Genomic DNA, 60,948 nt, shown 5'->3' with positions numbered 1-60,948 from the left:
TATAAAAATAGGTTAAAAATACTATTTTGATCTCGTACTTCGACACTTGTTTAATTTTATTAAAGTAGATCAAAATGATATTTTAATCTTAATATATATTAATAACAACAAAAACAACTTGGTTTAGAGAAAATGACCCTTTTTTAAAATATATTTATTGTGGTAAAAGGGCTTTGAGGTTTCTTGGTTCTTTTGGCCTATTATATTAATTTTCAACTAAATGAAATGCAAGTTTTACCTTTTGAAAGATACATATTTCCAACTGAAAATAAAGTTTCTCTCCAAGTTTTTATCCACATTATATGAAATTTAGGATTTTTTTTAAAAAAAAATTATGGCATGATTTTTAAAAATATATATTAATTAGGGGTATGAATTAGTTTACAAACTACTCAACACAATTTGATTGACTTTAAATCACAATAACTTTCTAAATTTTGAATTCTGATAAATAATTGGGTATTGACACAAACAGTTTTATCAATTTATTTTCTTATTTTTAGATTTTATTGAAACCATACATGTAAAGTGAAGTTGGAGGTAAAAAAAATGTTTTAACTATTAAACAAAAATTACATGATGAATCAAATTATTTACAAATATAGTACAATGTCATTAATGATAGGTACTAATAGACGATCACCGATAGACTATGACATTGTGCCATATTTGAAAATATTTTTAATAGTTTGTCATATAAAAAAAATTTCCTAAAATATATTATTTTTGTGGAGAGTCTAATATGAATTTTTGATCTAAAAAATACATATAAATTTATATCTATTATGTTTAGACTACAAGATAGTTTTTTTTGGAGGCTTTGATGATTATTATATTTTGATGATAACAAAGATCGGTAAAGGAGTATATATATATATTAAAAAAAACATTTTTCAAAAGTTAATCTACCACATTTTTATAGAACTTGAAAGCAACATAAATAAATATGAGAAATAATAGTTTTTTAGTCTTACTTTTTTCTCTAGTTTTTATTTGATGTTTAGGTTTTAAAATTTTATATATTTAGTCCTTAAATTTTGAGTTTTATTTCAATTTAGTCCTTAAGTTTCACAATATTACAATTTTATCATTAAGATTTACGTTTTGTTTCAATTTGGTCTCTGAATTTCAAATTTTAATATTTTTTATCCAAATTTTTCATTAAATATTCACTTTCAACATTGATGTCACTTTCTATTAATGAATTAAAAGTGCTTATGAAGTGAAATTTTAAATTTAATTTTAAAAGTTATAAAATAATGAAACTTAAATAAATAAATATATATATAGTTTTTAACAAGTTTTAATTTATTAACCGAAACTAATTCTATCAAAGAAAAGTGAATATTTAGTGAAAACCAATGTTAAAAATATAAATCTTAAAATAGAGAAACCATACTGTCTATTGGTCCGATGTAAATTCTAAGAACTTTGTCCCTTGAAACCTAAGAACACTTAATAATCGTTTCCATCCATCCATTGCATTGCTTTAATGTGTAACTAAGGACACTTAGTAATTGTTTCCGTTAACGCAAAAATTACATAATCTAAATTCGAAGGGTCGTATAGCAAAGATTGAAGTAGACATTTAACCTAAATTACTATAAAGTACGATAAATCGAAACAAAATAGAAGTAAAGATTCTCCTTTCTATATTATTGATTGTAGATAATTAGATCTCTCAATCTGCCATGGTTGAACTAAATCCGCAGAGTCCAACTCCCATCGATTAAACTTGAAAATCTTCGCTTGGAATACACTCAATCTTTGCAAAATCGTAAGTTTCACTAATCTTCCAAGAATTTCAACCTGATTTTGATCACTAACAGCTCACCAAATTCCGTCACAATCCCTCTTCTCCGATTCCCCAATTACTATTTCCACTTAACTTCTCGCTTCTGAACCCCAAATCCCCTTTCTAGATCTCTCCAACAATCGATTTTGCAGAAACCCACATGCCTACAATCAATCCAAGCCAACCCCATCTCTTAATTTTGCTCATTGATCACTAGTTTTGAGGGAAAACCCAGTTTGGGATTGTTGTAATGATGGTGGAGACTTCGATTCTTGGTGGGCGGTTCAATAATCAGAGGATTGACTTGAAGCGATGCGTTCCGGCTTTCTTCTCCACGTACAGGACGTTGTTCACAGTGTTCTGGATCGCGGCGGTTGCCACTATTTTTCTCTGGCAGAGTACTATCGGCGATGGGTTCTTCTTTCTCCGGGGAGTCTCAGCTCGGCCGTTGCCGAAGCTGAGGCCGGTTGTGTTTAATTTGACGGATTTTGGAGCAGTTGGTGATGGAGTGACATTGAATACCAAGGCCTTTGAGAAGGCTATTTTGGCTATTTCGAAGTTGAGAACCAAAGGTGGAGGACAGCTTAATGTGCCTTCAGGGCGTTGGCTTACGGCTCCCTTTAATCTCACTAGTCATATGACTTTGTTTTTGGATGAAAATGCTGTTATATTGGGAATTCAGGTGTGTTTTTCTTCTGAATGCTGTCTTACAACTTGGATTTGGTTGAATTTTTTGTTTGAAAGGCCGTGTAAGGAGTTAGTTTCGGTTAGATACATGATGATGAGAAGAACTTGATGAAATAGTTGGTTTCGTCTGTTTAAACTTGGTTTGGATGCTAATCAGCCTGTTTGGACTTGCTATTGTTGTTAAAAGTAGGTACTCAAGGTCTCCTATGTTAGAATACCTTGAATCTGCTATTTAGTGCTTCAAATGACCAAGCACTGGTCTTGTTGGCACCTCTGCAATTTGTAACCCAGAACCCAGTGCCTCCGAATACTAAATAGGATTTTGGGTAGGGTTTAGAGAGGATATATAAACCTTTTAACTCTATTGACGCCTCTGCCATTTGTATTATATGATATTGCTCTATCCATCTATTGGTAGATGTAGCTAGCACAATTGTTAGTGAACCACGTAAATCTCGGTGATCTTTACCGTCCATGTTTTCTTGCTTTCATTTGTCATTACATAACATCCTGGATGGATGGATAGATAGTGTTAAGAACCTGCACTCGGCCCACCCTTCTAACAAGTTTCACAATCAATAAGCCAGAAAAATATCGAAGAGAAAAGAGCAATTAATAGACAGAAATAACACCAAAGCTTCTTATTGAACTCCCACTCTTAGTCACCCACACTATCCAGACTCCTTTCACACGAAACAGAAGAAGATTACAATCGGAAAACTCAGAAAATAAAAGGACTCAAACAACCCAGCCGGAGATTCGAGAGACGCTGGGAGATCCCTCCATGAAAATCGACTCTTCCCTATTTCTTGAGTATTTTCTGCCTGCCCTTCGATGCCAGCCTTCTCCCCTTTTTGTTCATCCTCTCGTGGTCCCTACTCCAACGACCTCTTCCATTTTTTCTGTTGAAACCATGTCTTCACCTCCCAATATTCCCTTAACCGAATTCAAGTGTGAGTTTCCCTTTTTGCCCCTCCTTTTATAAATAAATACTTTAGGAGGTTTTACAGATAGACATGATATCCCATAGAATTTGTGCAATCAATTGGAACATTGTGTTGATTCTTAGATTCACCATAACATATGGCCAATTAGTAGTAGAGTAGTATTGATACTGATCATGAATCACTTTTGAGACTTGGTGAATTAAACGGAAAAGTGAAAATTCTTAGTAGGGATACATGGTTTGGGCACGTATATTTTAGTATTCTGAAAAACAGAAGTCTATGATTAGTTACTGGAGAGCCAGACCATTTTCCATTTCATAACAATGATTGGTTTAAACTTTTTCATGTTACAAGAGGCCGTAGGAGGTTGTTTCGGACAATAGATTAGGTGTACAAGTGCAACTGTATTAACTCTGTTTTTTACTGGCCAATTATCTGCTTGAATCGACTCCTTTTGAATGTCACTATTATTGTATTCATATCTCTATCAGTTCTCCTATTTTTTTCATTGAAAAACGTTAATGGAAATGTTAAATTGATCTCCAGACTCTTAAAGCTTTTCAAACAGCAATTTCGATCGTGTTATCTTTTGTGGTTTTTTTGATACTTGACATTTATCTAATGTGCAACTCGTCAGACATCGGATTCTAGTTAAACAAATGGATTCTTTCGAACTTTTGTTCAACGTGGTTTAAATACTGTGGGTGAGCTTCTAGCTATGGGTTGAATTACGGCTAATCTTATTCATGTTACAGGATGAAAAATATTGGCCACTGATGCCTCCTTTACCTTCTTATGGGTATGGAAGAGAGCACATTGGACCTCGATATGGGAGTTTGATTCATGGTCAAAATCTCAGAGATGTTATGATAACAGGTCAGATTCGTCGCCATTTCTTTATTTAGGTACATTTTTATTAATCGCTGCTTTGGAATCTGGACTTAAAGATATCGAGAAAGTGAATTATTATCATTGGAGAAGAGGCAGATGCAGATAATGAATTGCAATTAATAAATTTCTGCAGTTTCCATGGATACCTGTGGTCTAACTTCTAGTTACTCGAGCATGATTATGTAGAGATACTGGAGGTAACTTAGTGAACATTCAAATCTGGATAATAGAAAAAGCTGCTTACTACCAAAGTGGGTAGACGAGGAGTGGGGAGAGATTGGATCAAGTAAAAAAGCAAGGAAAAATAAGGTGCAAAAGAAAACTCATTATTTGAATTCATCTTCTATTTACACTTTATCTATAAGGGAGGGAAAAAAAGCTACCAAAAAAGAAAAGAAAAAACAACTGTGATTCATTAAGGAAAATAAAAGTTGTGGTAATTGGAGAAAATGGTAGAAACACTGATACAGACATGAGAGATAGATAGGACACAACACAAACACTAACACATCATTCTTCAAAAATCTAGGACATGATTACGGAAAAGACGGGTATTAAATTATATATTTTTTAGAAGTATGTATCATCTTTATTTTAGAATGAAATTTAATGTTAATCCGTATATGTTTTTTTTTAAATTAATTTATTTATTTATAAACCAAACCTGAAAATTTTTTACTGATGAAATTAAAAAAAACTAATGCTCGGAAGATAAAAATTCTACAAGGGAGTGAGAAAAAGAAAATAATGATTATAATGGAAGAATATAAGCAAAAGCAAAAAAGGCATAAAACTTGAAAAGAATATCAAGCAAGAGTTCACCCAGAAAAGTCCAACAAATAAACACCCATTCTGAACAGAAATTGAGTCAAAAGCATAACACAAAAGGACATTAAAGTACTACTGGATTGCCAAAAAGATGAGAGGACGACGAAGAAGAAGCCAACAGCAATGAAAGATCATAATCTCCTCCACTCTAGAATAAAAATCTTCGATCAAAGACCAAACTGAAAGCAGCAAATGAATCCACTTAAGCCCGAAGTTGACTTGAAATCCTGGAATAGTCAAACAGAAGGCCATTCGTTGGGGAAAAAAACAATTACTCACGAAATTCATAAGAACTTATATAGCATCAAAATTTAAATCTTAACTTGAGGAGACAAAGGATGAATTTCTATCATTTGTAATTTGCCTACCTTTATTAAAGATGTAAACTTGAGGAGACAAATAAGTTCATGCATATATATAAAACAAATGAGTTTGACATATTTTGCTCTAAAATATATCATTTTCTCCCTATATTATTATGAGTTTGTTTTGTACTTAATACATGTCTAACAATGTTGAGCCTATATTGAATTTGTATATCATACTAACAAGTGTACAAAATGTGTCTAACAAGTGTACAAAATGTGTCGAACAAGTGTTCGACACATGTTGGACACGGAACTGCTAACCAAACAGAAATTTGTTTAATATGAACTAAAAGACAATACAACCATCGATACAGCGGAAAGGCCTAATGTTTAATGTGCGACTTCTGATAGTTTATATGTCATGACTTACAGGGCATAATGGTACCATAAATGGACAGGGGCAAGCATGGTGGAAGAAATATCGCCAGAAGCTACTTAACCACACAAGGGGCCCACTCGTTCAGATCATGTGGTCAAGGGATATTGTGATCAGCAATATAACTTTGCGCGACTCTCCTTTTTGGACACTTCATCCATACGACTGTAAGAATGTAACTATCCGGAATGTAACAATCTTGGCTCCTGTACATGATGCACCAAACACAGATGGAATAGATCCTGGTAAACTTCAATGCTTTGTTTATTTCATTGTCCAAATGGATGCTTGATTCATTATAATTACGTGCTGCTGTATATTATACTTAGAGTAGGTTAAGCTGTTCCTCGAGCTGACATCGATAAATTGCATCAGTTTTTCTTTTTGTTTGAGATGGGTACTAGATACCTCAAATTAAGAAAGCAAAGACCATGTCAACTTTCCCCTTAGATCAGATAACTTTGTATGTAGAAGATGAAGCTGAAACTCAGTTATCTAGACTCTGTGGTACTGGCTTAATGATGTCAATAATTATTGAGTTTTTAGGGGGTCGGATGATTGACAACTCCTGGTTGAGTTTAAGTAGTTCCGATTTGCAGCTTAACCTTAAATTGCTGATAAACAAATTCCACTGGTTTAAACGGTGCGTATGTTAATAAGTCATCTCTTAAAAGATCAACTTTAATAGTCTAATGTTATATACATTTAGATGTATGCAACTTGATATATTGTCATTTGATAAGGTCTTGCCTCATTCTTTGTATTGGCATAAACAGATTCATGTGAAGATATGCTGATTGAGGATTGTTACATAAGTGTTGGAGACGATGGTATTGCGATTAAGAGTGGTTGGGATCAATATGGCATTGCTTACGGGCAGCCCTCGAAAAACATTCGAATCCGAAACGTCATTCTTCAGTCTATGGTTAGGTGAGAAAGAATACATATTGAATGCTTTCATGTGTTGTTTTTCTTTTTCATTCTAGATGGTAACTGACTTGTTATTTTGGTGGAAATTCCTCAGTGCTGGTATATCAATTGGTAGTGAGATGTCAGGTGGCGTATCGGGCGTCACTGTAGAGAACATAGTGATTTGGAACTCTAGGCGTGGTGTTCGTATCAAGACTGCTCCAGGAAGAGGAGGATACGTGCAAGACATTACTTATCGTAATCTAACCCTTGATACTGTTCGTGTTGGGATCGTCATAAAGACAGACTACAACGAACATCCAGATGAAGGATACGATCCAAAAGCAGTTCCAGTGCTGAAGGACATAAGCTTCACAAGCATCCACGGACAGGGAGTTCGTGTACCCGTCCGAATGCACGGTAGCGAAGACATTCCAGTGAGAAACGTGACATTCAGGGACATGTCAGTTGGGATAACATACAAGAAGAAACATATATTCCAATGTGCATTTGTTCACGGACGAGTGATAGGAACCATCTTCCCTGCTCCTTGTGACAACCTCGACCGTTACGACGAGCAGGAACGACTAATTAAACACTCTGCCTCCCAAAATGCAACCGATATCGATTACGACTTTTGAGTAGCTAGCTCATTTGATTAAAGCACTGAATACTGCTTCTTTCTTGTTCTTTTTCCCACCAGTTAAGCGTTCTACAATGTCTATTTTATGGCTAAGATTACAATTTTGTTTGCTGGAGTTGTACATAACAAAAAAAAAATGAAGAACAGAAAAAAACCCTTTTACTAGAGAGAGCAAACGATGGAGGTTGAAATTTTTGAGTTGCTTTATGTCTCTCTTTTGATTCTGTTTCAGTTTCTCATTGGTGCAAGAAAAAACCGAAAAGCCAAAAAATTGCTTAAATCGATCGAAACTACTCGTCGGTTCGGATTTAGGTCGATTGGGCGGTTTCAGGTCTCATGTGATTGGTATGGCCCATGCTCCTCAACTTGGAGGTAGCAGAGTTTGGTGGTGGTGGGGCTATGAAAGGATGTTGATGCCAAAGTTGGATGGATTTTTAAAGGCAATTTTCACATTCTTTTTTCTATTAAATTAAACTTTCTAGATTTAGATCGTGACTTATAAAAGTAGCAATATTAATAATAATTGTGCTAAAAAAAGTAATGTTAATAATAATAATAATAATAATTCCAAGTGCCGTGTGAAAAACGAGTAAATGTCCACTTGAATATTTGAAGATGAAAATATCAATTTTGGTCCAGTTACTCTAAGTTTATTTTCATTTTAATTATTATACGAAATATCAATTTACACCTCTAAAAAATCATTTTAATTAATATACTTTTAAAATTAGATAATTGTTTTAAATAACAAAACAGTTAGAAATATTTTCAAATATAGCAAGATTTCATTGTCTATCAATGATATTTTACTATAATTGTAAATAACTTGACTCATTTTACTATATATGAAAACAACCCTTTAAAGCATCAATTAAAAATATACTTTTAATGCTTCAACATGATTAATGTGTGACAACATACTATACATAAACTAATGTAACAAGTTCTTTCTATCTCTCGTCGTTTATAAAATGAGCATAACTCGATTTGTATTATCGACTTTGTGATTGGAGGTTCGATTTTCCTATCATACCTATGGTAAATTTATTATAGTAATAATAATAATAATAATAATAATAATAATAATAATAATAAATGTAGTTTGATTTTAAATGTACGTTCATTTTATAAGAAGTTATTTTTCATAAAAGGCTTTCAAATTATTTCAAGTAATCTTTAATGCTTCACTAATTGCAATTGAGATCCAGTCATACTGGCTCAATGCATACATACTGAGTAAGCCACACGTTTCTTCTAAACTTCAATCATCACAAAAAAAAAAAAAAGAAAAAAAAAAGAAAAAAAAATAATGTTGTTATTATTATTATCACTATTATTTTATTGAGAAGTCTTTGAAGTTGAACTCAAAATTTAAAGTATCGATGTCAACAGAAATATCGAAGACTTAATTTTATGAAAATATCGATGAAAATATCGATTTCGATGGATATTTCTTGAAAAATTATACAAACAAAAAATTTAAAAATAAATTTAAATTAGTAAATAAATAATTTATGATTTCCAAATTAATATGTCTATTATCTATATTAGTGGCATTTTGATAAATTATTTTTGTGTTTCGTGAATTTTTCTACGATATAATGGAAGTATCGATTCATTTTTCATGTCCATATCAAACTCATGAAAATGCAGAAATATGGAGGAAATATCAATATTTCGACAAAAAATTAATATTATGGTTGAAGTACCTTTTTTAAAAGAAAAAGGAAATAATAACAAAACTAAAAAACATTGATATCATTAAACGAATCAATAATATAATTTAACAATATTGCATTATAGACTATAAGAGATATTTTATTTATAGGTTTGGCACCTAGAGTCGTACAAATTGAATTTTGTATTTGTTCTACTTTGATTTATGTAATTAGAAATGCCTGAATTTAGTTAATGTACTTTTAATAAAATTTTGAATTAATCGTGAATTTTTATTTCTTTGTGTTAAGTTTTTCTAAAATAAAAATTATTTATTAATCCAGTCTTTATAAAATTTTGAAGACATATTGTTTTTTTTTTCAATGAAAATTATTATAATTTTTTGTTATGAATATTGATTAAAAAAAACTAACAATAGATTTAATTTTTATATTAATTAAAAACTACATTGATTAAATTATAACACTTGAAAGTAAACAAAATAAAATGAGACAGATATTTTTTACATTTGTAAAAAAATTTCCTTTTTCAGTCTCAAAATTTTGAAAAACCAGGTGTATTTAGTCCGTATATGTTTAGTTCTTAAATTTTTAAAAATATATTCAAAAAATTTGGTAGTTGTCAGAAATAGTACTCAAAGTTTTCCACCTTTAGTAAATAACACTATTTTTGGCCAAATGGTTTAGTGACTCGTTCCAATACATATCGGTACATATCGGTCAAGATGAGATCAAAACAAAAAATTTAGCTTCTTTTTAATTGTTCATCCAGACCATTAATTTTCTTAGACTTTCCCAAAGCTTGATGAAGATCAGGACTTAATATTATAGTGTTTGTCTTCTCCAAATCTTACTTAATCTTTACAATGTAATCTTATCAAAATTTCTATTCCTAATTCAAATCTCCAATCCAACTCTTGATTTCCTCTTTGTACTCTTTTCGATTTCCCTATTTCAATATGACCCTGTTCGATAATTTTTTCCGAATATTGTATTTAATCCTTTTCAAATGCTTATCACATATATAATACTTGGGAAGATTACTACAAAACGTACAAAATAATATTTAAGTCTTGATTTTCGTTCTAATCGAGATTCCATTGAGAAGGTTCAAAAAGAGGGGATTGAATGTACCATTTAAAGAAATCAAATTTTTATTTTAATTTCAGCATCAATCGAGGTGAACCAAGATTAGCCATTAAAACAATAGATAAAAAAAAAGGTGTTATTTATGAAATGTGGAAAACGTCAAAGGCTATTTGTGACAATTTATGTAAAAAGTTCCCAAACTAATTTTTTTATACCGTCATTCTCTCCTTTTCTTCAAAAGAAAATATCTCATCGTTATAAAAAAAAAAAAAAGGAAAATCTACTTCGCACTCTTTTTAAATGTATTCTTAAAGAATTGAGAAAAACGTAGGATCTGTTTGGTCGGAAGTTTGAAAATAGAAATTTAAAAAACAATGGATTCAATGAAAATAGGGTTGTATTTTATGTTTTCAAATATGTGTTCGATAACAGATTTTAAAACTGGATTCTAATTTAAACAATGGTTTAAAATGTGTTTGACAACATGATATATTGTATTTCTAAATATTTTTATCTTTGTTTAATATAATTATCTAATTTAAAATTCAAAATACAATATAAGATCAAATGAATATTGTTTTGAGAATTTACATAGAATTCGGATGGTCTGTGAAATATATATTTGCAAAAAGATATGGGTGTGTTTTAAAAACTCGAAGCCCAAAAAAAGTAGGGATTAAAAGGTAATTTGAGGGTAAAATTTAAGCACGCGGAGAAGATAATATAAATCGAAAATCATCTATAGAAAGAAGCAAAATGACGTATTTGCCCTCCAGATAAGTAGCTCTTATCAACAAAGTACGTGGATTGGGTGGTTCAAATATTCAAGAATGGGACCACACGTTTCTCAACCGTGGACTCTGGGTCCCACCAAGTAATGGCAATACTCGTAAATAAAATGTCTTTTTAAGGGCAAAAATACAAAATTTATTCAAATAACACAAAGAACACGTGTTGAAAATGCTACACCAAACGATTAATATTCCTCTTTTCTTTTTCATTTGAAGGAAACCGCCAAGTTAAAACCCCACATATTCCTCGTGCCTTTATTATTTTTATTTTCCAAATTTTATATTAAATTAATTCTGATTTTAATTTAATTTCTTTTTTTCTTTTTCTTTTCTTTTTTTCCTTTTAGGTTTTTTCTTTATAAAGACAAGACAGATATTAAAAATCTTAAGCCTTCATCGGGAAATTTTCATCTTCAGTTTCAAGATCCTAACTTGTTTTTCATCTTTAATTCCTATTTTTCTTCGAACCCATGTCGAGTTCTTCGGGATTCTCTCAGGTTTCTTCTCAAAGATCGCCGTCGAACTCGCCGGAGAAGCTCGGGTTTGTTCCCGCCGGTACGATGCTCGTTTCCGGCAGGGATTTGAATCTGGGTTTCTCGCCCAATCTCCGGCTAAGAACTGGTGAGGTTTTTTTTTTTTTTGCTTTCGAATACATTTTTTTTCCTTTCTGGGTTGGATTTGAAATTTATTTGGGAGAAATTGGGAATTGAAATTAAAATTGAAATTTCAGGGTCGGTGCCGGAGTTCTTCCACTCGCCGGAAAAAATGGCGAATCGGAAGTCTTTGGATTTGTTTCCTCAAGAGGCTGGATTTGGTAACTCAAACGACGTCGATTCAAGGTATGAATTGAACCGAATTCTCCACCGTTTCTTGTTCATCCTTTGAGGAATTTCTTGTTTGATGTAATCAATTTGTCGTTTTTAGGGTTTATAAATCTGCTACAGCGGCGCCTCTAACTTCCCAAATGACAATTTTTTACGCCGGCCAAGTTTTTGTGTTCGATAACTTTCCGGCGGACAGAGTCGGCGACGTTATGTTTCTAGCCAGTCGAGAGAGCTCAAAATTAAAATTCCCTACAGCCGCCGCTGTCGCCGCCATCGCTGCTGGCCAGCCCGTCTTGGTCGGAACTCCAGCCGATTCTTTGAGCTCCACTTCCCCTGTTTCCACTCGGAACCAAACTCCTCCGCAGCCACAGCCCGTTCCTGGAGGTAATTAACTCCAAAATCAACAAACCCATATCTCGAATTCCTTAATTTTCCATCGCCGGAAGTTGAAGATTTCGTTCTTGTTTCTTCCGATGATTTAAGTTGTTTCCCATTTCTGCAGCTCTTCCGATGGCTCGTAAAGCTTCGATTCAGCGTTTCTTGGAGAAGAGAAAAGACAGGTGGGGTTTGAATTTCTTTTCTCTGAACCAAAATTCATAATTTCTTCAAATTATATCCCCCATGGAATGGAAATCAATGGATTTAATTTGCTTTGTTTTTGAAACAGGCTAACTCTGAGAGCGCCGTACCAGAGCAGCTGCCCCGCACCGAGCAAGATCGCCGGCGAGAATTCATGGCTGGGTTTGGCGGTGCAGCCGCAAGATTAGTATTAAGAATTAAGAAATTTAAGTAGAAAGAAAGAAATTAAAGAAGAAGTTTTTTGTTTTTAGATTAAAGAATGGAGTTTGTTGCCATTTTTGCTTAGGCCTCTGTTCTCTTTTTCTTTTCTTTTTGCTTGTTGCGGATGAAAAGCTCTGTTTTACGGAGGCCATGGTTGCTTTTCTTCTTAACCTTATCGATTCCTTTGGTCGATATCTTGTAAAACTAATATTTCTTACTTTTTATTCTTTAATATTCACTAATATTTTCTTTTTGTAATTTTCTTTCATTACTCTTTTTTAGGTGTTAGAGATTGAATCTCCGACCTATTGAATAGCACATGCCGGATCATTATATTAAGTTTATTTTGACATATTATTCAATTATTTTAGGTTTTATATCCGATATTATTGTTTTTTTCCTTTTGTTCAATTGACGATATTTGAATGATATAGGCTTTGGTGAGATAGTTAATGTTATAATTCGTGAACATGGTCTAATTTTGATCAGAAAGTTCGAATTCTCTAGTAATTTGGTTGACTTTTCGAAATGAATTTTTATATTCTTTGTTGGGAGCAACGTACTTTTTACATACATATATTTTCTCTCCTTTTTTAGTTCACTCATTTTCTTGTTCTTTTCACTCATGCTCATTCACTTTTCTTCTCGTTTATACTCTCACACCTTTTTTTTTTCCTTATTTGTGTTCTCGTTCGATTGTTATATTTGTCGTCACTTCGAGTGCTCTTACTTTATTTTAGAAAGGAGCAAGCAATAGATGAGAAAAGGAAAGAGATAGAAAAAAGATATTAAAAATGTCTGGAAACGGTATTACATTTTATTTTGAAAAATTAGGTCAAATTTCATTTTGGGCTCGATTGTAATATCTATGTCAAGTTAAAGAAAAACGAGGCAAAATGTCATTTTAATTGAAATGCTTTTGATAAAAAGAGTTTAAATATACTTGAATGTATTTTAATAACTATTATGAGTAGTTGCTAAATATTTTAATTTTTTTCAAAATGTTTTGTTTTCAAATTTGAACACGTGAAAAGTTGCACGAAATACATTCTTAGTTTCTTATGTCGTAACTTCTCTCAATTAGTTAATGACAAATGGCCCGAGGATAAACTTACTAATATTTAGTAAGCTAACAAACATATCTAATATCAATTTTTTTAGTATAGTAAAATAAAAAAGATTTGAATCACAAACTTCTTAGTCGTTAATATTCATAAGTAAGTTAAGTTAGGTGCGTTTTGACATATTAAATTAGATTTTATTTCTAAAAATAGGAAAAAATAGAATACATCGAGGATCAAAACATATATTAGGAAAAGCTAGTGGGAAGGAGACAGAAAAAAAGTGACTTGTACAAACACAAATCAAAATGACAATGCTATTATGCTATATTTGATGTCTTTTGTTCTTTAACCTTTTTTTTAATGCTTGGATTTGCTTCTCATCTTTCATAACATTACTTTTTTTTTTTTATCAATTAATTTATTATGTATTTAATTATCTGGCCTATTGAGAGTTGAATATAAAAATTTATTGATTTTAAACATGGGTAAATATCGATCTATACATAAAATTTATAGGTTGTATCAATTTAAATCCTAAACTAATAGTCGTATCAAGTTAAATCATGAACTTTAGAATAATAACAATTTAAACCACAAACTAATAATTATATCAATTTAAATCCTGAATTTTCATGGAGTATATCAATTTAAACCATAAACTTTCATAAAATATATACAGTTAAAACATAATGGAGGATTTAAACGGCTACAATTATGAAACTACAAGGTATTAATTGATACACTTATAAAATTCAGGGTTTAAATTAATTAGGATTTAAATTGATATAACTAAAAAATTCAAGGATGTAAATTGATATTTACTCCATTCATTATTTAGAAAATTTATGGGTAGCTTAACTAGATAGAAGAAATAAAACTCCACTAATTTTGATCTAGTTGACTTTGAGGCTCTAGTGACATCAAGTATAGCTTAAATATTTATTTAGAATTGAAGATAAATGAGATTTCTTTTGACTTTTGAGGTCACAACAAACTAATGTTCATCACACTACATATTAAGAAACGTGAATTGAAGACTTATTGTCTTATAATATTAGCATTTTAGATGCATTTTGTTCCCATAAATTAGGGGTATACATGGTTTGGATTGAGGATATTTTTTGGACCAACCCAAAAATTTGGGTTGGTTTGATTGGCAACCCAAATGACCCAAATAAAGTTTCCAACCCAATCCAACCCAACTCAACTCTAAAAATTCGGGTTGGGTTGTGTTGGGTTGTCGGATTATAATTTATTTTTTTAAAAAATTTTTAATGAAAAATATGTAAATATATATATAACATATGACTAATAACTAAAATCTCATAAAATTAAGATGCTAAATACCAAATATCTATGATATTTATTGTAAACTTTAAACAAAACAAATATCATAACAATTTTAAAAGAAAAATATTAAAAATTCAAAAATTAATCCATACAAATAAATCAAACTTTAAACAAAGAGGAATATATATATATATATATATATATATACAAAATTCAAATTGGGTTGAGTCAACTCAAATTTTTTTTAGCCAACCCACAACCCAACCCAACCCAATAAAAATAGAAAAATTTAACCCAACTCAACCCAAGAATAAAACTAACCTAACCCAATCCTTAGATTTTGGGTTGGATAGTCCGGGTTGTTTGGATCATTGGGTTATTTAAACACCTATACCATAAACAAAATTTCTCAAACTTTATGTTTCAGACCTTTAATTGTAAAATGTTATGTTTGAACCCCAAATCTTTACCTAATTAAAAAGAAAAAAGAAAAAAAAAACATTTTAGATGCATTTTGTTCCCAAGTTCCCATCACCAAAAATTTTCAAACTTTATGTTTCAGATCTATAAGTGTAAAATGTCATGTTTGAACCCCAAAAACCTTACCTTAAAAAAGAGATCATTTGGTCATTACACATTTTAATTCACGTTTGGTAATGATGTTTTTTTTTGTTTGTTTTTTTTTCCTCCTGAATTTCTTAATTCTCACGCTTCTTGAAAATACACTTGTTTTTTTAGTCTAATTTTGAAAAAAAAAAAAACAAGTCTTTTGAAAACTATTTTTTATATTTTTAAATTTTGGTTTGTTTTTTTTTAAAAAAAAGAATGACAAAACAAAACATCAAATAAATAAAATTTGTTAATACAAATATAAATGAATGGTAATCTGAAACGTGGGTCCTAATAAATTATGCATAAATGAATGAAAATCTAAAACGTGGGTCCCAATAAATTATGCTTTCTTTTGTTGTCTTGTGTTCCAAACTTGTACGAATACGTGGAGCACACTGTCCCATCTATAATAAAAAAAAAACAAAAATTGTTGGGCGAGTGGAGAGTGATTAATCTATTTGTATTTCAAAATTATGTTATCATTACCGTTAATGTTAGTGTAGTGTTACAGTATGAGGAGTATGAATCTACCACATTTACTATTATCATTTAGAGTCAAACGATAATAATAATGGTAATGGTAACTGTAGTGGTAAATATGACAAGTTCAAAGTAAACGTGATCAAAAGCAATATAATTATATTTGGGATTCTGGTCCATTATGATTGATCTATCAATGGAATTCTATTACGATTACACCAGTTTTCATTAGGTATTAGTAAATATGACCTTAGTTTTAAAAAGTGTTTAATATCTAATACATCTTGAACGTTTAATTGTTTATTAGGTTTCGAATTTTAAAATTATCTAATATATCTTTAAACTTTAAGTTTCTTTTGTCAATATTTTCTCTTACATGTTCATTTTTTTAAATGAACTTATCATAAGATTCAAATTTTATGTTCAGTAAGAACCTAAAGTTTCAATTTTGTGTCTAGTAAGTGTATGGATTTTAATAAATATTATATATGTCGATGACTTATTAGACACAAAATTAAAAATTAAAAAATTTATTTGACATAAAATTAAAAGTTTGAACTCAAGCAACCTGAACATTATTTTTTCATGTATTGAATTGCTTATATCAAGAGGTCATCCACACATACGATTTGCTTTAGAAGTTCATTGATCCACATAAAAGGAATGTGCATTTTATTGGTATAGATAGTAACTGTCAATTTAAGTCTTTCTTAATCGCACTATCATATCTTTATGATCTTTCTATCATTTGGATGTAATCTTAATTTATTCTTAGGTCACGTTTATCTCAGGTGAAACATAATAAATCAATAGTACTGGCATATGGGACATGTTAAAGTTGATTAGGGTTTATTCTAATTATTATTTTTCTTGTATCTTTTCATTTTCTAGTTTTTTTATTGAGTAAATAGAATAATTAAATATATTGAATAATCAGCTTTAACTAATTAACTTAGGAAAAGATAAAATAATAATAATAATAATTATTATTGAAATAAACCCTAATTACCTTCAGAAGGTCCACTTCAAAATCTATAATAAAAAAGTTCAATTAAATCCAGGAGCGAAAAATGATAAATGATTCAATCTGATTGCATTTGGAATTATTATAGTATGAGAAGTATGAATCTATCACATTTATGGTTACCATTATCGTTTGACCCTAAACAGTAATAGTAATAGTAAATATGATAGATTTATAATTTTAAGTAAACGTATAAAAAACAATCAAATCACGATTATAATTGTGATCCATTACGATTGATCTATGAATTCTATTACGATTACACCAACTTTTTTTATGAATTAGTGAATGTGATCTTAGTTCATTTATGTATTCTTCTTGAGCCACAAGATTACGAAAAATATATATAACGATTTAAATAACTATATATATAAATAAAAGACTCATAGCATAGTAAGAAACGATGAATTTGTTTGGTGTAAATTTTTACATATTTTGAAGGATTCAAAGTGGCCGACGGGACAGAAAAGCCAATCACACCACATTTCATTTATATATCTTTAAAGTCAACAAATTAATTTACTTTTGTTTTTTTCTACAATAAAATAAAAATTAAAGAAAAAGGTAACGCGCATTTGATTTTCTTTTTTCCTTAAAAAAAAGTTGGATTCTTGAAAAAAAAAAAAAATCTTGATTTATAAGTTTCAAAATATTATATTTTTCGTCCATAAATTTTGAATTTGATTTTAATTTAGATTCTAGATTTAAAACTTAGAGACCAAATTGAAATAAAATTCAAAATTCAAGGATAAAATCGTAACATTTGAAATTTAGGAACTTAATTGAAATCAAATTCAAAACTTAAGAATCAGGGTGTTTAAAAAATCTGATGATTCAAAAAAACCGATCAACCCAACCCAACCCGTGCGGTTTGGATTGGGTTATCAACTCATTTAGGTTGGTTTGGGTTATATTAGGTGGACCCATGAACCAACCCGAACCAACCCAAATTTATTAATAACTTTAAAATATATTTTTTATTACTTATAACACAATTGTTTATACATATATTGATTTTAATTTTATTTAATTCCAAAATTTTTTTGAATAATTTATTCTTCAACAACTATTAAAAGTAATTTCTTTGCAATTTAGAAAGAAAATTGTCACCATATAAATTGAAATTGAGTTATTAATCTTAATTCAATATATGAAAATAATTAAATTAGATTTTTACATATTTACATTTTGCTTTTTTTTAGAATTTTTTTAAAAATAAATGACCTGATTAACTTGAACCAAACTAACCCAAATATTTTATGGTTGGGTTGAGTTTCATTTTTTTAATAAGGGTTATTTGAGTTGAAAAAATTTACAATCTGAATAATTGAGTTGGGTCTAAAAAGTCTTTCAACCCAACCCAACCCAACCAAGGAACACCCCTATTAAGAACTAAAGTCTCGTTTAGTAACCATTTCATCTTTGGTTTTTGAAAATTAAACATATTTCTTTTCTATTTGTTACAGGAATTTGCATATTTCTTAAGTATAATAGTCGGATTTTTAGCCAAATTCCAGAAATAAAAGCGCTTTTTAAAAATTTTCAAAATTTGACTTCCTTTTTTAAACCATTGATGATGATAATAATAATAATAATAATAATGAAGAAATTTGGAGGTTGTAGTAGGCTTAATATTAAAAAAAAAAAAAATAGCTACCAAATGGGGTTTTGAAATTTAGACATCAAATAAAAAACTAAATTCAAAATCTAAGGACAAAAAAAATAATTTTCTCTGTGTTCTCTTTTTTATATCGTTTTAATAAATTTTCCTTCAATTTTTGAAATTAATATCAATTTGGCATTTGACGACTCAAACAAAATCATTTTTAATCAACTATATATATATGTCCAAAAAAATAATATTCCATAAGCTAGTTTTCCAATTTGGCCGTGATGGCTTCAAACTTTTTATAATTATTTATTTCTAAGCAACTCCAGTCGGACCTTTAATATTAATATGGTTGTTTTCAAAACTTATTAGAGAAATATTGTTGTTTTGAAACTTATTAGAGAAATATTGTTGTTTTGGGAGTTCGAGGTTAGAAGTCGAGGGTTGAGGATTCGATTAATGTAGAGGTCGAACGTTGAGAACTCGACAAATAAAGAAAAACTTGAAAAATATATGTATATTAGGGTTGTCGAAGGTTGAAGTTTCGACATACATAAGTCGAAACTTCAACCCTCGACGAGGAAGATAAGTGGGTGAAGGAAATCTCGCTAATTTTGTGATGGGGATCTCGCTTTAGAATGAAATCTCGTTAGTTTTGTGATGATGTATATTAGGTTGTCGAAGTGTCGAAACTTCAACCCTCGACAAGGAGATGAATGGGAGTGTTGAAACTTCAACCCTCGACAAGGAGATGAATGGGTGAAGGAAATCTCGCTAATTTTGTGATGAGGATCTCGCTCTAGAAAGAAATCTCGCTAATTTTGTGATGAGGATCTCGCTCTAGAAGGAAATCTCGCTAATTTTGTGATGATGTATATTAGGTTGTCGAAGGTTGAAGTTTCGACATACATAAGTTGAAACTTCAACTCTCGACAAGGAAGATAAGTAGGTGAAGGAAATCTCGTTAATTTTGTGACGAGGATCTCGCTTTAGAAGGAAATCTCGCTAATTTTGTGATAGGGATCTAGCTCTAGAAGGGAATCTCGCTAGAAATGTGGGCTGAATCTCGGTGAGCACACTAGGAAAACAGTTTGTTAAAGAAATGCTTGATCTCGCTCATGAGGATCTTGCTCATGAGCAGGATCTCGTTCATGAGGATCTCGCTCATAATTGTCTTCACTTTATTTACTTTCCATATATATATATATATATATATGACCAATGAGAAGAAAAGCTAATAATCATTCATGAAAAAATGACAACAATAACAGAATTTTGTTACAACTAATAACTATAATTGAGTAAGTTTAATGAAAGTGCATATATTAAAATTGACTATAATTGAATAAGTCTGGAAAAATATGGTCAACCTTGATTTTATTATCAAGTAAATTAAAAAAAGGTGTGAGGTACTATCACCATGCTGCCCCTGCTCTGATTCCTCTACGCGATTCCCTGCATGCATGCTCCCTCTGCCCGCCACTGATTCGATTCCCCTGCTCTGATTCCCTGCATGCATTGACGCATTCATGCCCCTTTGCCATAGCCTTAATGCCTCTTCAACCACCCCAAACCCGTGGGTTGAGTATTCAACACTCAACCTACATCCTTTTAAACCACCATCATCTTTATTTTTGCTCACTCACTCCCTCAATAATTTTTGCTCCATCTTCATTTTTGCTCACTCACTCCCTTGATAGCTCACTGTCCTTGATTTTGCTCACTCCCCTCCCTTTGATTTACTCACTGCCCCTTCATAGCTCACTTCCCCCTTAATGCCTTTGAAAATAAGCTTTCGAAATCATCTTCCTCTCCTCCCATTTCTATTTCCATTTCTCTTCTTATATTTCGTTTAATACAAATTATTCTCACACAACTATACTGATTCGTTACTCTACTAAATTTTTATTTTTTAAGAATAATTATAAATTTTATTTTTATTCTTATATTCTAATTTTTTTTATAGATTCTAATTTTTTTTATAAATTTTTTGTAGTTGTTGTCAAATAATAAATAACAGGAAAAAAGGGTGAACATTGTCACTTTGAAGGAAAAAAGAGAACTACCGAATCTGTGAGTTGAACTTATGATATTTGAAAAGTTTAATTTATTCTTAGGATATTTGATTTATTTAGTATTAACTTTGATTTTTATAGTGTTAAAATGTTTAGTTTATTGTTATGTTTAAGAAGTTGATATTTATAGTTTAATACAAAATTATTGTGATAGTTAACAAGTTTAGTATAGTTTCAAAAAGTTTAATATAGTTTGAAAATTTTAGTTTATTCATATGAAAATTATTGTTGTTATGTTTATTGTGATAAGTTGATATTTTTTTAATAGTTTAAAATAGTTTGAAAAAGTTTAATTTAATTTAATTTTTTATTTTGTATTAAATTTGAAAAAATAGTTTTAAAAAGTTTACCTCATTTTAATTTGAAAAGTTTAATTTGTTGTTATTTTTTAAAATAGTTATAAAAAGTTTACTTTATTGTTATGTTTAAAAAGTTGATGTTCATAAAACTTAAAAAGTTTATGTTTATAAACTAAAAAATTTAATATTTTTTAATATACTTCTTATAAAAAGTATAATACAAAAAATTGATATTTGTCTTTTTTTTTTATTTAGAAAATGGCAGACAAATGCTTGGGATTTATGTTGTTTACAAATGGTAATATGATTGATGGAGTTGAGTATGACCAACCACCAAGTGGGAGTTTTACCATAAATGTGAACAGTGGAATTGTATTTGGAACAATTCATTGAAATGGTTGGGATGTTACTTAGTGTAGATATGGGAGCAAATCAGATAGAAATAATATATAGACATCCTAATCTAGAACCATCAGGATCAATAAGGTTTATGTCATTCCATATTTCGAATGCACGAGCTATGAACTTGATATTCTCAATGGCAATGCCATTGCCAAATCTAGCGCATTTGTATGTAAATGTAAATAGGATAGGGGTGGATCCCGATACTCCATTTAACCAGTTTGAAAATCCAATTCAATGTATCAATCCTGATCCCGAGTCAGTTGCATCGCCATGTGATAATGAAGATATGGCGGCTAACAACCTGTACAAAGACTTCAGAACAGAAACGGATGATGAATTTGAAGAGTTGGATTTCGATGGTCGTGAACATGAGATGCTTTCAGATACATTCAATGGTTTGGATATGAATGTACTAGATAGCATTCGGGAACATGACCCAATTGTAGCTCCTGTGGACGTTGACAATACTCAATTGTATAAAGGGATGATTTGTCAAGACAAGGAAATGCTACAACACGCGGTCAAATATTTTGCAATAAAGTGTCACGCACCATCTGAGATTGTTGAATCTACACCGACGATTTGGACAATTCGGTGTAAGAAGTGGGAGGAAGGTTGCAAGTGGAGACTTCGTGCAATAAAGAAAAAATCGCATGGCTTGTTCGAGATCACTAAGTATGATGAGTAGTATACATGTTTTTATTCAAAACTAAGTCAAAGTCACGTGTAATGGGATTCATCAATGATTGCACTGAAGTTCTATGACGCCGCAAGAGAAAAACCATCTATCAGTGTGGCACAACTGTAGTCCGACATCAAATCAAAATTTGGATATCATGTTCCTTACCATAGGGTATGGGAGGGAAAAAGAAAAGCGTTGGCTAAGTGTTCGATGATTGGGATGAGTCTTACAAATTGTTACCCAGGTGGTTATATATGGTTAGACCAATCTCGAAACACGTGTAGAGTGGAGAGTTAAAGAAACGCTTACTGAAGGCCATGTTATCCTAACTTCTGTATTTTGGGCATTTGGTCTTTGTATAGAAAATTTTAATAAATGCCAGCCGATAATTCAGATAGATGGTACACACTTGTATGACAAATATAGAGGAAAACTGTTGATTGCTACATCAGTTGACTTGAATGGCCATCTTCTTTCACTCGCGTTTGCCATTGCTGATGAAGAGTCCGCAGACTCATGAAGATGGTTCCTGAAACACATAAGAGAAATTGTAACACACGAAGAGGTGTGTTTAATTTTAGATCGACATGCTGGTATAATCGCATCAGTGAACAACCCAACAAATGGTTGGATGAGATCGAAATGTCACCATTGTTTCTGCTTACGACATATCGTCAGCAACTTCAATAAAAAGTATAATTTAATTCATTGAAAAATTATGTTTATCGTGCCGGATGTCAGTTTCAAATTCGAAAGTTCAACAAAACAATTGAAGATATCAAATGAATAAATCGGAGCTATCTGAGTTTTTTTTATAACATTAGTTTAGAGCAATGGACTCAAGCATATGATGGAGGATTTAGATATGGGTGGATGACGACAAATCTATCAGAGTGCATAAATAGGGATGCATTGGAGCATCAAGATAAATACACCCGGTAATATTATTTTTTTATATATATTTTATTAATAATTTATTTCAAACATATTTTGTAATACTAAGTGGAGTAAAAATCCAGGTACGCACACGAGAAAATAAATAAATGGACTGCACGATCTAGTAAACATGAAGTACAATTATACGATCGATATGAAGGTATGTTTCATGTGAAGACCGAACGTCATAGTCTCAATGCCAAAGGAGGAAATGTTCAAATATTGAGGCTAAACAGGTCCGAGCGGTACTGTTCATGTAACAAGTGGCAAGCATTCGGCATTCCATGCTCGCATTTTATGGCCGTTTGCTCACATTTTAACATGAACTACGAAGATTTTATTGAGGACTACTACAAATTGTCAACGTACGTTGAATGTTACTCTCCTCAATTTCAACTTGTACCGCATGAAGATTACCTGATCACGCACCCTAGTATGCCCGTTTTACATCATCTATCGTTGTTGAGAAAACCTGATAAACCGAAAAAGTTCACGTTATCACAACGAGATGGATTGGACAGAACCAGCCACTCGACAACGATGTGGATTTTATAATCAGTTAGGACATAATCGAAGGAAATGTCCTTCGTTACTAAGACGGGCTCCAGATAGTTGGGGATTGAAAAATAAATAATTTTTTTTATTATATATTCAAATTTTTTATTATAATTTATTGTATAATCAATTTTTTTATAATAATTTATTATATATTCAAATTTTTTTATCAATCAATAAAGTCTTACATTATTTTTTACCCTCACACTGCAAATCCTGAGTGAATTTACCTTAACTTTTCTCTACTATTCTATTTACTTATTTCGCCTTTTTTTTAATTTACTTGATAATAAAATCAAGGTTGACCATATTTTTTCAGACTTATTCAATTATAGTCAATTTTAATATATGCACTTTTGTTAAACTTACTCAATTATAGTTATTAGTTTAACAAAATTCTGTCATTGTTGTTATTTTTTCATTAATGATTATTAGCTTCTTTTTCTCATTGGTCATGTATGTATATATATATATATATAAAGTAAATAAAATGAAGACAATTATGAGCGAGATCCTCATGAGCGGGATCCTGCTCATGAGCGAGATCCTCCACCCACTTATCTTTTATTGTATATTCAATTTTTTTTATTATAAAATTGTACATTATTCTTTTAATTAAGTTGTACATTATTCTTTTAATTAAGTTGTACATTATTCTTCTAATTAAGTTGTACATTATTCTTCTAATTAAGTTGTACATTATTCTTTTAATTAAGTTGTAAATTATTCTTCTAATCGATAAACAAATATTTTTTAATTGAGAAATAATTTTTTTTTCCAAATCATGGCTTTAAACCCAGGACCTGTTGATCCTGATGTTTTGTACGATCATTCCATTCATCGATTATCTGTTGTATGGCGAGATCATACTACTAGAGAAATATCTTGCAGGCGTCGAGAGGCAGTTCTCCAGCGCACTATCCTGCTCCACCATCGAATACTACCACTACTGCGCACATCTGGATTCTATGGGTTGCCAGATTAGGATTTATTCAGTTGGACTGGCATCTGATCACAGCCTTGGTCGAGAGATGAAGGCCTGAGACGCATACATTTCATATGTCTGTTGGAGAGTGCACTTATCACTCTACAAGACATAGAAATGTTGTTGGGGTTACCTGTTGACAGTGAGACAGTCACCGGAGTGATGTATGATGACTGGTCAGAAGTTTGTCAACTATACCTTGGTGCGACCCCACCTGCCGACAAGATTAAAGGATCGAGGTTAAGTTTAATATGGTTAGGAACACAATTTCATGAGCTCACAGATGATGTAGACGAGGAAACCGTCATAAGATATGCGCGAGCATATATACTACAAATGATGGGTGGAAGTCTGTTTTCAGATAAATCAAGTCATTTTGTTCACTTGATGTTCTTTCCATTGTTAGCTAACCTCCATGATGCGGGGTAGTATTCGTGAGGTGGAGCATGCTTGGCATGGTTGTATAGACAACTATGCAAAACAACAAGATCTGAGGTTCAAGAGATAGCTGGGCCTTTCATACTTTTGCAACTATAGGCTTGGGAGCGATTTCCAACAATGGCTCCACAGCTACAACATGTTAATGACGCTCAGTTAGTTGGACGAGCCTACGGTTCTCGGTATATTGTTTTAATTCAATTTAATTTTTATATCAATGATTTAGTTAATTTAAATTCTAAATTCTAAATTTAAAAATTTAGGTGGAGAGACAAATTTTGTGTGACTAGGATAGCCACACATGTAGTCAGCCAGTATAGATACATGTTTGATCTGCTTCAACCTGAACAGGTACATTACACTGAACCTAATTGATTATTTTATATACATTTTTATTGTATTTTTCTTTAATATTCTCTAATATAATATTTTGTGTTTCAGGTTATTTGGGAGCCGTACAAAATTATTATGCATACTTTGCCTAATTTTTGTACGAATGGTCAAAACATATGGCGGACGATGAGTCCTTTCATATCTTTTCACATTGGTGAGTGGCATCTTCCTGACAGGGTGATGAGACAATTCGGTTTTCAGCAGGATGTCTCATCGCCTTGTAATATTGAACCCATACTACATGATATTGACCTAAGGACTGGAGATTGGTCCGAAAAAGTTGCACATTTGGTAGTGCGATGGCACTATCGTGCAAGGTTTATTGCAGTGGGGGTTTCTCTTGAAAAGTCTGACACAGATGTCACTCAATAATATATTCATTGGTATAATAATATCACAAGGCCCTACGTCACATGTCCGGGAGCAGCTGTGGGTCATTTGGTAAATGAATGAATATTATCTAATTATTTTTAATTTAAATTTATTTTAAATATTGTCGAATTGTTTTATAATTCACAGAGATCGAACAACAATAGACTCCGTGAGGTTGCGAATGATCCGAACCAAGTTCTTGCTATATGTAGTGACAACCAAAGCTATATGGAGGAAATTCATTATATGTACAATATACCTATTGTTCCTCTACCAGCTTCTAAACGTAGAGGAGCTAGAGGACCTGTTCAGGAAGAGGATGAGTTTGATGAGGTTGAACATAATGTGGAAGAGTTGCCCCCTATGATGCAGACGCAGAGTCAAACTGATTATGTTAGTCTGATGATGATGATGTCAGCATTTGGTTTAGGACATTATGACTCAGAGGCTGGTCCTTCATCTTCATATGTGCATGGACATGGTCAGGGTCGTAGAGAGCATAATGAATATTTATATTATGAAGCACCTGCAGAGGTATCGGAGCAACCTCAAGTTCGAAGTCGACGATGACAACCAGCTCGAAATCGATGACGTCCGCCTTGTGGGACACATTGATTTTTGTAATTGTTTTTATATAAATGAGATATTTAATTTACATTTATTTTTATTTTTATGAGATATATATATTTTTTAATTTATTCTTTTTAGAGTTTAAATAAAATAATAAATATATTTTTAGAAATTATTTTTATAAATAAAAAATTAAAAAAAAAAGGAAGAAAGAAAGAAGAAGGTGGAATGTGTAATAATTAAAAAAATAATAAAAAAAAGTTTGAAAAAAGAAACAACAATATTTTTACAAATAGTTTGAAAACAACCTTATTTTCCTAAATAGTTTATAAAAGGACAATATTCTTTTAATTTTCCCAACTCGAGCCTATGTCAACTAGTTAAAGCAAATATTGTTAATTAAATGTTGGAAAATTCAAATTTGGACTCCCACATGTTTATGAACTAAAAAAATATATTTTGTTCTATATAGTTTTGTAGTATTTTAAATTTTAAATTTGTTTTATAATACCATCTCATATATTTTGGAACAAATTAGGTGACCAGGTTATATCATTTTAGTTGGAATAATTAGATGTAGCTACTACTTGACCTTATCACTGATTATTAATTTATTTCTTACAATTGTTCACTTTTTTTTTTAATTTAGAATTGACACTTTTTTTTTTAAATAAACTTAAATATATATAAAAAAAGGAGGAAAATAACAAATTCTAAAGACCCATTTTTTAAAAATAGTAAAAAACTAATATTATAAAAATAGGATAAAATCGTTTTTAGAATTTAAATCTAAACAAGAGAACGATTGGACACATGAATAATATATATATATATATATATAAAATGAGGGTCTAAATCATAAGAATAATTAAAATTGAATTTTAAAATTTAGGTTAAAAATCATTTTTGGTCAATAAACTTTAAATAAAGTAACAATTTAGTAAACTTTTGTTGGTAACGATTTATTCTCTGTACTTTCAAATTTATAACAATTAAGTTTTTAAACTATAATAAATAATAATTTAGTACTTATATTTTGAAAATTATAACAATATAATCCCTCTTATAAAATTCTTTTTAAAATTCAAATTTGAAGGGGAGAAAAATATATGAAATCTCCCAACGAGATATACAGTAACTATATGTATATGACAATATGATATTTTCGAAAACTGTTAAGAGCATTATTAGATTCAAATATAAAGGAGCGCTCTAGTTATAGATATGGTAAATTGTGGTTTTTTTTATTATTTATTTTTTTAGGCATTGCAAAAATAGCGATCAAGTCCAAATAATTTGTAGATATAACACAATACAAAAGAATTTACATATATAACAAAATTTAGATTATGTTTTGTTTTCAAAGTATATCAATGATAGACCATTCACTAGTAGTAGACTATTAACGATAGAGTTTATCATGGATAGATTTTGTAATTTTTACTATTTTTTTAAAATATTACTATACACTTAATTATTATCCCTGAACATGCTACCCAAAATAATTAACTTTTTTATTTCATCCTTCCAAACGAAACATTAAAAAAGTTGTTTAATTTCTCAAAAATTACAAGTTCTACATGGCAGCCCAATAATCTTAACCCTTTCGAATTATCGGCCCACACACAAGCCCAAGCCCGGCCCTTTTAAAATCTTTTAATTTAAAATAGTCTAGTAATTATATTATAATATTATTCTATTTCATGGTTCGATATCAATGTAAAAAGTGAATCAATATTTCCATTCTATCCTAAAAAATTTGATAGAACATAAAGAAGAAAACAAAGAACAAAATATCACTAATGCAAATATAATATAAATAATAAGCATTAAACTCATCAATAAAGTACAAAATACTTATTTATTAATTTTAATATATTTTTGAATATTTTTATCGTTTCTTCAAAAACATCAATCAAAATTGATATGTGTAAAATTTAAACTTACATTTTACATCGACATCAACATTTCAAATTGAATCATAAGTTAAATTCTTGAGTCGTTCATATTTATGTATGTTTTATTCTAAAAAGTATATAAATATTTTTTTTATTCTTTGATTAATAAATCTATAGTGTAACATAATCCTTAAATTCATTTTTAAATAAAAAATATTCTATGAGTTACTAACTAAGATGTGAATATAATCATGTTTTTTTTTTTCCTTTTTGAAAAGAATTATAATCATGATTAACTACTGTTGTTGAATCAAACCATAAAAATGAACCTATTAGATTGAAAGGTCGATATACATCTTAGTAGATAACTTAAAAGATAAATATAGGAGGAAAAAAATTATTTAATCTGATATGAAAAAAAGGAGTTTGACAAAATTATTAATGTAAATAAATAAATAAAAAAAAATTGGTGGTAACAAAAATAAAAAATAATAGAGGAATAGTTTAAACGAGGAGACCCTCTTCATCAAATCCAAGCTCTCTGAGAACCTCTTTACATTCTGGAAGCTTCTCCTTCTTCAAAAAGGCGAGAGGATTGGCAAGGCGAACAGGATTGGTGATTCCACTGTTGTTGGTAATGGTGACTCTGGAAGTATGGGCATAGCCTTCCTTCGAGAACTCATTGCAATCTGGATCTTCGCTCTTCACCAACGACACCTCACACACCTCTTCTTCGTGATCTCCATCTGCCTCGATACTGTAAGTCCCTGTTTTATCTGTCACTGCTTCTTTGCTCAACGTCACACTTCCACCTTCGATTTCTTTGCATTCCAATTTCACCGTTGCACCTGCACACACACACATTTCGATTTTGATTTCAATTTCGATTTCGATTTAGGGTTAGGATTAAGAGTAGGGCTAGTTAGTTACCTTCGAGGAATTTGCTGACTTTGGTGAAGAATTGAACACGACATGTATCGCAGTATACTTTGCCTTCAACGAAGAATTGATCCTTATTACAAGATACCAAGTGAAAGAGCGATATGAAGCAAAGAGTTGAAACGAGTATGATTGCGAATTTTGCCATTAGTTTTAATTTTTGTTTCTTTTCGTAGATTAGATTAGAGGTGTGAAGATTATGGAGAATGGATTACTAATTTTATAGGTTCAATTTTGTCTAATTTTTGTGGATTTCGTTGGTTGATTGTTATTTTTAGGGGATAGAGGACCATTTTCCTTAATCCTCTCAACTAAACTTCATTTTTTTTTACACTTTTTTTTTTTGTTCTAACACCATATTTAGACTTTCAAATTTTCTTGTGTGAGCAAAATTTAGGAGACGTGTCATATAAATGTTTGAACATGTGTTTTAGAGGAAAAAAATATCTCTTATTATGGACTATCAAATTTTCATATATTTCATATATATATATATATATATATATTAGGTAAATATCAATTTATATCTCTAAAATTCTAATAATTATATCAATTTAAACCCTGAGCTTTGGAGTTGGTATCAATTTAAACCTCAAACTAATAATTGTATCAATTTAAACCCTAAACTTTTATAATTGTATCAACTTAAACCCTTTATTATGTTTCATTTGGATGCACTTATGAAAATTTAGGGTTTAAATTGATATATTTATAAAAGTTCAAGATTTAAACTAATACATTTATGAAAGTCCAGAGTCTAAATTGATACAATGATGAATTTGGGGTTTAAATTGATACAATTCTAAAAATTTAAGATTTAAATTGATATAACTTTTAAAGCGTAATAGTCTAAATTGATATAACAAAAAAAAAACAGAAATGTCATCAAATGAACTTTTAAAAGTTGGTTCAATTTTGTAAAAAGTAGAAGCTCTGCATGGCAGCCCAATAATCTTAACCCTATCGAATTATCGAGCCACACGGAAGGATCATTTTGGGTAGTAAATTTCAAAAAGGCCCAAGCCTTGCCCCTTTAAAGTCCTTAATTGTCCTTTAAAATAGTCTCTGGATAATTATTATATTATAATATTATTCATTTTACATCTTTACATATTCACTAATCGATCACCACAGCAAAAGTGGATTTCTACAACATGATGTGTAGCCAAATTGTGGGCTGAGTGAAAAAAAATGTCATAAATAAAAAAACGTGCGTTTTGGTAGAAAAAAATGGAGGTTCCAGATTTTGTTCAAATGTCATTGATTTATGACATTTATTGAATGTCATTAATGAATTTTACTCAATTATTTTTCAAAATAAAGTAAGAATAAAGAATCTAATAACACTATCTCTTTGCACTGTACTCTGGATTTTCGTCTCTTCTTTCTGATTTCTACGCCTTTTTAGAGTTTCTTTCGTTGGCCTTCAGCCTCTAGTCTGTTCGTCACCAAAATATTCAGCGTTGCTGACCGTCCTTTCCTTTTCACCAAAATATTCAGCGTTGCTGATTATCCATTGTATTGGATTTAGTGTCCTAAATCTCGTTCATCTTGTAATTTGTAATTTGTAAATATAAATTATTTATTTAATAAAATAAAAGAAGTATTTTACTGGAAATTTAGATAGCATTAACTCAATTCAATAAACTAAGATCCAAGGTTATTTAATGAAACTTGAACAATATGTGGTAGACATACAAGTAGATCATGTTTAAGTAATAACTTATAAGGTCTGTAATATACAGTTCACTTTGTAATTGTTACATGAGTTGTAAGTATTATATACAATATGATCCATATTGTTTATGTGGAAACATGTGGGTGGAGATATCCTGTATAAAGAGTTTATGTAAGACCATACCACGAAATGATTAGTTTCTCAGTATAACACTAACTTGACCTTAATCTTAAGTGAGTTGTGAACTCTTATCTTATCTGTGAGGGCAATCCTTTGATCTGCATGGGGAGAGTGGCTTGTTTCATCGACTCAATATGCTTGCCATTTGGGGATTCGTCCGAGTAGGGAATTGGGAACACAGTTACACAAGATGAAATTCACTTCTCCATGTCGTCAGGGAAAGTAGATAAATTGCTCTCTTAATAACTGATTCTGGGTCTTCAATAGTGAAGCCTCACACTCTCATTCGCCCGTGAGGGGTTAGTTTATAGTTGGACTATAAATTATTTGTTCATTAGAGGAATCAATGACATTTAAGATGTTAGATGTAGCTATAGGGGTAAAATGGTAATTTTGATCCAATTGTACTTACGAGCAATTTGTGAAGGGTCAATTTATTGTTGATTAGTTCTATCCAATGGACATAGAAATATATCTCAGTGTAAAGAGTGTAGTTGTTGGTCTTTAGTGGAGTGACTGACGGTTAATGAAAGTTGATTAATCCAATTAAAAAGTTTAGTTGATTAATCTCGTATCATTAAAGCTTCTAATCTGTAGGTTCATTAGGTTACTTTGTTAGCTCACTAAGGATAAAAATAATAAATAATTTTTTTTGGAATAATTTGAACCGTTCAAATTATTTATGAGAATTTAAGTAATTAATTATATTAATATGATTAATATAATGTATAGTGTACATTGATACATTATAATATATAGTTAGTTATAAATGTAATTTATAATTAAAACTATATAATATGTGAGGGAAAAATATTTGAATGAGATTTAAATGTTATAAATAGGTTTTATACTATAGATTAAATTTAATATGAATTTGATTTATATTAAAAATGATAGGTTATAAGAGAAAACTGTATTATAATATGATTATAAATGCATATAATATGGTTACCAATAGCTAGTTAACCATATTATAAATGTTATGTTAATATTAATATTAACGAATAAAATAAAATAAAATAATAAAGGAGTTATTTTAGCGGGGAATTAACGTAACTCCCTCCTCTTCCATTCCTTTCCCCTCTCTGCGTTAAGAAGAAGAACACTAGAACACGAGGGAAAGAAAGAGGTGTTGTAATATTCAACCTATTTGTCTCATTCTCTCAGCCAAAAATCTTGGGAGCCCACACATCCTTCTTCAATGAGGTGATGATACATGCATGCGTGCACATGACCTTATAAAACGTGGGTTCCAAATTTGGGTGACACTATGTAACTCAACCCATGAGAAGGCATTGGGTGGAATTTTTTGATTTTAGAATAGACTACTCGAGGAGACTTTACGGTGATTTTGTCGAGTAGTTGTAGAAGTAAGGTCTCACGTAGAAGACAAGTGAAAAGTCTCTCGAGGTTTCCCCGCTTCGAAACATTTTCAAAATCTTGCAAAAATGGAGCGTGATTTTTCTCTAAAAACTTGGAAGGTTGTGCCAGAAATAGTTTGAGATTAGATTGTTTGGTCTTTTGAAGTTCCTGGTTTGAGAAGACCTGCATTTTGGAATATACGTGAGATCGAGTGTTTGAAGTTATTCGTTTGTGTTCCGATTCCACCGTTCAAATGGAGACGTTGCTGAGTATGTGGCATGAGAATATATAGCAAGTGGCCAATTCAAACTTAGAAACTCGGTGCTCTTTATGACCCTTTATATTGGAATAAGTTCATTCAACTAAACTTCCATTGGTGAAAGTGTAGATATGTTTTTGCCAACAAAAAAAAATCTCGATATAAAACTTTTATGGAATAAGTAGCCAAGAAAAACCAAAAGAGAACCGTACCCACTATACATTTAACAATTCTAGTTCCATTTCCACTGCATTTTTGCGATCAAACAGTTCATGAGGAAATGAACAAATGAAAGATATAAATAAAATATAGATCTATCACTAATTTTCCATAGACCCAACCCGATTTACTAATACATATAGCCTTTGCCTGGATCATAAAAACAGAACCATATCTCAAATTCAAAAATCAAAACGATCACGTTCTCGACAAAAGGTATGAGCCAAACTATTTGATTTTGCAAGACCTTTCGATTACATGTCAAAATCCATGAAAGTGCAAAAGAAATAAAGAAGAGAAAAATGGAAATAAGCAACAAGTACTGCGGCGTTGAAGCAGAAGCGTCAACCAGTGGCGTTGAACACCGACGGAGTAAGAAAGCGTTGAACGCCTTTTCCGGTGGACGACCAGTTCGTAGCAGCACTGAAGACTAACAGACGGCGGTACTGAAGAACAATGTGAAGGGATAATCTAATGTAGAAGCCTTTTATCACTTTTTATCTTTGAATTGAGATAAGAAAATCAATTAACTGATTTTACAGAGTCAAAATAGGCCAAACATACAGATTTTTCAGTTCAAAAAAATAAAAGATAGAGAGTAAATACCTTCGAAGAAACACAAATCTTCACGCAAAAACCCTCATAGACCATGATCAAATCTTCTGTAAAAATCCAGAAATTCTTTCACTAATGTGCACACCACCCGGAGGAGACCCACTCTCATTCGAATGTTTATTGTGTTAGACATATTTAAATAGTAATATGTTTAATTAGAGTATGAATTATGTACGTGAATTAATAATTTATGACATCAGGTTACTTTATTAGATTGGACATTTAATTAATTAAGACCTTAGATTCTTAATTGAGTATGTACTCAGAAACCTTAATAGTAAAGATACCTTAGGGCTATGGTCCCAACATACCAAAACAATAATCTTTTTTCAATCTCATCTAAAGAGATCTCACTTAAGACATTCGAAGTTTTGGTTGAGGAAGACAATAGCCATCTTAAAGTCATCATTATCTTGAAGCTATCATCAATCTCTCAATGGAATCCTGTATGTTATTTATTCTTTACAATTTAATATGAATGATCCAAGGTTAATCTATTTAATATAGAATAAGTGGTATCAGAGCATTAATTTCAGGTTGAATTGTTGGTTTATGTTCGTTTCCATTGGTATTGTGATGTTGGTCTATCAATGAAAGGTTTTATAGTAAATGAGTATATCATTGGTCTATCGCTGATATTTGGCTTATAAGTGATAGATCTAATGTAAAACATAATGTAATTATTCTTTGATATATCTTTTTTTCTTTTTTAATCTTATTGCAGGTTCATTCACTGCATATAAAACTGATTTTGAGGGACATTTTAAGTATTGTTTCATGGCAATTGGATTGTGTATTGAGGGGTGGAAATATTGTAGGCCAAACATATCAGTTGATGACACCTTTTTGAAATGTAAATATGGTGGAACTCTTTTGATGGCGTCAACAATTGATGGTAACTTTTAGATTTTTCTTCTTGCCTTTAGTATTGTAGACTCCAAGAATGATGCATCATGGAGATGGTTTTTTTTGATAATATAAAGAGAAGTTTAGGAGATCGAGAAGGTTTAGTTATTATACCCGATCGACATTTAAGTATTCCAAAAGGTGTTCAAAATATTTTTCCAACGGTTGAATATTGTGTTTGTTTGCAACATCTTTTGAGAAGTTTGAAATTGACATATAAGGACTCTTCTATCAATAATATGTTTTTTAGATGTGGAAAAACATATACTATTGCTGATTTTGAGCTGAATATGAGATGGATGGAGGCTATATATCCTCACATACGAGACTAGCTTAGTAATGTTGGTTTCGAGAAGTAGGCTCGTGCATATTGTAGAAGAAGAAGATATCAGATGATGACTAGAAACATTTCAGAATGTTTAAATGCAGTTCTTTAAGAGCTTAGAGATTTACCTGTGGCATCACTACTCGATTCAATCAACAATTACTTCAAAAATGGTTTTATGATAAAAGTAAAGTTACATATTGTATGAAATCTGTTTTGACTAGCTAGGCTGAGGGGAAATTACGAACACAACATCAGATATCAAGAAGCTTCACGGTAAGAGTTACTTGTTTTCATGAGTAATATACACAATTTGTCAGTAATTGAGTTCTATCAGTGATAGACTTCTATCACTGATAGACTCAGATAGTTGGATTTTAATTAATTTCTTGTCTATGTGTCTTTTTTTTTAGGTTAACGCAATTAATGATGTCGAATTTCAAGTAATTGATGGAAGCAATCATTTTATGGTACATTTAGATTCCAAATCATGTACTTGTCGTGTTTGGGATCTTGATGAAATTCCATATGCCCATGCACTTGCTGTTATTTGTGGATGCAACATGGATACTTACTCATTTGTTCATAAGTATTTTTTGACAAGCACCTTGATTTCATGTTATGCTAGTTCTGTTTGTCCAGTTGGGAACCATGCTAATTGGAAACCTATAGGGATTGCATGAGTATATTACCTCCAATTGTTAAGCGTCTAGTAGGCTGACCTCGAAAACAAATAATATTATCAATTGGCGAGCAAAAAAGTCAAACAAAGTGCAGTCGTTGTGGTCGTGTTGGTCATAATCGTAGAATGTGTAAATTTCTTCCATTTATACAATGATGCAACATTTACTGTCAATTTGATCTTTATAGATGTGAATGTGTAGGTTGAAAACATTTTTAGATTGTTGTAGGGTTTGCCATTTTTACCATTTGTTTGATTGTTATATTATTCTTACGAACATAACATTCTGTTTGAGAAATATAGAACTTTTTTTTTTCCATTTTTTTGTCAATAGTTATATATATTCGTTTTTCTTCTTATTCAATGTAAAGTAATGTCACTTAAAAAGTACAAAATTTAGTCCTTTGACCTTTTTTCTCAATAAATAATATAGAATGAATAAAAACGCAAAATCGAGTACATACGAAAGAAAGTAACATCAATTTCAAGTATTGTCACTATGCTTTCTATCACTAATATTGGTCTATCATTGACACTGATCTATCACTGACCATCGATTACATAATATCAAGAGTTTAGTTCTTAGAACTTTAAATTAGAAAGCAGAAAGTGACATAATTTCCTACATTTATATGACAAATAGAACTACATATGAAGTTTTTGTGAGTAATTTCAAGCAATGTCACTGTGATTTCTGCCACTAATATTGGTTTGTCATTGACATTGATATATCACTTATCACCCATTACATATTTATAAGATTTTGGTTCTTACAACTATAAAAATGTAAAAATAGAAGCACAAATGGATATAATTTGTACTGATTCAACTAACAATCCAACAATTTCCTATATCTATATGACAAAATAAACTACGTATGAAGTCTATCATGGATCGTTTCTATCACATATATGTTTCTATCACTGATACTACTAATGTATTCACAAAAACTAGGGTATAATATCCCACATCCCACAATCATTTCTTTTCCTTTCTTTTCTCATATTGTATTGTATGACATTTTGAATTAAGAAATTAATACAATGTGTTTTTCAATGCATTTCTCTATTCCTTCAACTCCATCTCCATCTTTTTACTTAGCATCTTTACTTTCATTGCAACACTTAGTGGGATTGCTTGGGTATTGCATACTTAGTCATGTGAACTAGGAATATGAAGCATGTAGCAACCCACCGAGAGGTGTGCGTTGTGCGAGTATGTGAGTAATCTTATCTGCTTAGTGTGAAGCTGCTGCAACACCTGTCTATGGGCTAACACATTGCTTGTCTATGAGTGAAGTCACCAACAATCAACTGCCCGAGAGGGTAAGTGGTTGGACGCATTAAGCAAGGTATGCGTTGTTCATTAGGGATAGTAACAACCGTAGGCCAGCGAAGTTTATGCGATTGTCTTGTATTATGTATGCTTCATTCGTCCATTAGGGATACTCGGGAGGATAGTCTAAGGACAGGATCTAGGCTTGGGAAGACCAGGTCAGAATCTAGGCTTGAGAAAGCCAGATTAGAACACATAATACAAGAGATAGGCGCTTAGGAATGAGCACTATTTGTTATTAACGCATCGCATGCATCCTAGAGATAAGATACGATTGAATGCGGTCACCTTGCTTTCATGCATCTTGCATCATCGCATAGGACAAGAGTAGAGACTTAGGAATAAGCTCTATAGACACTTGCATTCAATACATGCGTCCTAGAATTAGGAGCACTGCATTTCCATTGGAAAATGATTTGCCTTGTATGGTTGTAACATGATCGCATAGTCTGACACTGACTAAGGTTCCCTTGTGGTCACTCTTAAGGGTTGCAATGAAAACATCTCCGCATTTTATCCATTTTCCCATTCATTTATTTCATGTCAAGGTTTGTCGCATCTCTACCTTTCATGCATATCTCATTGCGTTGTCTGATAGATAGAAGTAGGAATAGGATTAACATAGCAACATCCCTTTCATTCTTTTATTCATACTGTCGCATGTACATCACCGTAAACATATAGTTACAAGTCCCTATGTTTCACTTCGGATTACCCGAGAAACTTACGTTCATGTTATACTTGACATGAACGCAAGAAAACTTGTGGCAGAACGCATGGTCATCGCATACATGCGTTAACGCAATTTTCATTCCAACGCACGACCATCGACGCATGACTATCAACGCATATCTTAGGAACATGCATCACATAATGCGTCCAAAGGAAGTTGGTTGTCGAGTAAAATCAACTTCCAATTTTCGCGCATCACAGTCTCCACTGCAAATCCCCAAAACGAGTCTGGAAGATGAGCATAACTCATCATAGACCGAACCATGTACAACAAGGTTTTGTTTCCCCTTTTTGATACACCATTCTGCTGAGGTGTACCTGGGGTCGAGAGTTGGGATGTAATTCCATGTTCTATCATATTGTTCTGGAATTCGAGGTCCATATACTCTCTACCACGATTAGATCGTAGTGTTTTTATCTTCTTACCTAACAAGTTTTCAACTTCAGCCTTAGTACCTTATACTTCTTAAACTTGTCAGGGGCTTCAGACTTACGTTGCATTAGGTAGAGATACCCATACCTTGAATAATCATCTATGAAAGAGATGAAATATTCATACCCACCTCGATCCCTAACACTCATCAAACTACAAAAGTCTGAATATATAAGCTCCAAGGTTTCTTTGACTCTGTAATTTTTTCCAGTAAAAGGTTGTTTGGTCATCTTTCCTTCAAGGCATGATTCACCCACCGATAAGGAGTTTTCTTCTAAACTCTTTAGAAGTCCACATTTCACCAACTGCTCAATTCTATTGAGGTTGATGTGACCTAATCTTAGATGCCAAAGATGAACGTTTTCCTTAGGAGAAACCTTTGGTCTTTTTGCTGTTGTCGCCGTACTGAATATTTCAGTATTTAGCAAGGCTTTTATGACTAACGACCTTAGTACATACAAGTTATTTTCCATTGAACCAAAACCAATTTCCATACTATTCTTGAAAATAAACATTTTACTCTCAGAAAAGGAGATGGTATAACTTTTTTCAATGAGACAAGAAACCGAGATCAAGTTCCTCTTGATATGAGGAACTACAAAAACATTATCCAGTAACAGATAACGTTTCTTGTCCAAAAATAACTTCAGCCTGCCTACAGCAACAGTTGAAACAACCTAATCAGTACTGATTCGAAGAGTCATTTCTTCCTTTGGCAACGTTTGCCAGGAACTAAATCCTTGGTAGGAAGAACTAACGTGATTAGTGGCACTCGAATCAAGGATTCAGGTAGAATCATCTACCAAAGACGTCTCCAAGAAAAATAAATCTTCTTTACTGTCTTTAGACTTCCTTCTCTTTTGAAGAGTAGTGGAATTAGTATCAGAACCTAAATAAGCTCAAAGTTCCATTTCATAAAACATTTCTCATCGATGAACTTTAACAGAGTCAGCAACATTTGCTTTCTCTTTTTAGAGGTTATCTTGGGAACTGATACTACTGTTTTCTTTATCATCCATCCCTTTGTGCTCAGAAAGTAAGAACTAAAGTTCAAACAATTCTTGCAACGAGTCCATGATCTTACATGCAATGGCCATGTTCTCAATCCTTTTGGCCAAAGCATCAGGTATGCTAGCCAATATGTGAATTCGGGCCAATGAATTAGCCTTCATGCACAACTCATATGCATTACGAACATTTCGTCGTGCATCAAAGGTCGAGACTATAGGACACTCCTTAACCATGAGAAACTCGAGGTCGTTTACCACGAAATATGTTTTACAAGACTCTTTCCACTGTATGTAATTGGTCAAACTAGAGGCATTTAACGGAAAATCAAACATGTTGCTGAAAAAGAAACACATTGGCCTACGTTAGGTTTTAACAAATACTCGTTGAAAAAACATACAACATCCAACAAAACCTGAAATGAACCCCGTGTGACATCTAATTTCACAATGACACTTCAAAGGTCTAGGACAAAGGTTTCCGAAGGGTGGTCAATTTATCCCTCCTCTGAATTGAGACATTCTCAACCAGCCATTAATATCAGAACAATTCTTGCTCTTATAATGACTAGCCATCATTGATTTTGTCAAGAAATCATTAACGTACTTAACAATTTCCAATAAGTGTGACCCGTCATTTTAGGCCCTAGAGTTCTGTCCCAAGCAGCCAATCCAAAGGGAAAAATCCAATTAGGGCAAAAACTAAAGTGACCCTATCCATTTCTGGAGTTCACTTTGATATTGACCAACTGCACAAAACCCATCCGAAGGGGGACACTCTCAAAGTGCCACGACGGAGTGCAAGAATGATCTCATGGTGTGAACCAATGAAGAAGACGACAAGACGTGTTGACACACACCCTTCACCCAATTACTATAAACACTCTCTTCGTCCACCTTGATATTGACTCATGCAAACACCATCCAAAGGGGGATGCTCCCAGGGCACCACAAGGCCAAGCATGAATCTCACGGTGTGAACATTTAGGGAGAAACGTGAGTGGAATCATTAACATATCATATATATCTCTTCCTCCCACTGAGTATTTTATAACCTAGGGTTTAGTTTACTTAGAAAAAACATGACTAAGAATTTTAACTAAGTGATTTTTTATGTTTTCCCTAGAGTAACTCTTACCTTGGAAAGTTGAAACAACTTTTGATCATCATCCATTAAACTCTTTAATAGAATCTTTGATCAACTGTTGCATGTTTGTAGAAAATCTATCTAATTCACCTTTACAGGTAGGTTCCTAGGTAGGGGTGTTTCGTTTCCATCAGCTTAAGTACCCCAGCCTAGACAGAACCCGCCTTAGACAAAAGGTCCCTTATAGATAGATTTAATACAAATTTAATCTTTTATGCCAATGAATTTAATCCTATTAAACCGATTTAAAAAGATTAAACTTAGGTTGCTAATCCCATTAGAACCTTTAGGTCAATCTGAATCCAATTTTAAAACCCTTTTAAAACATGAGTTCACCTAAGTCCGCATTCAACTCTTTCTTATTGATTTTAGTTCTAATTTCTATTATAACACTTATAACAGAAACAACCAAAATCATCCACAATGCGAAGCAAACACATACAAGGCATTCATTACTTTTATAAATAAGCCTAAGTGTCATGCTCCATGCATTGTTCATTCATTGCTACTTTTATGTAACACTTATTATATAAGCAAGCAAGGAACTAAGCATACATGCTTCCATACACCCTTATACTATAACGCTTATAATATAAAGATGATGCATGAATATGCTTATTGCATGCATAAATATAACTCTTATATTTCATGATGCATGCACATGCTTTCTTGTAATTTCATCATGCCAAAAGCTATATTATAACACTTATAATATATGATGCATGAATAATTGCATAATCTAAGGTGGGTTTTAAATCTACATGTCATACACTATGGCATATAAACAACATATGTCCCATGTACACTAAATAAAAGTTTATGAACCGGGATAATTAGCCTCAAATCCTCAAAAAACCAAAGCTAACTATTACAAATAGCAAAGAGTCTCCGGTTCAAATAGGCGAATTGGGTCTTGAACCGTCTGGACGAAGAAACACGTCTTCTTTGATCGTGTACCAAACTCCTTGTGATTGCCTACACGAAAGAATAGACACTTTACTCAATTGTTTACCAAAGCTTCTTGAGCTAAACGATCATTTAGCAACGATCATGTGCCTTGACTATGCGATGAATCATGAGGCACGCAATCATGTAGCACGCAACGTACAATGCAAGCCTTAAACAATCATCTAAACGACAACGATGCGGTGAAGCAGAATCATCTAAACGATTGCTGAGCAAGTGCGAGGTATTGTATATCGCGTGATCGTGTAGTTAGTTACTATGCGATGAGGCATGCTAACTATATGATCGTTTAGTGTGCACGCCTTTTATTAAATGATGAGCATCGAATGCTCTACGCGATCGTTTACCACCAACGTCCACGCGATCGAGCAACCAACGCTACGTGATAGAGCAAACCAACGCTACGTGATAGAGCTAAACGATCGTTTAGTAAATACTACATGATCGCGTAGAAAATTCTACACGATCGTTTAGCCAAATCCCAACGATCGTTTACCTGAGTCTACACGATACGACCAACCTTTGGTCTTCTTTCTCGATGAGAACCACATCTTCATGCTTCGAACCTTCATCTTGAACAACTCAACAAACTCAAACACTTTGAATTACAGACTCGATTGCTTGTTAATTATGCCCAAAAACGCAGAGGCCCTTACAAAGTAACACTTTGTAATCTTTAAGAAAGCTTTAAACAGAGGCAATAAACCTATAAATATTCATTAACATCCATCCACAAACGCATTTAACAATTAAAAACAATGCATAAAACCCACCATGACTGTAAAAGATGTTCAAAACAGAAGTAAAATTTGGAATATCAGAATAACCTGGCTCTTATACAAATTGAAGGAAATTAGACATGAGGATTTCCATGAGCAACAGAAGGATCGTTCCAAATTCCATTCAAAATTGAACATAAACAATTACTGTACAAAAACGGAAACTAACTGGTCATGCACAACAAGAAATTACAACATGCTTACACAGACTATCAAGGGATAGAGTATGCGTACCTTTGAAGAATCATTCTTCAAACTCCCTCGATCAATCTCCAATCGTCTAAGAACAGCAACTCAGCCTTCGAAGCAATGACCGGAACAACAACACGATCAACAGAACAAACACGGTGACCACGAACCCAACGAATGGCCAATGGTTCCTCGAAACCAATCGAATTGAGTGAGGACACCACCGCAATGGTTACCTTGATATTCTCGGTGTGAGAATCCAGGAGTTGTGGGCTTTGTATGATATTAGTTAGAGGAAGAGACTGGAGGACAAAAATTGTGTAGACGATCGAGCAAGTGGGAGATAGAAAGCTGTCTATCGTATAGACGATATGCTCGATCGTGTAGTAAATAACAGCCTATCATATAGACAAAGCCACACGATCATTTAGCTACGATCAGCTGAATGAATTATCGTATAGTCAAACTCCACGATCATATAGTCTCTCTACTAGCTATCGTTTAGTGAAATACTTTCACTTGATAGCTTTACCATGAGTAACTTTCCAAAAGTAGCAACTCCCTAATTTTAGGAAAACATTTTCCTTTTATCTCATGGTTACCAGAAAACTACCAATAATCTCCCACTCAATCGATTATTTGAGAAAAATATTTAATTATCAAATAATTAATATTATTGTAAATAAATATGATAACCAACTTACCATATTATATTTATAACCTATAGTTTTAATATTTCATCTCATGAAACATAGAAACCATAGTTCTTTTCTATTTTATGGTATTTAATGTAAATCATATTTACATTAATCCTCCCCTTGATGTATCTCATACATCACACCAATTATATCATATATAATTGAATTTTCTCTTGTCAATTTGAACATTTCAATTAAACCCCAAGAACTGATTCTCAACTTGAATCCATTAAGCTACCAACGAGACCTTATGGATCTGTAGCTTGAAGCTTCAACAGTACGTGAATAACTGACTAAACTCTTTAGTCACGGGATCCACCATCCGTTAACTGCCAGTCACTCCACTAAATACCGATAGCTGCACTCTTCTCACTATAGATATATTTCTGTGTCCATATCAACTAATCAACAGTGCAATAACCCTTCTCAGATCGCTTGTAAGTATAGCTGGGCAAATTTACCGTTATGCCTCTATAGTTACATCTAACTCCTCAAGTACCTCTGATTTCTCTAATGAACATAAATCATAGTCTTACTATGAACGAGTCCTCTCTTCTATAGAGAGGTTGTGGCCATTATTTTCAAGACCTGGAATCAGCCATTAAGGGAGCAATCTATCTACTTACCCCTGCTGCGGGGAAGGAGTGAATTTTATCTTATGTAACTGAGTTTCAAGCTCCTTAATCAGATAAATCCTCAAAATGGTAGGCTTGTTGAGTTGGCAATCTGGCCATTCTCACCCATACTAATCAAAGGACCAGCCTCAAAGGCAGGAGTTCCCAAAACACTCAGGATTAAGGTCATGTCACCTATGGCCGTTTAAGTGAAATGCAAGTCTCAAGTATCAACGACGTTATATAAAGAGACGAATCATCTCGTGGTCCGGTCTTATACAAACTCATTGTATAGGACACCCCCGCTCACATGTCTCCACATGAATGGTTAGGATTATACCATCTATAGTAGTTCACAACACTTGTAAACCTCTACAAAGCAGGACGTATCCATAGTGTCACCAAGATAAGGTATAAGGTATCCCTCCTTTATCCTTATACTACAGGCCTTTTTAGGTTATTACTTAAAGCATGATCCACTTGTATATCTCATATACATGCTTAAGTTTACATACAATAACCACGAATCTTTGTTTATTGGATATGCATAAATGTAAATAAAATAACTCTTATTTTATTCATAACAATGTGTACAATGTTTACAAACTACGAGACTCTGAGAGAATTAGGACACCAATCCCAATAGTATCTACAGTGAAAAAGAATCAATGGACAACACAATTAGGAACTTCTTTTTCAAGACAAATATGAAAATTGTAAGGAGAGAGCTCCAACTTACTTTTAATTTGTTAGGTTCTGATGCCAATATACCCATTGATGTAAAGGTCAAACTTGCACACTTGTATTTTTTAAAAAGCTTCTTAATTCCTACACAAGGACATAACAAAGTAAGTTGGAAGCATTTAAAAATGTTGAATGATGAAGAAAAGTTTAGATCTCATCCATGGGGCAGGGTGTTCTTTGAACTGCATGTAGAGTTTTTTAAGAAGGGTGTCATCAATAAGCCATCTTCAATTTTCCTTGAAGGACTTCCCCTTGTTTTGGTATATTGGGCTTTCGAGATTATACCAAGATTATCCAACCCCATTATTTGATTTTCACGAAGAATAAGCAATGATGGACCTAGAATTACTCAATTGGAATCTCAAGAACCTAATGATTGGAAACACATCAATAGAATATTTTCAAAGCCACTGGTGTAAGTATTTTATCATTGTTATTTCCTTTATTTATATATTATTAGCATACTATCAAATGATAGAAACTATCACTTGAACATCAGTGACAACTTCTATGACATAGAAGATACCACTAATTTCAAGTTATCAGTGATAGTATCACTGATTTCAAGCTATTATGATAGCTTCTATCATTGATAACATATTATCATAGATAGAAGCAATCGATGACAACTTGAAATCAGTGATTGTTTCTATAAACATGCTGTCAGATAGTGATAGTATCACAACATCTTCATTAAACTTTTAGTTACTGTTGCTTTATTAGTTCCAATTGAACAAGAATTACAATCAAACTACTATAGGTATTTTGCAGAGCTAGCAACAAAGAAGATGGAGATTGAAAAGGAAACGAAAAAAAGGGAAACAAATATCAATTGGAAGAAAAATAGCATCACTACACGAAGGAATTGAAGAACTTAAAAAAGGATAAGAAGACATTAAGAAGGACATGCATGAAAAGCACAAGGAGATTCTTGATATATTGAGCTATATAAAAGAAATTATTAGTGATCAACTTCCACAAAAAGAAGAAGGTGGTGAAAAGAAATCTCAAGAATCTCTTGAGAAAACAAAGTGCCATCATCTAGTTTGGAAGTTATAGATGTTGGAGGCAAAGAGGTAAAATTTGTGATTTTTTTTTTTTTTTGTATAAGGAAGTACAATAGCATAAATGATATATGCATGCAGACTGAAGATGAAACTGCTAAGGAGAATGAGGCTGAAAAAAAGGGTGCTCGAGAAATTGAGGAGAAGGAGGCTAAAGAGAATGACCAGTAGAAACAATTGCAAGATGAAGAGAAATATCTTGAAGATGAAGAGAAAGATCAACAAGAGAAAAAGGATAAAGATAAAGAAGAGGAAGAGAACGTAAATAAAGAACATATGACCAAAAAGAAGGTAATTATTGATTAATTTACGTTTTTAAGTATAGGATTAGCCTACTATTAGTGATATTTGACATCACTGATAACATACTATTAGTGATAACATACTATTAATGATAACATCTATCAGTGATAGCATAAATTATAGGAAGGTTTACTTACTTTACTAATAGTATATTGATAGATGTCATGTTATATTTGATTCCATGATTTTAGGTTGTTGAAAAGACTCTTAAAAATAGTCCCAAAAAAATATAGACCAAAGATTGCAATTGAAAATATGAAGGAGTTTGTTATGGATAAGAGACCGAAAAGACAAGCAAAACCAACCAAGAAAATTTTGGAGAATGAAAAAAAATCTAAAATAGGTCTCTCCAAATGTGTCTCCCAAGGTGTCTTCAAGCAAGCTATAAGACATTCTCCAAGGTGGAAGGATGATGCTCCAAACTTTGATCTCAAAATATCACAACTCGTATTCCTGTTTCTTTGGCAATAGATAGACTTGTTTCTTTTAACAATAGATAGATTTTTGTTTGACAGTGATTTTTATGCTTATGATTTTCTTGGAAATTAAAATTGTATTTTACAAGATATTTTTTATTTCAAAATCCATATGAATCTTTCAGAAATGAGATTGATGTAGTTACAACTTTCAATTTATTTCAGTGTTCTTTAACAGGCTATTCAATGTTCTTTAACAGGTTGTTCGATTGTTTAAACTTTAAATATAACTGCACAACTTCTATCACTGATAGTATGGTATCAGTAATAGACATGCTACCAATGATAGAATTTAGGGAAAATACCTTTTTAGTCCCCAAGTTTTTTGGAGTAGGTGCATTTGGTCCCTGAAGTTTCAAATTAGCCATTATTTAAATAATAGGTTTAAAAGGTCCTCTTCATTAATAGAACTAATTAACATATTTGTATAAGTAGATTATTTAAATATTGATGTGGCTTGCCGACTAAGTTGATAATTTGGATTTAAATTTGTCTCGTGAAGTTACTTCACGAGACGAACTTCACGAGATAAAAGACATAAATGACGTGAAGTTGAGTTCCTTGAGTTAATTTCTCGTGAAGTTCGTCTCATGAATTTACTTCATGAGACAAAAGACAAAAATGACGTGAAGTTGAGTTCATTTCTTGTGAAGTTCCTCTTTTAAATTTCGTCTCATGAAGTAACTTCACGATACAAACTTCATGAGACAAAAGATAGAAATGATGTGAAGTTGAGTTCATTTCTAGTGAAGTTCGTCTCGTGACGTCTCGTGAAGTTACTTCCTGAGACGAAATTCACGAGACAAATTTAAATCTAAATCATCAGCTTAGTCAGCAAGCTACATCAGCATTTAAATAATCTACTTGGACAGATCTGTTAATTAAACAGTTTTGTTAATGAAGAGGACCTTTTAAACCTATTATTGAAAACTTAAGGACTAAAATGACTAATTTAAAACTTTAGGGATAACACGCACGTAATCCATAAAACTCGGGGATTAAAAGGTATTTTTTTCCTAGGATCTATCATTGATAGCTTTTCTTTATCAGTAATGCCAAAATGCTTATCTTTTAGTATAGTTACTTTTGTTGAAATAATTTCTCGACGAGAGAATGCATTTGTTTCATTTAGATATTCATATAGTTAAAGTGGATGAAATAAATTCTTCAGTTAAAAAATTAAACACTTGAGATAAGTGATAGAAGGTATCACTAACAACATTATATCATTGATAGCTTGATATCAATGATAGAAGCTATCATTGATAGTTTGATATCAGTATAGAGAAATATCACAAGTTTCTTTCTTTCTTGTGGCTAAAGCAAAACAAAGCATCATAAACAAAAACATTATATTGGCTAAAAAATAGATATATCAATAACAAAGTCTGTTTCACTAGCTATCATCGATAAATTGACAAAACATTAGTAACAAGCTGTCTGATAAATTGATGAAAAACATCAGTAACAAACTATCTCACTATCTGATGGATAAATTGATGACAAACATCAGCTGTCTCACTATCATTGATAAATTGATGACAAACATTAATAACAAAACAAGCTTTTTCATTAAACAATTGGTGGTAACTTGCATGTCCTACAATTATGGCCACGACGATGGCATCGATAACACTTTGAGCTGCTTTTCTTTTCACCAATTGACAGTATCTTTTGTTTTTGTGGTCATCCAGCTGGACATTTAACTATTGGAGGTAATACATTCACACCAACATTAACAGATCTCCAGTCAAAATAATTTTCAATAGGATTAACCGATCCTTTCTAGGTTGATAACAATGTATAGTAAAAATAATAGCCGACACAAAAGCATATATTTCTATATTTAGGCCACGAATAACAACACAATCATGAGCACATGGAATCTCCAAAAAATCCCAAACATGACAATTGCACAATTTAGAGGCCAAATTTATCAAAAAAATGATTGTCTCCATCAACTACTTCATATTCTTTATTGTTAATAGGATCAACTTGAAAAAAAAGAACAATAAAAAAATGTAATCAAGTAGGTGAACTAATGACATGTCACTGAAAACTAAAATATAAATGAAATTGTAAGTGATACTATCCCTTCTTGATGAAATATTTTCAAGATATTAGTGAAAACAAAACGTATCAGTGATTGCTTAAAAAATATTACTAGAATTTACGATATGCTGCTTTTTATCAGTGATTTCAAGCTATCAATGATTGCTTCTGTCATTGATAACATGTTATAAATGACAAAAGCTGTCACTGATAACATGTTATCAACGATAGAAACTATCACTAGCTTCTGTCATTGATAACATGTTATAAATGACAGAAGCTGTCACTGATAACATGTTATCAACGATAGAAACTATCACTAATAAATTGAAATAAGTGATATCTTTTATTGGCTAAGGTATTTGTAATTCTCCAAGCAGACGTTAGAAGTCTTCCCTGGTGGCACTCACTTCAGCGAAAAAAAGGATTTCAGAATACTAGGGCTAGGAAGAGATTAGCGATGCCTGTCTATCATTGCCCTGTTTGAGGATCAGATCCTCGTGACCCCTTGAAGCTTCTTGACTGATTGCGTTGTTGTCAAAACAGTCTTCATGGATAATGCTAATTAAATTTTTTCATAGAACCAATTTTGAAGTATTTATTTAATGGAATCAAGTAATGATGCAACAGGAAACTCCCTAAGCTCTTTCAAAATATTATTCAAGCACTTTGAAATATTAGTAGTCATCATATTATACCTTCTTCTCCTAGAATGTGCACGTGTCCACTTCTCAAAACCAACTTTACTGAGATATTCCCAAATAGTAGGATATATTGATTCCATCCACTTCATATAAAACTCAAACTTATCAATTTCATAAGCTTTTGCACAACTATGTGATAACGGGCAGAAATGCACGTTATCATAGTGCTAAGTTATTAAACAATGTTGGATTGCGTTGATAAAATATGTTAAATTGCGTCCATTAAGCATAAATTCTATAATATTGTGGTCGTATGTGTTCAGCGCATTAGAACTATTGATTTTTGTATTTTTGTGCAGAATATGCGCTAAAGCAATGTAAGATTACGATCATAGGAAATTATCGATCAAGTGCAACTTCATGGTAAGACTTTGCGTTGATCGTGCTCGCAAACATTCACTCGAGAAGGATCGCCACAACCTTGTCAGCGCAACATGGTGGACGCATCTGGGTGAAAGGCCAATTAAAAGCGATGAGACAGAAAGTTGATGGCAGTCGAATCCAAATTAAGTTGACAGCCGATAACAGTCACAAAGTACATTCAACTTTATCGGTAACAATCATTCAACGCGTCAATCAGGAATTAAAGTTGTCCCATCTGCATAATCGGGGGAGAGAAACCGTCTTTCACCATTGATGCCCTATAAATACCAAGTGTATTCTTCAGAAAAGGGGTTGATCGGTTAACAAGTTCACGATATAACCAGCTCACCGCCTTCTGTTCATAGTTTTCTTCCATTTTTAAGGCGGAGCAAGAGAAGAGCGGTGGCGTCGGAGATCACCCAGGGCAACTCAAGAGAGAACATTGAGGCATAAAGGCAGAGAGCGGGCTGACTCTCGCTAGAGCGATAATATCTTTAGAGCACGAGTAGAAACAGTGTAAACGCCTGGCAGCAAGAAATTGCTACCAGGCTCTTTATTATACTTGCATTGTTATTTTGTACTTCATCTTCATATCTATTCAATGGAAGTTCTATTTCTATATCTGCTCACTCTCTTAATACGTATGAGTAGCTAAATTAGTTGAATGGATTGAGAAGAACTAAGCTAACATGACCTAGGAAGTTCATTGCTTGCGATTGTCTTATTTTATGCCGTGCAAAATACCCTTTAGAGTTACTCGAGAGAGAGTCTAAAGAAAGAACCTAATGTCTCGAGAGAGCTAGGTTAGAATCTAGACTCGAAAGAGCAAGATTAGGCTTGCATAAATAAGAGATAGGGACTTAGAGATAAGCTCTGTTTGTTGACTTGCATCACATGCATCCTAGGAATAAGAATGATATTATGTGGTCGCATATTTGTGTGGATGTCATCTTGTCATCGCATAAATAGGAATAGAGGTTTATGTGTAAACCCTGTAGACTTATCACATATTTATCGCATGCGTTATAGCCTTAGAAGTCGTGGTATTCGCACCGAGAGGTAGTTTACTATTGTATGCATGTTGCGTGATCGCGGAGTGTTAGCTGATATCTTTCTCAACCCGTTCACCGTATATTCATCGCATTTTTCGTTTACCAACTCTTTTCAAACTCTGCCGCATTTGTTATTTATTTTTAATCAATGTAACCAATAACCTAACACTTTATTTATTGTCTCGGTTACCGTAAAGTTTTCATATAAAAATTATCAACGCAATCTATTTTCACAAGTTCCTGTGTTCGACCCTGGACTTACCAGGAAACTTAGAGGAATTTACACTTGAATTCCACTGGGGAAACTTGAGTGCACAATGAAATCCATCAACGCATATCATCCGTATTTTCACTTAATAAAATAACGCGTCAAGTTTTTGGCACCGTTGCCGGGGACTTCGGCAAAATAGTTTGTTAACGGTAATTTTTTTGATTTCTTTGCAGGACTCTCAATCTCTGGCGAATTACGACCCGAATATTAAGAGGATTTTTAGACGAAGATTGAGCGACCGCCAACAGTAACCACAATCCGATAAAAAAGAGATGGTGGAGCAGCCTGGAGATAGAGCACCAAATGATAAAAATGTCATGGCGAATCCGATTCTGTTGGCAAACGATCGCAATAGGCTCATTAGGGACTATGCATCACCAAACCTCTATGATTTCTCTCTGGGAATCATGAGGCTTGCCCTCGACGGAAGCAGATTCGAAATGAAACCAGTGATGCTGTAGATGATCCAGACTGCAGGTCAATTCGGAGGAAGGCGTGTCGAGAACTTGCACGGCCACCTCCAAAGTTTTATTGAAATCTGCAATACTTTTGTGTTCCCAAACATCTCTACTGAGGAAGTTCGACTAACGTTGTTCCCATTTTCTCTCTGTGATCAGGCTAGGAAATGGACTTATTCGCTCGAATCATGAGAGATTACTCCTTGGGAACAGGTAGAGACAATCAATCTAAATGAACGATTCATTAGTCCAAATCCTTGCGAGGCAAGTGTTCGGATCTATTATGACATAGCCATGAGGCGCTCAACGGACCTTTTGAATCTTATAAAACCTTTTTCCAGGAAAGAAATTCATGAAAAAGTATTTTCCACCTACCGAGAACGCAAGACGAAGGAAGCTTATTACAAATTTTGAACAAGATATAGATGAATCGCTCAGGGATGCTTGGGCGAGATTTAAAAGGTTGGTCCGGGATTATCCACATAATGGGCTACCAGACTGACTTCAAATGGAAATTTTCTATCATGATTTGAATCCCGCTTCACAGACCGTTGCCAATGCGGCAGCCGCTGGTAGTCTGCTTGACAAAACTTACAATGAGGTGAAGAATATCCTAGACTACATCTCCAAGAACCATGAAGACTGGAGGGAGAGTGACCAGAGATTGAGACTTAAAGATTCTGACGCAAATAACGGTGCCATTGTTTCATTACAAAACCAAATTTCCGCAATGATGAATTTGATTCAAGGAATGGCGATCAGCAGCCCAACACCGCAAAATGGCAAATTAAGGCAATAAGTCAAAACACCGCAAGGTGTATGACTTGCTGTAATGGGCATGCGATCGAAGATTGCCCGCAAAATCCACAGTCTATAGATTTTGTAAAGAATAATCCCTTTTCAAATACTTACAACCCCGGGTGAAGAAACCACCCCAATTTTGCTTGGAAGAATCAACAACAAAATTTTCAACCTATGGCACAAAAAGGGCCACCAGGATTCTTCCAACGCAACAACGGTCAACAGAGTAATCAAGCAAGTAGCTCACAACACCCACAACATTAAACTAAGTCACAACTACATTATTACATTTGAGATATTTTTAGGTCAAAACTAGGGGCAATGTCCTTGATTCTAGGATAATGTCTTGTTTGTTTTGGAAAAGCTTTCTTTTCGTCTTTTGCATTTTTTTTGTCCTTTGCATCCTTTTACTCTTTTGCAATCTTTTCGTCATTTGCATTCTCCAACATCTTCTTTTATGGTTTAGGTTGTCTCGGTCTAACATTTTCAACATCCGTCGTTGTATTTTCCTTTTGTTCAATAACCTGAAATGTCAATACTTAATTGTAATTTTATAAATATATATTGAATCTAATGATCATAAAGTAATATAGGGAATGTGACAATTGTTATACTTTCACTTTTTTTGCTTTTTCATGCACCATTTTTTTTTTTTTTTTACCTTTTTTCATGTACATTCACTTCTTCCTCTTTGTCTTCAATCTTCTGTAATATATTATATAAGTGTAGCAATGCATAAAATTGTAGATGTCAAATTGTAGACTCCAATAAAAAGATTAGAACATTCTATCAGTGATAGAAACCTATCACTGATAGCATTTAATGAGCAACACACTTGAAGTATAAAACAAAATAGCAATAACCTATTTAAGTAGATGGGTACCATTTTTCCTTCAACAATGTGGCTTCTTCCATTTTCTTCTCTTTCTCACGATTTTGTTCATGCATCTGTAGATATTAGTATATTTTTAGTAAACTATATGTACTTTATATAATAGTCTATCATTAGAAAAAAAACAAAAAAAAAGTAAAAGAACTAGAAAGCTTGAATACTTGTTACCTCTTTCTCCTTAGCATAAGTAGTTGCATATTTGACTACTTTGTCAATATTAGCATCAACATCGACATCTATCATTTCTAGACTCACAGATGGATGATGATTCTTGTCAAAGCACTATTGATTTTGTCTTTCACTTTTCTTTACAATTTTCATTAGAGAATGTAACAAAGTGAGAATCTTCATTTTTCCTTTTTTAAGATCTTTAACATCTTCTTTGTGTTGCCTTTTAAGACCTTCAATATCTTCTTGTAAAGAAGATATTCTTTCTCCAATCTTTTTATCTTTTTCTACAACATTTTCTCCTTCCTCCAATCTTTTTTCCTCCATTTCCATATATTTTTTGAAGTATTCTGATGCAATTTCTTCTTTTGATGCAACAATAAGAACTAAATGGAATTGAAACATAATATTTAATTAGTACTGTATACAAAATACCTTCTTTTTATGAGACTTGAAATACTCAAATAATTATAATTATGAGTTATCATTGACATAGTTTAATGAGATCATATCAGTGATATGGGCTTATCACTGATAGACCCCATTATTGATAGACCAATATCACTGACATAGTCTATATATTTGTGATATTGGTCTATCATTGATAAACTATGTTGCTGATAGACTCCTTCCCTACATTTATTTGTTTGTTTCAGATGTAATATTTTTATTACGAATATTTGTCTATCACCAATAGACCAATATCATTGATAGATTTGAATCACAATTAATAATGGAAAAAAAATTAGAAACTTACATTTCGTTCTGAGAAGATGTTGTCATTAAGATGTTGCCAATCTAATTGCTTTGTTGTTTCCCAATTCAAGATTCTTGGAAAGCCATTTCTTTTTTTCTTTTTCGAACCTCTCAGAAAGTTTAGGAAGTATTTCATATGCCTAATAAGCTAAAACTACGAGGAATCCTTGCAGATAGTCAATTGGTTTGTTTTTATTCTTAATAGATTTCTTAAAAAACTCAACAGTAAGACTATAAGACGGTCTTCCCCATGGATAATTCCTAAACTTCTCCTCATATTCAACATCTTAGCATGCTTCTAATTTACACAATTATGCTAGAAGTTGTAAAGGTACTTTGGACATTTTTAAACCTAGCAAATGCCCAAATGGTCCTTCCTTAAATAAAGATAGATACATAGAATCTAAACCCCTAATATGGTCTATCAACTTGACATAAACGGTGACTTTCAAAATGGAGTTTCAACTTTCTTTAGTGATTTTTTTGTCTATTTAAACAAAAAAGAAAATATATGTTATAAATATTCTAAAGAACAACTTAGAAATAGATATATAATAAATATATAGTTAATACCTTCTCTTTTTTTCATCTTTTTTAGCTTGATGGTTCTTCAACTTCTAAGGTTCTTTTTGCCCCTTTTTTGTTGTTGCTTTCCATAATTGTCAATTTGTTAGAATAGTAATAACCACTTTAGTTAACAAACTAAACACTTGCAAGTTTATCAATGATAGAAACTTATCATAGATAGACCATAATCAACACCATATTCGAAGTTTAAAAGCAGGCTAGCAATAGTCTATCAACTAAACAACAAATAAACATAAATGAAACTATATTTTTTCTTCATTTTCATGGAAAATAAATTCAAATCCAACATGCTCCAAGTCTATCAATGATAGCAACATATCAATAGCAGACAACTAATCAACAACAAAAATAATGATAATAAACATTGCATAAATATATATTTAACGTCCATTATGTATATAAGTGATAGGACTTATCACTGATAAACTCAAATCAATAATACCAATGAAGAAAAAAAACAATAAACCAAGCATTTACTTACTCATGAAAAGCAAAAAACAAGTTCAAGATTTTTTAGTTTATTGGTGACAGAAATTTATTACCAATAAACCCCAAACAAAAACACATTTGTTTATCAATGAATATACATTGAAGACAAACAGTAATAAAATTTAAAGCACCTAACAGCAATAATAACAAATAATACCTCAAACAAAAACACATTTAAAGTTTAAAGCACATAAACAATAATAAAACAACTAAACAACAAAAAAAGGGAAAAAACAATCATGCAACTATACTTTTTGTTACCTTTGAATGTGATTCCGTAGTCGTTTTCAGTGAATAATCGTTCTTTTTCGATTTTGAGATTTTAGAAGATAGGATTAGGGTTTTGAAGAAGATCGAACAAAAATAGTAGAATGGGTTGATTGAAGAAGATAGTTGAAACGTCGATTTCAGTGAATAATCGTCGATTGAAGAAAATCAGAAGGATTTGAAGATCGGGTTAGGAATATTTGATGATCGAGTTAGGGATATTTGAAGATTGAGTTAGGGCTGCTACAAATTTCCTTGTTTTTACGCTAAACGGAGAACAGGGTCGTGGATTCATAGGCTAGAAGGATATTTGGTCGTGGACCTATTATATTCCCGTGGACTTTTTAATCTTTTTGTATGGGTTGTACTTAAATTTGTCTATATTTATAATTTGTTTGGGTTAATGTTATATTTACAAATTAGTTTGGCCCAATAGTCTATGTTAGCAAGTAGTCCTATTACAAATCATTAAAATATTTAAATTGGAGATTGTTCCAAACATAGTATTAAATTTTCGTGGATATGTTCACATTTCTATTTATATTTTCACGTTTCCCTAAGTTCAATATCAACATGAGAGGTGAATTGATCTTTGTATTGTAGCATAGAAAAACCTATAAAACATAATAATTTTGCAACGAAACATCACTAATATATATATATATATATATATATATATATATATATATTATAAAAACAGACATGTTAGCTTGTTTAAAAATCATAAAATATTTATTTACTAATTTAAATTTATTTTTATAATTTTTTTTTTTAGAAATATCTATAAATTTTATGGATATTTTGATCCAAATTTCCGTAAAATTGAAACGGGACGTTTTAAACATTTATTAGAAAGAAGATGCATAGAATTACCAATATATATGTGTGTGTGTGTTTTTTTTCTTTTAGGCATTTGTTTTAGAAATGATTCAGATTTAAAACAGAGATATAAGGAACAGAAACAGTTTTGATCAACGTAATCTTCTTCAAACTTCAGCTAAGATTTCGAAAATGTTGAAACAGAATTGTTTGTTAAGATTCTAATTTCACAGCAATTCAAAACTACTATATAAACACCCACCACCCACCACCATTTTCACACCAAAAAAAGCTTAAAGAAATCACCATGGATCGTTCTTCAGCATTCTTCTTCTTCTTCATTCTCCTTAATTCCTTCATCTTCTCCACTTCCATTGAAGTTTCTCACACTAACAGAGCAATCACCATTGATGGACAACCCAAGATCTTACTCTCTGGTTCAATCCATTACCCACGTAGCACTCCCGAGGTAAACAATTTCTCAAATTATTTATCATTTTAATACGAAACAAAATAAAATGGATTTCGTTTTGATTCTCTGTTCTTTGTAGATGTGGCCTGATTTGATCAAAAAAGCTAAAGAAGGTGGATTGGACGCCATTGAAACTTACGTTTTCTGGAATGCCCATGAACCCATTCGTCGTCAATACGATTTCTCTGCCAATCTTGATCTTATTAGGTTCCTTAAAACCATTCAAGATCAAGGCCTTTACGCTGTTCTTCGTATTGGCCCATATGTCTGCGCCGAGTGGAATTACGGGTGTGTTTCTTTTGTTTTTTCCAATGCTCTGTTTTTGTTGTTCTTCATTGGAAATTGAATCTTAATGTTTGAAATTTACAGAGGATTGCCGGTTTGGTTGCACAATCTTCCCGGAGTTGAAATCAGAACTTCAAATTCTGTGTTCATGGTAACATTCTTTTTAATAATCTTCATCCTCTGTTTTTTTTTTGTAAACGCTTGTACTTTGTTTCTTACTTTACTTTTTGAATATGTAAAACAGAACGAGATGCAGAACTTTACTACAATGATTGTGGATATGGTGAAACAAGAGAATCTTTTTGCATCACAAGGAGGACCTATAATTCTAGCTCAGATTGAGAATGAATATGGAAACATAATGTCGTCTTACGGCGATGCTGGAAAAGCTTATGTGAACTGGTGTGCAAACATGGCGGAATCATTGAATGTTGGAGTTCCATGGATCATGTGCCAACAAGCTGATGCTCCCGAGCCGATGATCAACACCTGCAACGGCTGGTACTGCGATCAATTCACTCCCAATAGTCCTAAAAGCCCGAAAATGTGGACGGAGAATTGGACTGGCTGGTTCAAGAGCTGGGGTGGAAAAGACCCCCTCAGAACCGCCGAAGATTTGGCTTTCTCCGTCGCTAGATTCTTCCAACTCGGCGGCACTTTCCAAAACTACTACATGGTAAGTACTCTGTTTCTTTACTGAATCATTTTGATCTGGTGAGTCGGTGTAAGATCGGTTTTATTTATTTATTTTTCAGTACCACGGCGGAACCAACTTCGATCGGATGGCTGGCGGTCCGTACATCACTACATCGTACGATTACGATGCTCCATTGGACGAATATGGTAATTTGAATCAACCCAAATACGGCCATTTGAAGCAGCTTCACGACGCATTGAAGTCAATTGAGAAGGCTCTTGTCTCCGGCAATGTTACCACCACTGATTTGGGCGACTCTGTTTCAGTAACTACTCTTGTTTTTTAAGAAATTTCCTCTGTTTCTACTAAACAGAGCTTGATTTAACTCAAATGTTTGTGTTAATCAGATCACTGAATATGCAACCGATGAAGGGACGAGTTGTTTCTTCAGCAATGTGAACGTAACGACCGACACAACGGTGACTTATCTCGGAAAGGACTTCATCGTTCCAGCTTGGTCCGTCAGCATTCTCCCTGATTGTCGAGAGGAAGCTTACAACACAGCAAAGGTCAACACACAAATCTCTGTTATGGTGAAGAAGGAAAACAAGGCCGAGGACGAACCCGAGGTTTTAGAATGGACGTGGCGGCCGGAGAATCTCGACACCACTGCGAGATTAGGCAAAGGACATGTCTCTGCAAATATTCTCATTGATCAGAAACAAGCTGCAAATGATGCTAGTGATTATCTTTGGTACATGACCAGGTAAAATCTTCAAAATTAAACACTAATTTTCATTGATTTAACTTCTACCCATTACTCATTTGATGATTTTGATTGTATTTTTGTTCAATTACAGTGTTCATTTGAAGAAAAAGGATCCCATTTGGAGCAATGAAATGACTTTACGTATCAATGGAAGTGGACATATCATCCATGCTTTCGTCAACGGTGAACACATTGGTTCTCAATGGGCTTCTTATGGAATTTTCAACTACGTCTTTGAGAAACAAGTGAAATTGAAGCCAGGAAAGAACATAATCTCTCTACTCAGCGTCACAGTCGGATACCAGAACTACGGACCTCAATTCGATATGATCCAATCCGGAATCGTTGGTCCAGTTCAAATAATCGGCCGCCATGGCGACGAGACAATCATAAAGGATCTCTCCAACCACAAATGGACATACGAAATTGGATTACACGGCTTTGAGAACAGCTTGTTTAGTCCAGAATCTCGTTTTGCCACAAAATGGCAATCGGAAAATCTACCCATGAATAGAATGATGACATGGTACAAAACTAGCTTTAAAGCACCGTTGGGGACTGACCCAGTTGCCTTAGACTTACAAGGGTTAGGCAAAGGAATGGCTTGGGTGAACGGCCATAGTCTCGGTCGATACTGGCCAAGCTTCATAGCCGAAGAGGGATGCAGCGACGAGCCATGTGACTACCGTGGCTCATACGACAACAACAAATGCGTAAGGAACTGTGGCAACCCGACACAACGGTGGTACCACGTTCCGAGATCGTTCATGAATGATGGGGACAACATGTTGGTTTTGTTTGAAGAATTTGGAGGGAATCCATCATTGGTGAACTTTAGAACCATGTCAATTGAGAAGGCTTGTGGTCATGCTTATGAGAAGAAGAGGTTGGAGTTGTCATGCAAAGGAAAGGAGATCTCAGAGATAAAATTTGTAAGTTTTGGTGATCCAATGGGTAATTGTGGAAATTTCTCAAAGGGAAGTTGTGAAGGGCAAAATGATGCTATGAAGATTGTTGAAGATTTGTGTGTTGGGAAAGAATCTTGTGTTATTGATGTCTCTGAAGATACCTTTGGGGCTACTAATTGTGCTGCTGGTCTTGTCAAAAGGCTTGCTGTTGAGGCTGTTTGTTAGGACATAACTTCTTCTTTTTAGGGTTTCATCAGGGCATATTTTTTAGATTCTTTAATTATTTTTTTTTTTAGAGTTTCTGTTTGATGGTATTCTTCCTTTTTAATTTAGTTATGATTTCTTTTTTTATCATTATTATTTATGTTCACATTTTTAAATTTCACAAATTTATAATAAAAAAGTTGGTCTATAATATGGATAGATAATCATTTGACCTAATTGACATAAACTCATAATTATAGACATTTACATAAGTTGAGGAACTTATTATAATGCTTTAAGGAAATATGTAACACAAAATTGAGGTATAATGTTTTTAAAAGCTTAAGGGGATATTTAATGACACAAACTTGAATTTGGGAACAAAATTCATAAACTTTTAAAAAAGCAAAATAAAAAAAGTGTTGTGTGATATGAGGAATAAAATCAAGCTAAAATCAGCTTTTAACATGGTTTTTTGTTATGTTTTTCCAATGCTAGGAGAATATGCTATGTCTCTCCTTTTTCTAGATGAATTGACACTAGTGGATATTTTTCGATTTGTCTACAAACATTGGATTTGTTTCTCTCATGTTTTTTTTTTTTTTTTAATTTTATTTTACATCCCGACTCTGTGTATTTGAGTGGACGACATAAAATAAGGCTTTACAATTTCTTTAAACCTACCCATTTTTATGTGTCCATAACCATAAAAAAAATTGAATCTAAACCAAACCAAATAAATTAAACCATGAAGATTAGATCTCATAAATTTAAAAAAAAAAAATGGGGTTTTTAAATAAAATAAGAAGAAAATTCCAAAAAATTTTTCTTTTTTGACTTTACTCTATTTAATTATTGTCATAAACAAGAAAGTGGGTAAAATAATTTGTCACCCCACTGGTCATTTACGTATACAATAATCAAAAACCAAACTATTAGCCGTGTCTAAGTTTCTATATACTTTGCTATGGCTTTCGCCTTCTTCTTCCTCTTCCTCTTCCTCTACTAATTTTTTTTTACCTAAATTGCAAGAATTCCAGTCGAAAAAATCCCTCTGTTAATGGGCGACTCCGACACCGTCTCCATTCCCGATCTCGCCTCTGATCGACACCGTTCCTTCTTCTCATCCTTCATTATTTGACTCGACCGGCACTCCGTACTACAAAACGCCATTTCCCCTCTGAAAGTTCATTTTTTTCATAACCCATCAGATTTTTTTATCTAATAATTATCAAGGTAAATCGTGATAGTAGTTTTTTTTAAAAAAAATAATAATAATAGAGTTTTGGTTTCCGATTTTCAAAAATAAAGGAAACTATTAGTACAAAAATCTGCTGATAGAAGTTTAATAATTTCTATAATATATTTTATTATTATTATTTTTAGGGTTTTCGGGTTTTTTAAGATTTGTTTTACCTGTACATGTATATGTCTTTGCCCTCTAGATTTTTCCCACATAAATGACACGATCGGAGGAAATCAGGGGCCCGACGCGGCGGAGTTTGATCTGCGAATACCAGCGTTGGAGGCGATTTCTTGGCGGCGGCGACAAGACCACCGTCGTAGTACACACGTGTGGAGGATTCGAGAGGACCACGTGTGGTAACGTAAGTGTAATTTTCCTCCAAATTGTCGAGTTCTTCGTCGTCGTCTTCCTCCGGCGAAAACGACCCACCGGCCAATCCAATCGGGATCGGAGCAGGGCGGCGAGGGGAGTTCAATTTAGGGGTACAAACGGCGTGTTTAACTAGAATTTCACATCCACGGACACCAGAGGTGGAGGTATCGAGGGCGGCGACGATGCCGAGTCCGACGGCGGCGGTGTAATTTTTGAAATTGGTGGGTCTAGGAGAAGGGGAGAGGTCGAAATGGGAAGTGGGGCTGGGGGCGCCGGTGTCGAGGAAGGCCGGACGGCAGCGGGAGACGAGGAGCTCCGATAACCTTCCGATGACCGGACGTTGGCCTTTGGCTAACATGATTGAGGGATAGGAAGAAAAAAAGCAGAGAGTGGAGAAATGAAGGGGAAATGGGGATTGTACTTATAAAAGTG

General features: G+C 32.7%; 5 protein-coding genes across 5 annotated transcripts in view; 3 read left to right on the top strand and 2 right to left on the bottom strand.

Moving 5' to 3' along the window:
* Positions 1-1,498: 1,498 nt before the first annotated feature.
* On the top strand, positions 1,499-7,651 carry LOC120071582 (Pectin lyase-like superfamily protein). The gene is made up of 5 exons (XM_039023922.2): positions 1,499-2,477; positions 4,185-4,305; positions 5,889-6,137; positions 6,669-6,822; positions 6,917-7,651. Exons 1-5 carry the CDS (start codon positions 2,046-2,048, stop codon positions 7,440-7,442), a joined length of 1,482 nt encoding a protein of 493 aa, XP_038879850.2. The 5' UTR covers positions 1,499-2,045; the 3' UTR covers positions 7,443-7,651.
* A 3,561-nt stretch (positions 7,652-11,212) lies between these two features.
* JAZ1 (jasmonate-zim-domain protein 1) lies at positions 11,213-12,862 on the top strand. Its single transcript, XM_039022708.2, has 5 exons — positions 11,213-11,621; positions 11,731-11,839; positions 11,925-12,208; positions 12,327-12,384; positions 12,492-12,862. Exons 1-5 carry the CDS (start codon positions 11,471-11,473, stop codon positions 12,589-12,591), a joined length of 702 nt encoding a protein of 233 aa, XP_038878636.1. The 5' UTR covers positions 11,213-11,470; the 3' UTR covers positions 12,592-12,862.
* A 15,933-nt stretch (positions 12,863-28,795) lies between these two features.
* On the bottom strand, positions 28,796-29,378 carry LOC120072301 (olee1-like protein). Its single transcript, XM_039024755.2, has 2 exons — positions 29,222-29,378; positions 28,796-29,139 (listed from the first exon to the last, which is right to left on the bottom strand). Exons 1-2 carry the CDS (start codon positions 29,376-29,378, stop codon positions 28,796-28,798), a joined length of 501 nt encoding a protein of 166 aa, XP_038880683.1.
* A 26,398-nt stretch (positions 29,379-55,776) lies between these two features.
* Positions 55,777-59,026, top strand: LOC120070968 (beta-galactosidase 15). The gene is made up of 7 exons (XM_090310504.1): positions 55,777-56,092; positions 56,175-56,383; positions 56,465-56,531; positions 56,625-57,056; positions 57,136-57,342; positions 57,425-57,783; positions 57,878-59,026. Exons 1-7 carry the CDS (start codon positions 55,931-55,933, stop codon positions 58,917-58,919), a joined length of 2,478 nt encoding a protein of 825 aa, XP_090166630.1. The 5' UTR covers positions 55,777-55,930; the 3' UTR covers positions 58,920-59,026.
* Positions 59,027-59,711: 685 nt separating this feature from the next.
* Positions 59,712-60,948, bottom strand: part of LOC120070967 (cyclin-dependent kinase, putative (DUF581)) — a 1,339-nt gene continuing 102 nt past the window's right edge. The window contains exons 1-2 of the mRNA XM_039022937.2: positions 60,315-60,948; positions 59,712-60,078 (exon numbers count right to left, since the gene is read on the bottom strand). The exon at positions 60,315-60,948 is cut by the window's right edge and continues 102 nt beyond it. Of these exons, the coding sequence (XP_038878865.1) occupies positions 59,919-60,078; positions 60,315-60,874 (720 nt within the window). The 5' untranslated portion in view covers positions 60,875-60,948 and the 3' untranslated portion in view covers positions 59,712-59,918. The remainder of the gene's footprint in view (positions 60,079-60,314) is intronic.

This window comes from Benincasa hispida, chromosome 2 (assembly GCF_027475165.1).
Source record: "Benincasa hispida cultivar pf3 chromosome 2, pf3_genome.v1.1, whole genome shotgun sequence".
NCBI classification, from domain to species: domain Eukaryota; kingdom Viridiplantae; phylum Streptophyta; class Magnoliopsida; order Cucurbitales; family Cucurbitaceae; genus Benincasa; species Benincasa hispida.
This window is presented reverse-complemented; position numbering and strand designations above follow the sequence as displayed.

Coding starts and splice junctions, on each gene's coding strand:
- LOC120071582 (XM_039023922.2), top strand. CDS start 2,046: ATGATGGTGGAGACTTCGATTCTTGGTGGGCGGTTCAATAATCAGAGG. Junction 2,478..4,184: donor CTGTTATATTGGGAATTCAG/GTGTGTTTTTCT, acceptor TTCATGTTACAG/GATGAAAAATATTGGCCACT. Junction 6,138..6,668: donor CACAGATGGAATAGATCCTG/GTAAACTTCAAT, acceptor TGGCATAAACAG/ATTCATGTGAAGATATGCTG.
- LOC120072301 (XM_039024755.2), bottom strand. CDS start 29,378: ATGGCAAAATTCGCAATCATACTCGTTTCAACTCTTTGCTTCATATCG. Junction 29,140..29,221: donor AGTCAGCAAATTCCTCGAAG/GTAACTAACTAG, acceptor GTGTGTGTGCAG/GTGCAACGGTGAAATTGGAA.
- LOC120070968 (XM_090310504.1), top strand. CDS start 55,931: ATGGATCGTTCTTCAGCATTCTTCTTCTTCTTCATTCTCCTTAATTCC. Junction 56,093..56,174: donor ACCCACGTAGCACTCCCGAG/GTAAACAATTTC, acceptor TGTTCTTTGTAG/ATGTGGCCTGATTTGATCAA. Junction 57,057..57,135: donor CTTTCCAAAACTACTACATG/GTAAGTACTCTG, acceptor TTTATTTTTCAG/TACCACGGCGGAACCAACTT.
- JAZ1 (XM_039022708.2), top strand. CDS start 11,471: ATGTCGAGTTCTTCGGGATTCTCTCAGGTTTCTTCTCAAAGATCGCCG. Junction 11,622..11,730: donor CAATCTCCGGCTAAGAACTG/GTGAGGTTTTTT, acceptor TTGAAATTTCAG/GGTCGGTGCCGGAGTTCTTC. Junction 12,209..12,326: donor GCCACAGCCCGTTCCTGGAG/GTAATTAACTCC, acceptor CCATTTCTGCAG/CTCTTCCGATGGCTCGTAAA.